At 41.8% G+C, this 72,089-nt stretch overlaps 1 pseudogene; it reads left to right on the top strand.

Moving 5' to 3' along the window:
- The first annotated feature begins 6,359 nt into the window (after positions 1–6,359).
- Positions 6,360–46,182, top strand: Tmem35a-ps1 (transmembrane protein 35A, pseudogene 1; annotated as a pseudogene).
- Positions 46,183–72,089: the final 25,907 nt, after the last annotated feature.

Below are 72,089 nucleotides of genomic sequence, written 5' to 3' on the forward strand. Positions count from 1 at the left end.
TCCCTGGGCTACAAAGTACATTTGAAGGGGGCAAGAACTCACAGCATATTTGTCAAACATATTTGTCACATCTCATTTAAAAATCCCTGTGCTTATTGATGCCCACTGTGCGTAAAGAGTGACCCCGGGCTTCAAGCTTACTCCGTAGCTTTTTCTTAGGTTAGATGACTTTAAGCATATTTTATTTTTTTAATTTAAAAGTAATCATTATAGTATCTCTCAATCCTTCATATAAACTATCCAGGAAAGGTGTCTCCTTTCTAGAGATGCCCTCGGAGTAATTGTTTTAAGACGTAGTCGTGGGATTTTAATTCTGTTTTTAATGATATAGGTTTATCTTCAAAACTTCACCAAGTAAAGCATGCTTTATGAATTTTTGTATGTTTTTTATGAATTTTCTGTATGTTAAAATAGCTTCATATTCATACTGGGCCTTTAAGAATCGGTGTATTTCTTTGAAATAAACTCGAAAGAAAGCAGAATTTGAAATTGAACGACCGCAAACATGTATATGCAGTTCTGTTGTTTAAACTCAACACTTTCTTAGGATTAACAGGATATGGGTTTGATGTGAACACAAAAATCTCTTGTAGAATAAAATTCACTACACGAATCTTTAGTATAAAATATGCCACGAGCGATTCGTTTTTGTTTCATTTTGCCTTTCCTCCCGTATTCGATGTTCATGTAAACACTGTAATGCTCAACTTTTTTTCTGGCTTCTCTTCAACATTCAGGAAAATGGCTTCTGAAAGTAGTGTCACCCCTGGAGCCAGTAGTTTGTTTTTAAATCGTAGATTAAGGAAACCCGCAATTCCTTCAGGGCTCAACTTCTGAGAAGAGGTGGAACCAAGCGAGGGTGCCTAGAAGCGCATGTGGACCCGGGCCATAAAGGACTTAGTAATATCCTTGTTGAGGATGCAAATTTTAAGTGACTGAGAAATGCGTTCAGTTGGAAGACCTTGTTTTATTTGGGGGGATTGGGAGCCTGTGTCACTGACTTGGAACTATCCCGAGAATCTCGCAAACTCAGCACTGTGCAGGATGGTGTTGCGTCCTAAAGAGTAAGTTCAACCCCGTTAGTGAAGTTTGGCCTAAAGCGGGGAGTCAACCGGAAAGCGTGAGGAAGCGGCCTGGAAAGTTTGGGTTGGTAGGGATAGTCTAGGGTGTAGTGGGATTCAAATGTCTGTGGAGTTTACACACAGCAGCTCCTGGCCTGCGTGAAGCTCCGGAAGCGCGTGCGAAGCTGTCTTCAGTCGCCTGCCCGCTAAACTAGAGCGCCGGGCCCCAGCCCTGGGCCCTTATGGATCCTGCAATGGAGTGGTTTTCCAAGCAAGCCCGGCTTGCAGCCTGGGAGATTCATAAATTCTATGGCCCCGGGGGTGGAGTCACTAAAAGGTTTCTGGCCTGCTGGACCGCAGGAGGAGGCTGAGCGGCTGGTTCCAAGAAACCTCTGGGATTTCCAGACCGGAAGCCTACTTTGTAGTTAGGATCATGTCCCTTTAAATGCCACGCAGTCCAAACTGGCTTGAGATGTTTAAATAGGCCTTCTAGGGTGTCTGGGGATCACAGGGTCCCAAGCCGTCCGTGGTCCCTCTGCATCTTCTTCCAACTTTACCCCTGGCAGCTGGAGCCTCAGGCTACAAAATTTGACTTGGGTTCATATAACAAACTGGAAAGCGATATTACAAACTGGCAAGAAAAAAATAAAAGCAGTCCCAATGTATACAAGTATGCGCAGAGCGCAGAGGCAGAATGAGGGCGCTAGCTCCCTTAGTACTGGTCCGACTGCTTGAATCCCTCTCCGGCTCCAGGACCAAGGATAAGCTGGTTCCCCCCATTGGACTGCAAACTGTGTACACAGAGCACTACCTGTGTTCCTTAGTAACTGTCAGAGAACCTCATCCCGTGCTAGGTAGCGAAACTAGACCTCAGTCTGCTGAGAAGTCAAGGAAAGGGGTTTCAGGGAAGCCTTCGTTTGCCAAGGCCTGTCTCCACCGGGCAGCAAGTGTGTGCTTAAGAAAAGGCCAAATCCTGGTGTTTCAATGAAGAGAGTGATGAAAATACACAGCCGCTCTGCTTGCCCCACCCGGGAACCTCCAAATCCTGGGGTCTGTAAGTGCAAGTCTATAGGTGCCTATGATCTCCCAGTACATGTATTGGTATGTGTGTGCATGTCCACCTGAGCATATGTAAACACGTAGGAGTGTGTGCCTATAACTCGTGAAGAGAAAATATTGTTTCATGTTGTATGACCTACATTAAAGAAGGATTAAAACTGAAAGAGTTTGCAGTCCGGCCTCTCCCCGCACATGTCAAACACTATTTTAAATGAAAGTCACTCTGGGGTTGGAGTGACTTCATTTACCAAGGCTTCGAAGGGTAAGTCAGAGCTGGCTGGGCTGCAAGGCTTCACTTAAGAACTTACCCTCCTACTGAGCAAAAGGAGAGGCAGAAAATCCTGGAGTGTCCAGATTTGGGGGGAGGGGGTGATGTATGCTGGAATCAGGTCCCACAGAACAGGCAAGGGGTGTGTGTGTGTGTGTGTGTGTGTGTGTGTGTGTGTGTGTGTGTGTGTGTTGGGGAGGGGGTGTGAATGAAAGGGTAGACTTTTTTAAATGGATATCTGCTCTCTGCTTTTCTGGAGGCAGTTCAGAAACATTTTTCTTAAAAGAAAAATAATGAAAGAAAAATTCTCTCTGTCTCCATGATGCTTTTTAGCCTATTTTTATAAACATCCGGTGGTTTCCTAAAAGGAGTAGACTGACCTGTCCAGACTTTATTGTGTACTATCAGCCATTCCATGCCCCACCACACACACACAATCACTGTAAAATATTCTAGCCTTTGTGTTTGATTGCTTGCACTAGTTTGGTTTCTTGCAATAGAAAACAAGATACTGAAACAAGAAAGTGAGCAGTTAGCTGAACTGGACACTTGGAGTGGGCTCTGGATCCTTTTCTACATTTGTAATAAAAAAGGTATTTTAATATTAACTAAGTTTAATTAACTGAGTGAGAAACACAGAAACAGGAGAGGCTATGGGGTGAGCATTGTTAGACCAGGAGAGCAAGAAAGAAGGATGATTTCCGCACTTTGTAACTGGATATCAGAAGGAGATGCTGGCTCTTAATTCAGGACCGTGAACTTCAACACCTCCCACAATTTACCAGGTTACAGAGCTCTCTGCTTTTGGATCTTGGCCTTTCTTCATTCTGGGTACAAGGCTTCTTTGCTTCTCCCTCTAATCTGGATTAATGCAAAACAAGTCATAATCCGCATAAGTTTACCAAGGCTTCCAAGGGTAAATCGGAGCTGGCCTGACTGCAAGACTGCACTTACCCTCCTACCACACAGCTGCAAACCCAGAGGGAGCAGAAAGAGCCTAAGGTGGGATTCCTTTCAGCTGGCTTCTGTTACTGTCTCTCAGCCCACACCAACTCCCATTTCTTTTACTGTCTCCTAAACATAAAAAAAGAAGAGTCTCCTCTCAGTTTCAATTAGGTAAGACAAAGACTCCAATCAATGAACCCAAGAACCCGCTCAGCTCAGCTCTGACAATACATCCTGCGAGTTTCCTTTCCAAACTTGATTTCTCCACACAGGCTTGCGCCTCCTTGGTGCTGAAGAGAGGTATGGTTTCTGGGTCAAATGAATGCAAGCCCCTCTTCCTTCTTTACTCCCTCAAACTAAGGGATCAGGAACCTGCAATATATCCAGAAGAAAATTTGGGCTCCAGTAAATACCCATCCTATCTCATCCCAGTCAACCCATCTCCCGATAGACCTGCTCTGTGTCAGTCAGTGTTTTCAGAGGGGGTCATTTATCTCATTTATTGACCCACACTCCTCACACACTGCTACAGGATGCGAAATCCCTGTATCTTTTTATACCTGATCTAAAATATCACAGCCTGAAGAAGATCATGCAGTTAACGCCAGGGGTGAGTGGCCGGGCATTGCTAACACCAATGTAGTAATAATTTGGACCAAAGACGATGAAGGAACCTGAAAAATAATATATGCTCTCTGGTTGCAGGGCAGTAGTCCATGCTATAAAACATCTCAGTTTCACTATTTTTTTTTTTTTCGGAGCTGGGGACCGAACCCAGGGCCTTGGGCTTCCTAGGTAAGCGCTCTACCACTGAGCTAAATCCCCAGCCCCTTTTTAAAATATAATTCACATTCTCTGCCTTGATCCTGTCTCTCCCTAGAAGCAAAGGTTACCAACATCGTGGCTGCCAGTCTAACAACCGGATTGAAACTAGAATCATGCACAGGCCTCACTTAAGAATCGATGTTTGCTGCTTTGGTTTTGTTTTGTTTGGAGACAGAGGGTGTGTGTCACCCATGCTGGTGATCTTCCTGTCTCATGGCCTCACAGGGAAGCACAGGCTCCATCCACTATACTATGACCACCAGCGTTAAGTGTTTGGCTTTCTATAAAGTTATGTGCTTTGCTGAGACCTGGGGTTTGTGTTCACCCACATAATCTATAGAAAGTACCAACAACAACAGCAAAAGAATGTGAATAGAACTTACTCTTATTTCATATTGGTCAATAGGCCCTCACCTTTACCTGAACAACAGGACCTTTGACAGATTAATTTAAAGTAGCATTGCTATTGTGTAGAAAACAAATTAAGCCATTGAAGAGCAGCCCTGGGAACGGTTCCTGTGCTCCAGCACAGAGCACAAACTGGACCAAAAACAAAGACTTGGCTGTGTAATCTTTCCTTCTTTTTTACCTTTGAAACTGTAAGAAATCTTTTATTATTTAAGAAGGGCACATGAGCAATTAAGTAGTCAAAATGGAAAAGATTGTACTCTCCCCCACTTTCATTATAAAGACTTGAAACCAACCAAATAACGCACTGAAAGATATATGTTCAAATTGGATTGTCTCCTTTAAAGGTGTTTTAAAGTTTACTTTTAGTTACTAGTGTGGGTGCAGGTGCTCAAGAACGGTGCTGGGGTTCCCTTGGAGATGGAGTTAGAGGCACTGCCTGTCATCAGTCCTGGGACCTGCCTAGCCATTTTTCCAGCTCCCAAACTGGATTTTCAGGTAGAGCCAATGAAAATCCTCAAGCAAATGGCTAAACCGTGGCTAGTAGGTAATAATAGGAACTCTATAAGATGCTTTAGAGGTGATTGGGTAGAACCCCCAGCACCCTCATGCTCTTGTTTCTAAACTGTCACAATCTAAATTAAGTCTCATTAATAAAGGGGGCGGGAACGCTTATCTCACGACACCACCTTAGGAACTAGCATTTCTAGAAAGACAAGCTTTTTTTTTTTTTTTTTTTTTACATTCACCTTTAGTCTTCAGTCGTGGTTCCTTCTCAAATTACACAAAATGTACTTTAAGGAGCACTCACTACCTGCTACAGATGTCCAGGAAAACTGAATTATGGAAGTCGGAAACATATGGTGGTTGCCTATTGCACAAGGAAGGTACATATGAAAGTTATAAATTTCTTTTTTAAGTCAGCATTGTAAACGCATTTTATAGGGTTCACGGTATGTATTACATCTGTAGGTTTAAGTCTCGAAATATATGTTTTTAAAAATTATGCGTGGTTTGAAATTTTAAGACAAAGAAAAATTTTCTTCGTGAATCAGAAGAAGGGAAGGAAGGCAAAGTCGAACAAACAAAAATAAATGTATGGAAGGACACATGTTTATCTTGGCTTGATTCCCCAGCTGGTTATCCTGAAAAGGACTTTAGGGCATCCTCTGGTAAAGGAAGACTCACAACATGGGGGTGGGGTGGGGTGCGGTAGGGTGGGGGACACTGGACTGCCCTGTAGATGAAGCTGCCATTCTTTGAGTGCCTGTTGAACAGACAAATGAATTGGGAATTGATAATTTTTTAAAAGTCAGATTAAGAACTTATCTTGTATCAAAACTGCACCAATATCAATTGCTTGTGAGGGAAAGCAAAAACCAATTTCTTGCCAACCCTGTGCACATCAAAATGTGTTTTAATCCTAATTATTCATAATTTTGAAATATGGTTTGATTCCAATAACAATTTAGATTGCGCATTAAATACTATCAACAGACGCCGAGTACCATCAACTACCAAACGATCTTCTAGCACAGTTTCGAAGCTACTTTAAAGTGATCTTTTTCGTCGTCCCCCCCACAAAGTCTTTGTGTTATCTTTTAAATTCCAATTTAATTGTATGGTTTAAAAAAAAAAGAGCCATAGATTTCTCATTTTACTTGAAGACGTTTCATAAGCAAGTTATGAGAATGGCTTTGGTTTTTAAAATGAGTGGAAGCAAATATTTACATGTTTAAATGTTTTAAAAGTGGAGCGTATGCTTACAGGTGCAATCGCTACAGGAGGGCAGCATGAAAACCATGTTTGTACTTCCACAGAAGAAGAGAAATGTCCAGGATGGTCTCCGTGTCCGGGCTGGAGCTCCAGTGAAATTTCCTGGCGGGTGAGGGTGAGTGGGTAGGGGGAGACACCGTGCAAAATAATAACATATGCTTCCTTTCTGGGAAGTTTTATTTGGTTGTATTTTGCATCCTCCTCTGTGATCCGTTGTTGGGTTGGTTTTCTGTTCTTTTCCAGTCCCTGCTTTGAGGAGGCTTTTGATCACTCCGTACTAAGTGGAGGTAAGAAATTGAGCATTTAACGTTGAGGACTTGTAGATAGAAGGAGATAGGAATTCTTGAGGCGCGGAAAAGGCTATCCGTTCCCAAGATCCAGTGCAAGTTGGGAATAAGGGAATCACAAGAGAAATTTTTCCTTATCAAAATTTAAGTCGCTTCCCTGGCATCCTGGCCCAATCCTACCCTGGGACATCCCCTGCATTTTTGTTTCCATTTATAATTACAACTCTAGAAAGGGGCCTCAACTTAGAGCCAGGGTAAGCTTAACTGAGTGCTCTTTGGTTTGTTTTTTAAACTATCATTTATTGTCTGGAATTGCTAGAAAGCGGACAAAAAGATTAAAAAAAAAAAAAGTCTGGTTTCCCAGGGTATCCTAAAACGCTGGAGACTGATCTCGCTGGCAAAACATTTAAGAATTCAAATTTCCGATGAGGTTCCACACCTGAAATTAAAAGTCCAGCCCCGGCTTTCTGAAGCCTACGTTGCTTGAGTCAATATCTGCATTTTCTTTCATTTCGATTTCCGTTCTTTCTGGTCTTGGTACCTCCCCTCCCTCCCGCCACCCCCGCCACTGCTGAAGACATTCTGATTTACAGTTTGACTGAGAGCTGCATTTCTGTTTAGAAGGTGAAACGTCCAAGTCAGTTAGCCAAATTATTCCCCGACGGTTCCAATATTGCGCCAGAGTCCCAGAGTCAGTTATTTTTATGTTCGACTGTATTTCAAATGTGCGGGGTGATAAATAAAACTCGCCTCAAACTTCAAACTATCTCAACCTGATGAGGAACAATGACAAAAATTAACCCAGCCAAAGCGTCGGACTTCTCATGAGCCTCTGGTTCATAAATCAGAGTCGGCGCTGTGCGCCCACTTGTAGCCGCGCTTCCGGCGGCGAGCGCGCCTGGGTAGTGAGTGCGGCTCGGAAGCCGCGGCCCAAATAGGGATCGCACAGGATGCAGAGTTCAAGTCGTCCGTGGAAGGGGCGTCATGCGCGGGGGCGGGGAGGGGAGAAACTTCAGACCACGCCTAAGCGACCCCTAACTAATTCGCCATTAACAGTTCTCCCAGGTGGTGTGTGTAAAACCAAAAAGGGCTCGAAAGGGAGCAGAGGAGAGGGGAAGTGTTGAAGGGATGCAAGCAGGAAATTTCCACGGATCCCTCTGCAGACCCTGTCTCTTGAAAGGGAAATTCGACTCTGCCCTTTGCCAGTAAGCCCTTTTAGGGTAACCGGGGGGGACACCGTCTGGGGAGCTGATCTCTGTGCGGCCTTTCCTGGAGCTGCGTACTGGAGTCTCCACTCCAAAATGCACACGTCCCATCCCTGCAGCCAGACTCCCACTTAGCCCGCATCCCCTCTCCCAGAGCTGGAAGCTGGCCTCAGGCCTTTCGTGTCGGGTGTTTGGTCCCGGGTCTGCTGGGTCCGAGGGTGGTCCTGACCCTCGGCCTTGAACCACGCACCTGTGGGGGAGCCGGGCGGGGGAGCCTGAGAAGGTGGCTTGACGCTTGGAAAGTGGCTCAGGGACCGGCGGCCTAATCGGTGCCGGGCGCAATGTGGCCTCCGTGGCTATAGGCTTCGTCCTTCTTAGCGTCTGTCACTAGCGCCCAGCTGCCTGTTGAGCGGCAAAGCCAGCCCTGGGTTACAATTCCCACGGCAAGGGCGTACAGCTAACAGCGCAGGTCCAAACCATCAGGAAGGTCTGGATCTGGTGAGGCCGCGTCCCTTACGCTAAGAGGTGATGGTGACTTAGTAAACAGAGCCGTGGCTGAGGTGCATTCCGTTGCAGGTTCCACTTAGGCCAACCTCAGTGACCTCGGGAAAGCGGGAAAAGAAGTGCAGTGCGGGAAAGGGGGGCTGTTGAGCCTTTTGTACATTTGAACTAAGAATTCCCTGAAAATGAAAAATTGGTTCAGAACATTGAGTGAAAACTCGACCTCATAAGAGAAGTGTTTCAGTGGTCAGGAGACGCAGCCACTGGTGTGCGGCCAGCTCTCTGGTGCTGCGTGTCCACAGGGTCATCCGCGGAGGTCTGGCTGAGGAGACTGAAGAGCTTGGGCCTCGATAGGCAGCTTCAGATCCGCTTCGGGATGGTGCCTTAGACCTCGCCTACCGCACCTCTCCGGCCTGACATAGGCAATAACACCTTGGCCTGTGGGCCTTAGCACAATGCAAGGAATCCAGAGCATTTCTGGACGTCGGGAGGGAACGGTGCCCGATCCTCCGCGTGCTTTGCGATTTGGGCAAGTGTTTATGGCAAGAAACGGTGTCCCGGCCACAATCTCTTCACACAGCCTGAATAATAATCCCAGCCTGCTTGGCGGGCTGGGCGGTGATGAGACAATATATCCAGGTGGGGGGTAAGGAGGTGGTGGCGGAGAATCTGTCAACTATCCCGCTGGGTGGCTGTTTCCAGCCCTCCCTGGTCTGGGCAGCAGTGACGGATCCGGGTTGGAGTCCCCTACAATCCCCCTCACCCCCATGGCTGGCAGCGGTTGGGCCTGGCTTGAAAGCAGGTTACGAGCCCAGGGCGCCCTCTGGGGACCATTGGTGGAGCAGTCAAAAGCCTGACTCGGGAAACAGGCTGGCCTGGCACTCCCTGCAGACCCAGGCTCTACCTGTGTCCAGTACTAGGCAACACACAGAGCCCTTCACTTCGCAGCCCGCTGAAGCTCTGAGACACCCCAGAAATCCAAGCCCCGCTGAAAGTGAAGCTCTGTAGATGGAGAGCTTTTGACAGGATAGAGGAAGGCCCTACTTCTTAGGAGAACCATCCCAGACAGAGAAAGCCCTGCCCTTTAACTATCTTATTTGACCTCCATTAAGAGAATTTTCCTTTTCTTGAAAAAAAAATGTAAAGTTGTGTGGAAACGGAAGCCTCCACATGGACATAGGTGGAACATTCAAAAGGTAACCCTAGGGGGAGGGGGAACCTGGACAAATGTTAGCATGGGTTCCTGACCCTGGTGTGAAGATTAACATCAGGATTAACTGAGCCAGAGAGATCCCAGTCCCCTCCAGCCAAGGAATACTTCCCAGTGAAGTTCCCACGACCCACTCAGTTCCCTCTTCTCCACATAGTAAGTCCTTTGCCCCACCATCTTCCCATTTGCAATCCCCAATGACCTTTCTGGCTTTTCTCAATAGTTGAGGCTCTCTGTCTCCTCAACCGTTTTTCTTCTATTTTCATAGCTAGGACTTTATTACTAGGTCAACAGTGACAAACTGCCTAGGTCTTGAATGATAACAACTAAAATAAAAGTGTGAAGTGACCTGTCTCTAGGGTGGTAACCGGCTGTGATTACAGACTCTTCATTGAACAGTTCTTCCTGATACTTTGTATTTTTTTTTAAAGAATAAAACATTTCGGGGCAGTTACAGTTGCATTAGTGTATGTTGTGGAAATAAGCTTGCATTTAGGGGACTTTATTAGAAACAGCTGGGATGTGAATGTTTCAAACCCGAGTCTCCTCTCCTTACCCTCAATATCGACTTTTCATTCTAACTTCCCCGTGTGCATCCACACAATGCATGCTCTCTCTGTGTAATACAAGACACTTGTTTAATAAAGCGAACGATTGTCTGTGTCAGGGAGATTGGTCCTCTCTCCCTCTCTCAGCCCATGTGCAGAGCAGATCAAAGACCTAAACTACCTCTGTCTTTCTAAAGACAGCCAGATGGTGTCTTGATTTTTCTTCAGATTCTTTTTTAAAGCAATAGAATTCAAAGCACTAAAGAATCTGTAGGGTACAACAGATGAAGGCTCATCCCAGGTAAATTATTATTGTTCTTTTTTTTTTATGTCACGCATGCTTTACTTTAGTCTGCTAAAGTTTGGAGGATGCTTCGTGAGAGTCCTTACAACAAGCATGTAAATGCTGTGTAAAGACTTAAGGCTGCATAAAAAATTGAAATCAGAATCCAGAGCCAAGATGAGAGGAAAACAAGAGCTCTGGTGTGCATGTGGGACAACAGACAGTTTATTAAAGGAGAACTTCATATTTGCCTCTGAGCTTCCTAGAAGCCAGGGAAAGAAGTAAAAATTACGATCCTTGTTACACAAGGAAAAGTCAAGTCATTTCTCTATAGTAAGGGATATAGTTCCTGAATTGACCAAGGCAATGGGGTCAGCAGCAACAGCAGCAGCAACAGCAGCAGCAGCACCACGGAGGGGCTTGTCTTATATGCTGCTCCATTAGGGGATCACCTGCCCCGTCTCACCCAACACTTTCTGGGCTGTGGTTTTACTTTGCTGCACATAAATCAGAAGGTGCTATTCTATAGGAGTGCAGTTTATCGAGAGACCTTAGGAATCAGTCTTGAATTCAGCGCTGGCTTCTTAGGGTTCAAACTGAATACAGGCTGCAAACCCTAGCAAAGCGCTTAACGTCCTTCCCTTCCCACTAATTCTCTTTCCAATATGGAGGCATTTGGTTTATAGAAAGGACATTCTAGAGAAGGATACCTAAGGACTCTTCCCTGTAGCCCAGGCTGGCCTCAAACTCAGTCTAGCTTCCCCCGAGAAGCTTCAGCTTCAGAGGTATTGGCTTGCCCCTGCCCTTTTGAGTGTCCTCAGTGTACCTCAACTGTTACTTTCCAGTTTTCTTTCTGGCAGCTTCCGATTCTAAGGACACTTCTATATCTGTGCACATAAGAACAAGATATGACCTCCAAGGCTTCTCAGTACAGAGGCTGAGGGTCCACCTGGCCTCTGTGTGGCAGCCTGTGGGGTGCTCTGGGTCCCTGTGCAGTACGAACTCCAACAGTGGCTAGATACATTCTACAGAGTGCCACTCTGTTCTTGCAGGAACATCAGCATTCGCCTAATGATGGAGGACTTGGAGCCTGGGGAAGAGGAAGGTAAAGTTTCCTTTCCCTTGTTCCCTCTCACCTGTCTCCTCACCTTGAAATGCTGAGTCAAGAAGTAGGTTGAGTATTATGAAGCCGAGTTCTCTGGATCCACCCACTAAGACTGACTGGGAAGGCCCACTCTTCAAGTGTCTTTCCTTTTCTTCTCTCCCTCCCTGTTTCCATGCCTCCCACTCTCCCTCCCACTTCTCTCCTCCCTTACATCTGTTCAGCACGTACATACTGGATGCTCATCCTCCTGCTGAAGCTTGCGAGGATGGGCTACCCATCCACCCAGTGTATTTCAGTCTATTTCTCAAGGTTAACTGAGCCTTCAGCTTAAAGGAATGTATGTGACTTTCTCTTCAGCTAGGCTGTAAAATCCCTGTCATCAGAAGCCTGCTGAGGTGTAAGCCTTAATCTTCTGAATAAAGAACAGCAGATAACTTGTTTCTACTCCAGGTAGCTCCAGGCAGAAGGGTGTGATCAGGTAGGCAAGTGGGAAGGGTTTGGAATGAGCAAATGGAGCACAAAGGAATGCTGGCTTTGCCACTGGCTCAAAGATCCCAAGAAATAATCAAACATCTTTAGATGAGGTGATCCCAGTGGTACGAGGCAGGACCAACATTTCGTGACATTAAATTGACTTCCCAGTTGAGAGTAGTCAGGCTTTCTTCTGAATTAACCTGCATGGCATGCTTTTTAATTTGACAGTTAAAAATCTTCTATTTTCTCATGATATCTAGCAACCCCCTTTGCTTGAGACAGGGATTCATGTAGCTCAGGATGACCTCAAACTCACTGTATAGCTTGAGTTGGCTTTGAACTCCTCATCTTTCAGTCACCACTTTCCAAATGCTGAGATTACTAACATGTGACACGGTCCTTTTCAGGTATGTAATATTCCCATTCTATATTAACCTTGGGGTGGATGATGGTTAGAGATAAGCCTTGAAGCCTGAGACAATGTTTATACCAATTATCTCCAAGATGCTGACCCATGGCTTATACCATTGTACTCAATACTTTGGTATTTATTTATTCAACATTTAGTATAGAATTTCAAGCATGAACACAATGTATTTTGATCATATTCACCCCTCAATCCCCATTAATTCCTCCAAGATCAGCCCCCTAACTCCCCACCTCCTCCTAGGCTTTTGTTCGCTTTTCTGTTCATTTTAATAATCCACTGGGTCTAATCTGTGCGGCCCATAGACTCTTGGATGTGGGGCTGTTCCCTCAAGAATGGTTGACTTCCCAGGGAGCTGTGACCTTAAGGAAAACTGATCCCTCCTTAATATATAGGGTCCTATGGGGCAATTTCAAGGACAAAGTTCTCTTGGAGGTCAGGGCAAATAATACTGCATGGAACAGAAACAAGCTGCCTAAGAGAAGATGAGGGACCAAGGATATCCACTGGCTCTGGAAACAGCCTTGTATCAGAGCCTCAACGCTTCCTGTTACAGATTCCCGTAGTCTTTTTACTATGAGTGTGCTACCAGTGATGTAGAACATGGGAAGGTTTAGCAATGTGCTTAGTGGCATTTCCAAGTCCAGGAATTAATCATTCCTATCCTGTCACTCTCTCACTCCTAGTCACCATACAAGTCATCAGCACTTTCCTTTCCTCCTCCACCTTGGTTAACATTTTATTTGCAATCTTTATTGATTTAACAGATGTCAAACCTTAGGTTGTCCTGACAAGAACGAACATTGCTTGAATGTCTCTGCCTAGGTCTGGTTCATTTATGAGGGGTAGAACAGACCACTGATGTCATTTTCATGTGTTTTGGTAGAAATTTCAGGGTCCCCACTCCCCAGTAGAAGGAGTTTTACACTTGTAAAGTGATTGTGGTCTTCTTGTTAAGGTTTTTCCAACACAGTCTTGAGTTTTACCTTTTAGCTGTAGAGCGTATTGTGATATCATTGTGCGCAAGTTCAGCAGGTACAGCCAAACTTTCCAGATGATAAGCACAGCAGAAAATACAAGGTGTCTCCTACTTTTTTTTCTTTTTTTCTTTTTTTATTAACTTGAGTATTTCTTATATACATTTCGAGTGTTATTCCCTTTCCCGGTTTCCGGGCAAACATCCCCCTCCCCCCTCCACTTTCTTCTCGGTGTTCCCCTCCCCATCCTCCCCCCTTGCCGCCCTCCCCCCACCAGTCTAGTTCACTGGGGGTTCAGTCTTAGCAGGACCCAGGGCTTCCCCTTCCACTGGTGCTCTTACTAGGATATTCATTGCTACCTATGAGGTCAGAGTCCAGGGTCAGTCCATGTGTAGTCTTTAGGTAGTGGCTTAGTCCCTGGAAGCTCTGGTTGCTTGGCATTGTTGTACATATGGGGTCTCGAGCCCCTTCAAGCTCTTCCAGTTCTTTCTCTGATTCCTTCAACGGGGGTCCTATTCTCAGTTCAGTGGTTTGCTGATGGCATTCTTTTAAGGCAGACAATGGGCATTGCAAGCTGCCTGCGATAAGACAAAAAGACTCGAAGGAGTTCTGTGCTACCTCTTCTTAGAGCAGTAGTCTGACAATGTTTTCGTTCTTGAACTTGCGCTGGGGTCTAAGACGTTCAGCCAGAACCTCAGAGCTGTGTAACAGGTTGGTGTGTATGGCTGCTGTTCGCTGGCTGTATCCAGAGCAGTCAAAGGAAGCCCCTCTAGCCGAAGGAAGAATTAAACGGAGGGTGGGGGGGCGGGTCTTGCGAGTGCCAGAAGACACATATTATAAACTGTATGGAACATGAAGAAAACCTGGCCTCTGCCTTTAAGACTTTATAGTTGAATGAGCTCTATGGAAACTTTTTAAAAGGCCGTTTAACTATACGAGTAGAGCAGAGAAGTCGTGGCTAGAAGCAAACTCATTACCTAAAGGAAATGTGGGTGAGACTGTTCGGCCAGTACTGTTTCAGGCAAAAATGTCAAAAAGCAACCATGCAGGAGTCAGGGCCTAGTGAAGGAGTCCAAGTTGAGAAGTGATTTCTGGAGCCCATTGCTTCTAGTCTATGGCTACAGGAAGTTCTTTAACTTTTATAAGGCTCAATTTCTTTCATCAAAGGGGAGGGGATAAAATGGGCACTGAAAATGCATTAACTAATGGCGAACACAGCAAGAAACTGCACACTTGAAAGTCCTTTGAGAAGGGAAAGTGCTTAATAAAGGTGAAGGCAGACACCTTGTACCCCGTTCTCTCACAGACTTCTCTCTACCTCTTCCCCTCCCTTCCCTATTTCATATCCAGGCACAAGGTGCTGTGGTCCCTCACAGCAACACAAGGAAAGACTCCAACAGGAAACAACACATTGAGTGGAGGGAAAGGTCCTTTGGCCTTTGGGGTATGTCCCTTGGCACAATAAGCATATGTAAAAAAAAATAGTCATTTTGTCAGAGGCCAGTTTTCTCCTGCAGACTTTGCTGAAAGCATTTTCTTTGTGATCAGAGACATGATTTAATTACAGGAGAGGTGGCACTTGATGATGGCTCTGCATCTTTCTGACAAGCCGTTTGCCAAAGCATAAATTGCAGGGCGCCTGTGGGCACGTGACGTTTTTGTATAAGGTGGAGAAGAGCTTCAAGAGCCTCCTCAGCTGCACGCTGGGCCATGCAGAGAGCAGCCTGCAGAACTGCAGAGCCATGGGAAGGCGTGAGCAAGGAAAGAAAGCTCTTCCACTCTGATCTCAAATGTAGAGTCCTGTGCTGTGAACTACACGGAAAACTGACGGTCAACTCACTGGGCTGCCCATCAAATCATCTGGCAGGCCTGACATGGATAACCAGCAAAACGAAATGTTTGCAAAAGGCAATTCAGTGAGTTGACTGTACAAGAACTCTGTCAAAAATAAGGTATCTCCAGATCGGAAAAGAAGAAGTCAAAATATCACTATTTGCAGATGATATGATAGTATATTTAAGTGATCCCAAAAGTTCCACCAGAGAACTACTAAAGCTGATAAACAACTTCAGCAAAGTGGCTGGTATAAAATTAACTCAAATAAATCAGTATCCTTCCTCTACACAAAAGAGAAACAAGCAGAGAAAGAAATTAGGGAAACGACACCCTTCATAATAGACCCAAATAATATAAAGTACCTCGGTGTGACTTTAACCAAGCAAGTAAAAGATCTGTACAATAAGAACTTCAAGACTCTGAAGCAAGAAATTGAAGAAGATCTCAGAAGATGGAAAGATCTCCCAAGCTCATGGATTGGCAGGATTAATATAGTAAAAATGGCCATTTTACCAAAAGCGATCTACAGATTCAATGCAATCCCCATCAAAATACCAATCCAATTCTTCAAAGAGTTAGACAGAACAATTTGCAAATTCATCTGGAATAACAAAAAACCCAGGATAGCTAAAACTATCCTCAACAATAAAAGGACGTCAGGGGGAATCACTGTCCCTGAACTCAAGCAGTATTACAGAGCAATAGTGATAAAAACTGCATGGTATTGGTACAGAGACAGACAGATAGACCAATGGAACAGAATTGAAGACCCAGAAATGAACCCACACACCTATGGGCACTTGATTTTTGACAAAGGAGCCAAAACCATCCAATGGAAAAAAGATAGCATTTTCAGCAAATGGTGCTGGTTCAACTGGAGGTCAACATGTAGAAGAATGCAGATCGATCCATGCTTATTACCCTGTATAAAGCTTAAGTCCAAGTGGATAAAGGACCTCCACATCAAACCACATACACTCAAACTAATAGAAGGAAAACTAGGGAAGCATCTGGAACACATGGGCACTGGAAAAAATTTCCTGAACAAAACACCAATGGCTTATGCTCTAAGATCAAGAATCGACAAATGGGATCTCATAAAACTGTAAAGCTTCTGTAAGGCAAAGGACACTGTGGTTAGGACAAAACGGCAACCAACAGATTGGGAAAAGATCTTTACCAATCCTACAACAGATAGAGGCCTTATATCCAAAATATACAAAGAACTCAAGAAGTTAGACTGCAGGAGACAAATAACCCTATTAAAAATGGGGTTCAGAGCTAAACAAAGAATCTACAGCTGAGGAATGCCGAATGGCTGAGAAACACCTAAAGAAATGTTCAACATCTTTAGTCATCAGGGAAATGCAAATCAAAACAACCCTGAGATTTCACCTCAGACCAGTGAGAATGGCTAAGATCAAAAACTCAGGTGACAGCAGATGCTGGCGAGGATGCGGAGAAAGAGGAACACTCCTCCATTGTTGGTGGGATTGCAGACTGGTACAACCATTCTGGAAATCAGTCTGGAGGTTCCTCAGAAAACTGGACATTGAACTGCCTGAGGATCCAGCTATACCTCTCTTGGGCATATACCCAAAAGATGCCCCAACATATAAAAAAGACACATGCTCCACTATGTTCATTGCAGCCTTATTTATAATAGCCAGAAGCTGGAAAGAACCCAGATGCCCTTCAACAGAGGAATGGATACAGAAAATGTGGTACATCTACACAATGGAATATTACTCAGCTATCAAAAACAATGACTTTATGAAATTCATAGGCAAATGGTTGGAACTGGAAAATATCATCCTGAGTGAGGTAACCCAATCACAGAAAGACATACATGGTATGCACTCATTGATAAGTGGCTATTAGCCCAAATGCTTGAATTACCCTGGATGCCTAGAACAAATGAAACTCAAGACGGATGATCAAAATGTGAATGCTTCACTCCTTCTTTAAAAGGGGAATAAGAATACCCTTGGCAGGGAATAGAGAGGCAAAGATTAAAACAGACACAGAAGGAACACCCATTCAGAGCCTGCCCCACATGTGGCCCATATACAGCCACCCAATTAGACAAGATGGATGAAGCAAAGAAGGGCAGGCTGACAGGAACCGGATGTAGATCTCTCCTGAGAGACACAGCCAGAATACAGCAAATACAGAGGCGAATGCCAGCAGCAAACCACTGAACTGAGAATAGGACCCCATTGAAGGAATCAGAGAAAGAACTGGAAGAGCTTGAAGGAGCTCGAGACCCCTTATGAACAATAATGCCAAGCAACCAGAGCTTCCAGGGACTAAGCCACTACCTAAGGACTATACATGGACTGACCCTGGACTCTGACCTCATAGGAAGCAATGAATATTCTAGTAAGGGCACCAGTGGAAGGGGAAGCCCTGGGTCCTGCTAAGACTGAACCCCCTGTGAACTAGACTGGTGGGGGGAGGGCGGCAAGGGGGGGAGGATGGGGAGGAGAACACCCATAAAGAAAGGGAGGGGGAGGGGTTGGGGATTTAGCTCAGTGGTAGAGCGCTTGCCTAGCAAGCACAAGGCCCTGGGTTCGGTCCCCAGCTCCGGAAAAAAAAAAAAGAAAGGGAGGGGGAGGGATTAGGGGGATGTTTGCCCGGAAACCGGGAAAGGGAATAACACTCGAAATGTAAATAAGAAACACTCAAGTTAATTAAAAAAAAAAAGGGTATCTCTTGTTTTTTTGTTATCTGAGTTCTGGAATGATAATCAGGAACTATCACCCACCCTGTCACGCCGGGCATGCAGCAATGATTGATTGATTGATTGGCTGCCTGACTGACTGATTGATTGATTGATTGATTGAGATAGTCTCACTCTGTAGTGCAGGCTTGTCTGAAATCCAATAACTCGCTATGTATTTGTCAGGTTTTCATGTAACCCGTTCTGACCTTCATGGCTCATAGTCTGTATAACAAATAAAAGATTCCATTGGTGGGGGGCAGTCTATGCCTTGAATCTGAGAACTTAGGAGACAGATTTCTGTGAGTTCAAAACCAGCTTAGTCCACACAGTGAATTCCAGGACAGCCAAAGCTATAGAGAGAGACCCTGTCTCAACAAACAAACAAACATTAACAACAAAACAGACTAACAAACAAACAAAAACCTCATTTATAAAATATCAATGTTTTTGTGTGTTTTAAATTTTTTATTAGAGCATGTTCATATGAAGTGATGAGTTTTATAATGATGGCTTCATTCCAGTATATCATGGACTCTGACCGTATTAACCTGTACAACCCTCACTTGCTCCTCATTATTTTAAAAGCAATTTATCTTGGTGCTAAGTTCTTTACCAATTGCAGATGTTGTAAATACCAATTTAAATTCTTTAAATGTTTAAATTAAAATATTTAAGAAAACATGGCGTTTCTCCAATCCAAAAAGAGGGTGGGGCTGTAAATGTGATTTACTGTTTTTTTTTTTTAAAGTAAATAAGCATTTCCCTACCCCAGAGACTGAGCACCCTGTAGACAGCAGCCTGGCTTCTCCAAGGCTGTGTGCCAGGAGGATGGTGCTTGTAGCTGTTCTCCACGTCAGCTTTACCTCAGACTTGCAGTGTGCTTGTCTAGGATGCCAAACTGTTCTTCTTTAAATAATCCATGCTTCCAGATAGTCACACCCCAGAAACCAAACTGACTAAACCAGAGATCCAACCTCTATTCATCAAATAGCTATTAATGTGCAAAGCACTGCGTGAGTTACGATGGCTCACCAGGCAAGTTGGAAGGTTACACACATTCCTCTCAAGGTGAAGAAAACACACCAGGGCTTATTACTCAAATCAACACAGTAGTCTAGGAGCCCAAAGGAGAAAGCTGTTGCTTCTGTAGGGAACTGGGGCAGCGTTGAAGGAGACAGGGAAGAAATCAGAACTTAGCCCAGGTATGGGACCACTCCAGGTGGAGAAGTATTATGAAGTCATCTCCACTCCAGATACAGCTCAGGGCAGCATAGCATGCTGAGACCCAGCAAGGAGTCCTAGGAGGCTGTGATGAGGGCAGTTACATTTAAAGATGCATTTAAGGCTTTAGGTGTTGTGGTTAAAAGTCTGGTCTCTATGAGCAATTGGGGACCGGTCAGGTATTGTTTATCTGAGGGATTTCAAGCAGGGCAAAGATGAGATAAGATCTCAGATCTTCAGGAAATAAATTAGAGAAGTCCGTGGAAGATGTATTTGATAGGAGAGGAATAGAAGAAACGGGTAGAGTGTTTTTATTTATTGTAGTTAGAGTATGTTCTGCAGCCTGTCACTGTATCTGTGAGAACAGAGTCCACACTGCAATGCTCACAAGGAACGGGTGATTATGTAATTAAAGGGCTGGTCCCATCTCTTAGCAAAAGGCATGAAGGGAAAGGGAAGAGGCAGATCACTTTAATGATCACTTTGACATTCAACTCAGGGGACAAGGGTGACTGTTGTAAGGCATCATTAGATAACACCCTTGAGCATGAAGGGTTAATGCTTTAAAGGCATTTGTAAATTTCTCTTCTGGCTTCTCAGACTGCCCCTCCCCCCTCCACCCCTCCACCCCTCCACCCCTACCTCCCTCCACCCCTACACTCTTCCACCCACTGATTGACTGCTTCTTTGTAGCAAATCATGAATTTAGCCTTCTGGGAGGCCTGTGATGTACGTTCACCATGCTCAAGGGAACTTAGAACTTGTAGGAATTTTCTTTCTGTGGATGTGCTTTTCGTTTTGCTTTGTTCCATTTTATACAAGCTCCTGTCAAGAGGGATCTCACTTGAGAAACTGTCTCCATCAGATTGTCCTGTGCAGAACTCGGTGAGGCATTTTGTTGACTAATGATTGATACGGAAGTATAGAAGGTCCCAGCCCATCACGGCATTGCTACCCCTGGGCAGAGTCCTGGGTTTTCTAAGAAAGCTGGCTGAGCCAGCCATGAAGAACAAGTCTGTAAGCAGCATTCCTCCATGGTCTCAGCTTCCGTTCCTGCCTTGAGTTCCTACCTTGATGATTTTACTTCACGATGGACTTCAGAATTAATAGTAGGAAGTAGTTTCCAAGTAAGTGTGGAGATTCTCAAATTTCAGAACGGTCTGTTAACCACACTGCACCGTTTCCCATTCAGATCCAGAAGGTGCGGGCGATCTAAAATGTAACAAGTTTCCAAATCATTCTAGTCTTGCTGCTTCAGGCTTGGAGAACCACACTGCTTGGGAACTTGGAGGCTGGAAAAACAACAGGATTGTTTAGGGGCGAAAGGGTCAAATGGGACTAAAAGGAGGGGTAGCTCAAGGGGAAAGACCCCTTTGCTCACCACTGAAGCCTTCCTTACCCATCTGAGACTTGAACAATGTGAACAACAGTATGAGGTAGGTTTTTCGGGGACTTTGAAGCTGAGGATTTTTGCCAAGACTTATCTCTTTGAATTTTGTTTTCCTTTAGCACTGACTTTTAAAAACCAATCTCTGCACAATGTTCTTAGGAGAAAATGAAACAATATGACAGAGACGAAGTAGCATTTGTGTCAGAGCAGGTGCTCAAAAGAAATAATTGCTGAATCTGAGCACGTGTCACATTTATATAAGGGCGAAATAGCTTGGGCAAATTGGTCTATCTAGTGATAGCAATAATGATTGCTCTTTCCCTAACTTTTCTAACTTTCTTCAGCCCTCCAAAAATGGCTCTGTGACCGTCATTCTAATGTTGTCTAAGAACTATAAATCAAGCCAATAAAAGAGGCTTGCCACTTTTGGAAACAACGAGATTAATACCACATTACACAAAATGATGTCCTTCTGCTCTTAGAATGTGCCATTTAGGACAGTTCTGACTCCCAAAGTTATTTCCCTCTGGCCATTTTAAAAAATAAACATTTTAATTAATCTTCTAACATGTCTTTTATTAGTGCGATGAGTGAGTATAAATCAGCACAGCATGTTTGAAGAAACACCATGAAAAGCTGACCACAATAAAAAGTGTGGATGCATGCTAAGGAACTTTACGGGAAGTCAGGATACCACTGTCAATATTCTCGATTAATCATAAGGATTCTGTGAAGACTCTGTTTGTTTAAATAACTGAACTCCGCAAGAGAGGTAAGCACGCCAGCATTTTGAGTAATTAAACGTAAACGTAAATGATTGTGCAAATGCTCCAATCTAGCGATTAATAAAAGGCAGGTCCAGATGATGCCAAACAGTTACTAGCAACACAATTAAAACTATAAAGACCAACAATGAAGGCTTACACCACATAAAACATGTGTTTCATATGTTTAGCTTTTAATTGACATTTAATGTGGAAGGGGAATGATTGGTTCTTGCTCTTCCCACCCTCTCCTCCTCATCACCGTCACTCACACACTTTCCATCTTCCCTCCTCAGAAGAAAAACTGAGTATAACATACTTAGAGCAGCCTCTGGTGCTTTCGTTATTACAGCTACTCCAGTGCTGCCACCAGCTAACTAGCTTACCAGTCAATGACAGCCCTTCAGCCCAGTTAAACACAAACATTCTGGAGTGTTCATGACCCTCCAGCCTTCTCATCCTCCCTAATTGTCCTTTAGTGACATCTCCTGTCTGGGGATCTGAAGGACACATGAGAGTCTCCTTTTGCTTACTCAGTGTCGACCTCTTGACATCTGGACTCAGTTTCTCATTTCTGCCTCTCCCCCACCCCCGTGATTTACTGGAGTTCTTTTCCACAGCTAAGGGGCACATGTGAAGAAATTCTTTTCAAAGCTTTAATATTTGAAGGTATATTTCTTTTACGTTATATTTTCCTGAAAGGGTGACTGCTGTAGAATTCCTCTTAAAAGCCTCATCTTCATCATCTGCTTCCCTCTGTTCTTTATGTCATTCGAGGTCTGTCTCTTCCAGTCAGGCCTGTAGAGCTCTTTCCTCACAGAAATGTGTTGATTTCTTTGTCCTAGGTGTCCTGAAATGTCAAGATGGCGTGGATGGTGAACACCTGTTTGTTGTTTATTTTGCTAAACATGAGACAAGCTCTTTCAATTTATGAATCTAAGTCCTTTACATAAAAAATATTTCTCAATTTTCCCTCCCCTATTAACTTTTTATTCTTTTATTCAAGACTCCTTTTGTTTTATTGTTAGACCTGAGCTGACCTCTTAACGTTTTGTTTTGTTTTAATTCTTATCTTTTACTTCAGCAGATCTCCATGTTCTCTTTTTGATGTTTCTTGGAGAGCCTCAACCTCATCCCCTGTTAAGCTTTCATTTCTGCCGTGATATTTTCATTGTCAAGATGTTCCTTTAAAGTCCTTCTGTTTTGCTTTGCCAGTTTGCACTCTCTCTCTTATCTCATTGAAAAGTAACATATTTCATATGTCAAAGTTATATCTGGTAACACTACAGAAGATGTTGCTGAAAAATTAGCTGTAGGATATATGATTGAATTATAGCTTCAAGTGAAATACTTAATGCGGCAATCAGCAACGCCCTGTAATTTACCCTGTCTTCCCTGCAATTATTATTAGAATTTAGCAACCCTTTCATCTTTCTGCATTTTTTCCACTAAGTTGTTCATTTTATCTACTTACTCCATTTTTCATAATAGAGGGCTTTCCTGAGTGCGTGGCAATAGTTGATGGTTCCAGCACACCAACATTAAGCAATGAGAGCCAAAGAGGCTATAGCTTTCCACATGGTTGAATGGGTGAGCCAGGCATCTATACTGCTGGGCAGTTAACACTTTGGGCTTTTCTTTCACCCAGAAAGACAGGAAGTAGGTAATGGTGCAAATATACACCTCACTTCCTTTCCCATGCCCCTCCCAAAGGCAGTCTGTTCCAAGTTGCAATGACTCCCTGTTCATCTCTAGACACCTATTACATGACTAGCTTTCCAGACAGCATTTTCTTGAGTATTTGTGGTGAATTGTCAGTGCATTCTACTTTATGTTTGCCTGTGCCTCAGTGTCCTGTCTCTCCGGTCTCCTTGGAATTGCACTCTCCCTCCATGTGGCCACAGGTTAGATTTGCCTCAGGATATCATTTCTAGAGCTAAGATCCTCATATGTTGAGAATTATTTGGGGTAGTCAATGTTCATAAGAATCACCTGGAAAATTCTATAAAACCAAGATCCTGATTCATATCTCTTGGACTGGGACCTGAGTCTGTTTCCAACAAGCATCCACAGGGGGTTGACATCACAGGCTCATCAATTCCATTGTCACAAATCTGCAGAAAACACAGGACAAGGCCCTTGGTGTTGGTACCTTCTGGTAGCAATCCCTGGTGTGCTATGGCAACTCAATTATGAAAACATCCACCATGGATAATTTCCCTAGGTACAAATGGGACATAACATCAGAATATTGGGCCTTTAGTACACAAACATTATGGTTGCAATGACCATTGCAATGACCAGAACTGTAGTTTAGAATTGCTTCTTTTTACACCATTTTGTGAGACGTCTCACGAAAGCAATACAGACTCCTGCAGCTCTTAACCCGTGTCATGCTATGAGCCAAAGCCGGTTTATGGCAGCTTAAAGTAAGCTTACATTTCCTGAATCTGCAGGATCAACTGGGTTAAAGTGAAGATGTTTAATCTGATCATAATAGGGCAACTCTAAAAAAGAAAGGCAGATATGAGGGCTTAATAATACTGTCTAAATAAGGATTTCTGGTAGTAGATCAGCCAGGAGCCTAAAAACTGGATATATCTAGTAATATATCTAGAAGTCACTGATAAAAACTAAAGCCATAGGATATATGATTACTTGGGAGAATCCACCTGAGAACTGTTCATCCTGAATTTCTTAGAAGCCCTTGATCATCAGGAACAAGTTCTTATCATTTACTTGAGACCAGAAACTTCTACATAGAGAATTAAGGTCTTCCCTTGCCGTTTTTCATTGCTTCTAGTCAATATGCCTGTGTCAGATATCTACACAGATTGAACAGAGAAATTCAAAGCTGCCTAAAAAAAGAAACGTTACCTTTTTAGAACCAAGACACATTGTTGTGTAATAATTTCCTCTAAGACATTCCAACCTGCAGGGAAGTTTCTTAAGCCAGAAGATAAAGCATTCAAAATGGCTTCAGGAAGTTCCAGAAACTGACCAGATTCACTAGACCCCTCCCTCTCAGAGTAAGCAATAAAGACTATTGACTATTGAGAGTCACTTTCAGACATGCCAAGCTGCAATAAAAGACTATTGGGTAAAGCAAAGCCACAAAGAAGACTCCGAGACCACACCAGCTGGCTGTAAGAAACCAGTCAAGCTCCCTGAAAGAGGTTTGGAGCAGCAGATGCACCTAGAAAAGACACTCCCCAATCTGTTGAACTGCCTGAAGGCTGTGCAGTCTGCTCCAGGTTCTGAGCTGTCAATCATGTGGGATGGACTTCAATGACACAGCTGCCTTTTGTTAATTTCTGCTCCTATAAGCAGCCCCTCATATTTCTGTATATAACCTTTCAGTAAAACTCATTGGCTCACCGAGTTGGACTTGGGTGGTAACTGTACTTTGGTCTGTCCTGTGTTCCCTGTCTAAGATTAGGAGATGTGTATGCTGCAGGAAAAGTCTTGTTACACAGCACACTCTTAAAGACAAGCAGGGAATGTGTGGGGTGGGGCTTTGAGGAAGTGAGATACAGCATGGGTGGGGTAAGAGAATTCATAGGATCATGTGAATAATTCAGTGTTCTGGAAGTATGTCTACAGCTGATCTTAATAATGTGATGAGGCAGAACCTGGGAACTTGCCCATGTCCATGAAACACTGATGCAGAACTTTGCGAGAGTACCCAGGTTAGGTATTAGAAAGCTCGGCATGGTGGATCTCTTAGGATGGAATTTGAGTGTGAAACAGCTAACTGTCCATCTTGAGAGGTAACAAACTCCTCCCTCCCTTTCTAACAGTAATAAAAATATCCTAGTAGGAAATACTCTGGTATGAAATACCCTAGTGAAAGTTCCCCCTTTTATTTTTGGGAAGCATGGTGCATAGTGTTCTCTGAAGGAAATTGCTGAGAAGGAGAAATTTTACCAGGGAGTTCATGTCCCCATTATCAAGAGGATGGTGGAATTTCATAATAACTACTATAGTCTCTATCTAAAAAGGCCCAAAGATCATGTGGTTAAGACACCATTGCCAGCTATGAACTTTTGGTAATTCATGGGATCATAAAGGCTCTACCTCACCCATGAATTATTCACTTATGGGATCATTATTAAATTAAATATTGAGAGGTCAGTGAGGGAGGCCGTAGTTGAATGGAGTGAGTCTTTGTCTATGTGTTGGTAGAAACTGTCTTGTGTCCCAAGCACCTTCATCTCCTTATTGTTTTTGCTTCCCAGATGCCAGGACCTAAGCAACCTCCCTATCTTTCCCTGTTGCTGTAATAAAATATCCTGACAAAAGCAACTTAAGGGAGAAAGGGCTTATTTTGTCTCACAGTTAAGGCTTGCAGTCTATCATGGTGGAAAAGCCACAGCATCAGGGAACTGGTCATATCACATCTACAGTCAAAAAGTAGAGAGGGATGAATGTTTCTACTCACCTAATTTTCTCCATTTTTCCCCCCTTTCTTTTTTATCTTGGATGTTTCTAGAAACTTACTATACAGACCAGGCTCTCTTTGAGCTCACAGAAATCTGCCTGCCTCCCAAGTGCTAGGATTAAAGGTAAGTACCAACACATTTGGTTCTCTCTCTCTCTCTCTCTCTCTCTCTCTCTCTCTCTCTCTCTCTCTCTCTCACACACACACACACACACACACACACACACACAGAGAGAGAGAGAGAGAGAGAGAGAGAGAGAGAGAGAGAGAATGAATTAGTTCTGGATCCTAGCTCAGGGGATGGTGATACCTAGAGTGGGTGAGTCTTTTCACCTATGTTAATGTGCTCAAAATAATCCCCTGTAAGTATGCTTAGAGGCTAAATTAACCTAAAGAACTGTCACAGGTACCAGGAAAGTTATCTCCTAGGTGATTCCAGGAATGGTCAAGTTATGTTTTAACTGCTCTGATAGTCAACCTGAATTCAATGAAATAACAAAAGCTGGAATAATTAACCGTAATTACAATGAGGAGTCTATGTTGTTATTGTTGGGTTAACACTACAAATCTGGAGGCTTAATGCCCTGAGGAATGACAATCTATTCAGTTCCATTAAATTAACATAATATTGTTCAGGGAAGAGGGGATTCTAGAATGAGGAAAGTTGAGAACCTGGGCTCTACTAACCCCACCCTCAGGGACTACAGTCCCAATCAAAAGTCCCACTAAAAATCTTTAGAAGATTGCAACTGGTTGCTGGATTTCAAGGGTAAGACTTAGGAGACTTGCATTTATGCTGGAGTTTGGGGAAGGTTGCAGGGGTGGGGTGGGGTGGGGTGGGTGGAATTGGCAATTCAAAGTGAAGAGTTTTTGTTCATATGTAAAATCAGTTACAGTAAAAGATGAGCTTGGGTATCACCATCATAAGTACTAGTGTTTTCCTCATGCCTGGGTTGTTTGATATTTTCTATCCCTTGGATCTCAGCTGTTGCCTGGCTTCCCAGTCTGAGCAGTCACAATGGTGGACTGTCTCTGTAGTTCCCATAGTCTCAGCTGCTGCCACCCCCATCACATCTTTTGATGTGTCTTCTACACTGACAGCTCTGCTTCTCTCAGGGTGTGAAGATCATTCTGTCTTTTAGTTGCTGCAGATTAAGCCATCTTCCTTTCCTTTGCACAGATCCCACACAACTGACCGTCAGATGTATCTTCTTCAGAAAGACATCTGTATTCTGTAATGCTCTGTGACGCACTGCCTAGGAGTCACCTCCTTCCTTCATTCTGGATTCTCTCTTGTTCATGATTTTTGAGGATTGTACTTAATAATAGAGTCTTAATAAGTTTTGTGTTGAGCTTTGTCTAATGTGTTAAAAGGAAGGCTCTAATTTTTTTTCTGTCTCTTCCACTTTAGTTCAATATTTTCAAGAGGAAACACTGTGTCTTCTGTCAGGGCTAAATAAGCTTGGTCTCTGAGCAGGCCAGATAATAAATACTTTTGGTTTTTTTAAGCCACATGGTTGACTGTTGCAACTTTGGAAGAATGCTGTTACTGTAAGAGAGACCACAGTGTGTGAACAAAGGGACATGGTTATATTCTGATAAGACTTTATTTCTAAAAGATGACTAGAGGTTAGATTTTGAACATTGTGGACAATTTTCTGACTTCTATATTAAATTAAAATCAGATTGGCAAGGTGTGAGGCAAACACCAATTACCTTAGCACTTGGGAGGCTGAGGCAGGAAGATCATTAGTTCAAGGTCAACCGGAAGATATACAGCCGATCTCCATGTCAGAAAAAAAGATAAGTAAACAACCCCTAATCAATCAAACAAAAACAAACAAACAAAAAAGCCAGTATAGTGCAAAGTATTAAAGTCTTGCAGAATATTAACCTGGGCTTAATTCCTATTCTGTTGCACACTAATATAGAACTCTACAAGTTACGTTTATTTTTTTTGAGTCTGTACTTATTAAAATGGGCCTTGTAGGCTTTTAAGTTTTCATAAGAACTAAATAAAATGAAAATAAGATTGCTTTTGCGAACTGTTTGGGAAAGTATAAACACTCTGTACATTGAAGCAATTTGTTTGATTTTATACTCTTTTTGGGCTGGCGACTGACAACACAGAACACTCTAGGTATTCAGTAACTTATTGCTAAAGAGCTAAAAGGAACCCGGCAAACTGCTTTTTAATGATGATGAAATTCCCTAGGCAAACCTTCATGAGGTCTTTCCTGTCCCCAGTGAAAAGGCATGGAGCCCCAGTGTGGAAGCTCCTAATGGAGTCACTGGCTCATGGCTTTGCTAGGCATCCATCTCATAGCCTTCATTCTAACTACAGAGAGTTGCATGATCATGACGTTTCCGTGTAAAGTTCTGACAGATGATGTGTTTTATAAAATCAAGTCTGTCTGAAGCTTTTTGCTCTCCACCAAGTCTTCTATAATTTTGAGGGAGCCCGGGTCGTTTTTAAGGTTTGTGGTATATTAGGCAATGTGGAAGGCCAAATGTAATCAAAGTAATTGGGGTATATTTCAGTTGCTTACATGGAGTAAAGGAAGGCTTTTAACTCACAAAAATAGGATTCATCATAATTCTCCCCTTACCATAAGCTATCCAGAGTCTGAATTCGAGGCTCATCATGAGTAAAAACTAAGGTAAATGGACTTTGAGGTTCTGCTCGCCTGAGCTTGACCCTGCTCAGCTAGGAAGACCTCTAACTTGTTGGCACTTTAAAACATTTTTCAACAACTGTTTTATGTTTCTGAGAAATCGCTGTGTAGTTCCATAAAACTGCACCTGGAAATATTGGTGCATTTTGGATAATAGCTTTCATATTTCAAAATTAGGTCTGATAACTTACTCTGGAGAGGAATGAGAAAAACAGAAGCAAAGCCAGAAGAAATACTATAAAGTGCAGCACGGGTTGATATATATACGAAACTATGCACAGGTAATGAGTGGTCCCATCTCATGTCGGGGGTATTTTTGGAAACAAATACTACTTCTATTATTAAGTTTTACAAAATGTTATTATACAGAAGCAACAAAAACAGACATCAGAGCTGGCTTTTTAATGTGGCTTGGTATAAGTTATCCTTGGAGAGATGTGGAACTAAACCACATTGCAATGATCTTTGTGGGTGCCCATGCTCAGAAAATAGAATATAAAACAGTTATGGAAGACTTTAGAGCTGACATGAGGTTCTGGGTACAAGGGAAACATGCCTTCTTGTGAATACAAGCAGTTGGCCATTCTTTTGGCTTCAGGAATTCTAATTCTACCAACTGTCATATACACAGAGAAAAGGCCATTGTGGCTGGTTCTCTATTATGAGTCCTGAGGAGTATGTAGAGTTTTTAATTCTTTGCTGCATCCACAGTGCTGAGGACACAAGCAACAACCTGAGGATTATTTTTTTGAGATGTTCGTAATGAGCAAACCGTCAAGTGTGTTTTCACAGAGATCTTGAGAGATGTGTACAGTTAGCACGGTCTATGGATAAGAAGCTGAAGGAAACAGCACTAAGTAACAAGAGTTAAGATTCAATTTGTGATCCATGTCCATGAGCAGGCAGAGTGCTCTGTAGGCCACAGGTATGTGTAATTGGATGGGTGGGCTTATTTGTATAGCAAATAGCATGTTGTATGGAGAATTTTGTCAGGAACAAGCACCAATCTAAGGTCAGAAGGTAGCTCAGTATATGCCTTTGGTCAAACTGAACGTAAATATTATTGATATCCCACAGTGTCTATGCTCCAATCGGCTCTGGGATAGACATTGGTTTAAACTGTTTTTTAAGTCTTCTATATGTATTGACTTCCTAGACACCTGACCTAAAATTTCTTAGTAACAGCAAAATTTAGGTTGTGTTTTAGTTATTTGTTTTCTTGTCTTATTTTTTTCCCTGTTGGCTTGATGATTAGATGACATCTCAAAGTGAGAAGAGCATGAGGTGTTAGAAGAGACAAAAGCATTATCATTAAACAGGTTACCCAGTTTTGCCTACAATAAAACAAACAAGAAGCAGCTTGCTAAAGACCAGCAATTTTATTAAGCAAAGAGAATGAGAATCTAGGTAAGGACATTTCAAAAATTGGTAATGTTTCCAAGTCCTTTTCTCACACCCCTAAGAAGAAACCACCTGTTTAAGAGATCTGAAGTTATTTGGTACTAATGTGTGCTTGACTCCTTTCTTCTTTGGTGGAGATATCTTTCTGGATTTATTTATAATTTTATGCATCAAGCATGGGAAAAATTGTTGGGAGCGATACCCTGGAAGCCCTCCATTGTTGATGTTAGAATTAAGTATGACTAGGTTCGTGGAAAATCCCCAGTCAGCTGCAGAAGACTAATACAAATCTGGTGGTCAAGAAAAATAATAATATGATAAAATTCTCCTGCTGACTAATAATATGACAAACCTGTGACCTTTCTGATATCCTGTCAACATCAGCCTATTCCCTGACCACACGAATACTGTGTCCTTGGCCTGCGTAAATGTTTCTTACTTCCCCCCTCCCTCTGTTACCCATGTTATGGTATAAATTCAGCCTTGGGGAAAAATAAAATTGTCGCCTTGACCAGACTCTTATCTTGGTGTCCTTCTTTGCGTCTCTTGTTCCCCATTCTCTTCCAGGTACCTCCGGACTCTTCGCTTACAAAAAATAAACCAGGCTGTGGAAGGAAATGTAAAAGAGTAAGCTAACTATTGGCTGCGGTGTGCAGATGTTTGGACGTTCAGTCTCTTAGGTCAGCTGTGGTGTTGTAAGTGGCCGCCTTTAACTAGGTGTTCATATCCCAGTTGTAGCTTGGATGGTAGCAGCATCTTATAGATGATGAAATCAGGTTTGCATGGCTTGACAAATCAAGCAAGAGGTGACCCAAGATAACTTCTGCTCAGATTAGACTGTGGCTGACCATAATACCATGGTAGAACCTTCTGTCTGGGCACAGGGCACACACAGTTCTAGGGACTCTGCGAAAGTGACACTGTAATCTGTCCTGAAGAGTTGTGTTATCTCAGGGGGTTCTTGGCAGACTAAGTACCTCTACAGTAAGAGAGGAGGAGTGGGCTCTAACAGAGCTCAAGTTCTCAGACATTACCATCCCCTGTTCTGTAAGGTAGTCAGTAACTCAGTACTGTTGAAAACTCTTCTGCATCTATGATTACACATCTGTGACAATGGTGTACGCTGGGAGTTCCACCTGGAAGGAACTGAAGTTCAGTGTTCCTCCAACATCCTCAGCAGGGTAGTAGTTTGCACTAGGATGTCACTTTCTTATATGATTGCCCATTAACATGGCTAGTGTTTTAATCTGGGTACAGGACAGTGAACATGGACTGGTCCTTGCTGGGTGGTCTGGAGTAGACATTGTTCTAGTTCAAAAGGACAAATTGGACAATTGCCTATACACATTCTTTAAACAATCTAATATGCTCTGGAGGAAATCATCCATAAAGACTGGTACGCAACAGCAAAACAGGATATTTAAATTTACCATTTCATCATTTATAAACTGCCAACCATTTATAAGGAGCTATCCTAAACCATTGAGATCCTAACACAAATGTGATACAGTCTTCAAAAACCTCACAGTCCAACACAACGACAGCCATGTTAATGGGCAATCATACAAGAAAGTGACATCCTATTGCAAACTACTACCCTGCTGAGGATGTTAGAGGAACACTGAACCCAGCCTGCTATATACATAGAGTGTCAAGGAGGCTCCATGAGAAACTGACCCTTGAATGTTTAAAAAGAAACTGTAATGCATCTGGGAGACATACAGAGAAAAATATGCATGAGGAAGAACTTGAGGAGTATCAAGCAGTTATATAGAGTTTTTGAGGATACCATGGAACATTATCATTGAAAAACCATAGTCCTGAGAATTATACCATGACTAGAAAATGGTTTTCTGTCCAAAATCAAAAATCACATTGTTCTTCCTCAAGAACTATTTAAAAAATAGTTCTGTTAAGTATGATTTGCAAGTATCTATAATTTAATAAATCATGGCGCAAATAATGAAACCTGAGATTTCAATCATGACAAGAATGTAGGTACTCTGATTCTGAATAAAGGAGCTTATGGTTTGGAAACACCTGGGTCCTACAGGGAAAAGGCTGAAGAACTAAATGAAATGTATCTGGCAATACTACCCCATGAATCTTTTCAATCCTGACCATAATCTCATCCCTCCCTTGTGATGTTGTTTTTTACTTCCTGTCTAACACTGTGAGAAAAAGTCATTGCTATATGTTTCCATTTAGATTTTCTTCTATGCTAATTCCCACTCCACAGTCACAGGTCCTAATATGTACACAGTGCTAACATAGTTCCAGTTACAAACTATCAAATAAAGGAAGTGACAAGTTAGTCTATGAGCCTTTTGACCCAGTCTTTATCCAGAACTTTATTACTCAGCTCTAGAAACCTCCCCATTTTCATGGGGGTGGGGGACAGTGATGATGCTCTTGTCTTCTGGCAATCAGTGTCAGCTAAGAACCCATGTCCTCAATATGTCTGCTTATTCTCTTCCCTAGTATATCCTGTGACCCAAGTATATGGCCATAGGTTCTACTGGATAAAAACTGGGGAAATCATTATTGTATATATTAGGCAGTGTGTTATTACTTCTATGGATCTTGTGAATGGATGGGTCAAGGAGGCTTGCACCTGAAAATTGGTTCAACTCCCAAAACAAAGAGGTTATCAATCTTAGTTGGTGAAACTGATCTCATCCTCTTGTTCTTTCAGCCTTGCCTTCTCTCTGATTGTCAAGTTCAGCAGCACCTCATTGGCTATTTTTTCCCATTGGGGAAGCAGTGTTCATTTTTCTTTAAAAATTTTTACTTAACTTTTATACAATATTTTTTCAAATTCTTCCTCTCAACCTGCTTCCAGTTACTATCCACTCCCCTCCCCAACCACCTTCATATTCTTCCTCTCTCTTTCAAATAACAGCAAATGAAAACAAAATCAAACAAAGGATAAACTAGTAAATCAAACGTACACACACACACACACACACACACACACACACACACACACACACCCCAAAACAGAACAAAATGAAGCAAAAACCCCTCCCCACACACGCGAAAGTCTATGTGTCTGTATTGTGTTGGCCAATTAACTCTTTTGTCACATGCCTTACCCTGGAGTGCGGTAGATACTAGCAGTGAAATTTGATTGTAGAACACTGGCTTTCACTTTCCCAACTGTGAATGGTTTCTGTGTTGGGATGGGACTTTGTGTCCACTTCCCCCTTCTCAGTAATGAGATGTTGTCTACTTTGAACCTGTTCTGTGCCTACTGTCACAGTCTCTGTCAGTTCATCTGTTGTGCCTAGAAAGCATTGTGTCCTTGGAGTCAGCCATTACCTTTTGCTCTGATAATCTTTCTACCTCCTCCTTCACATAGATTCTCCAGCAAAGGGGTTGGTAAAGACATCTCATTTAGAATTGAATGGTTCAAGGTACTTAACTCTATGCACATTGTCCACTTGTGGATCTCTGTGTTAATTACCATCCACTGATAAAAGAAGCTTCTTTGACAAGGATTGAGTGGTACATTGATCTATGGATACAGCAATATGTCATTAGAAGTCATTTTATTACTATGTTTATTTAGCAGTATAATAGTACTGGGTTTTGCTCTAGGACCTGTGACTTACCTATTTTCAGGTTCTTGGCCATTATGGAATGTGCCTTAAGTCCAAGCAAAATGTGATTGGCTATTCCCATAATAGTTGTGCCACTATTGTACCTGTGTATTTTGCAGATAGGTCCCTATTGTGTCACCGAGTTTGTATCTGGGTGATATTTATATACTTTTCTTCCATAATAGCATTCAGAGTGCCTTTCAGCTTCATGAACACTAACCAGTCAATAGAGATGAAGTTTCTAGTTGGGTACCAGGTTGATTTCTCAATGTTTGATGACACAAATAAGTAATGTTTTCATCCACATGGTTTTATTACCATTAGATTGTAGAGAGCAACCAATAACCTTGACAACAGCCTGTGATTTTTGAGGTGAGGAGATCTATGGGATCCCTCAGATGTGTTCTCTTCTCTGCCTTTACAACATTGCAGAAAGGCCCTCTGGTACCCTTGCATCATTGCAAGTTGTTATAGCTATTGCAGAATCCTGGCATCCAACAGTTCAGTGCAGCCACCCAATCCCTGTTGCTTTGAGACTCAGTCTTCTATGAGCATGAATGACTGGCTCAGTGACTGCTTTGACTACAGTCACCATCTTTAGCATTTAGAGAAGAGCGACTGTGAAATTCTTAGTGTGGCTCGTGTCCCTCTCACAAATATGTTCTTAATGACTTCAGACGTTGCTCTTATTCTCCAGGATAGCTACAGAGAACACTCTCTTGGCCTCACAATGTATCCTTCTGAGTATCTCACGGTCTCACTTCCCTTGACCAGTAGCCAGGGAAACCCATGGAGTTGTGCTCTTCTTGGGTTCTCTAATCTTAACTCAAGCTTCCAAGAACTGCTCTAGTAGTTTCTGTATCCCCTGAGGATCTTTGCCAGGGTGTTCAATATAGTCCAATGAGAAAGAATCCACAAGCCAAAAAAATTATATACTTGCTTATTTAATCTTATATTCTAATTTCTTTGATCAAATATTTTTTTTATCAGTTTCGGTTCAGCCAGGAAATAGAAACGACAGTGTAATAAAAGAGAAAGTTTTAATATAAAGGATTATTAAACTCTGATGGAGAGTTAACTATAAAAATGTAAAATAGATTCAAAAGTGAAACTTCTGGGCCGAGAAAATTCCAAGAACCAGCTTGGAAGAGAGGTTTTCTACCCGTAGCTAGAGTCCAAAACTCACTGGAGTCAGTGTGGTTGAAGTTGGACAGCTGAGATGTTGTTCACTTAGACGTTAGGATACAGTGCTTTGGATACAGTTTAGATGAAGCTGGAGGAAAGGGGGGTGGCGAAGGATTTGAGTACTACAGACAGCACAAATCTAGATGCACACCTAAATTGACAAGAGAAAGACTTCAGTGAGGTAGTGACAGAATCAGTCTTATCAAAGAGGCTTACTCATATACTCCTCTACATAGGGGAGGGTGCCCATTAACACCCAAACAACCTCTTAGCTCTTTCTAGTAAGATGGAGTCATGCCTACAGGGGAAAAAAGCTCTTTTGCACCTTTCTTTAAGATGAATCAGCTCTGACTGTCTGAGGAAGCTGTAGAATAAAGATCTTGGAGATCATCCATTCAGGTACCCCATCTTTTATTTCATTTCACAAAAATCTCATTATTTTTACATCATAAATGATTTTCCTGGGTGAATATCTCTGTCAGATACAGGTAATAGGAGGATGACGGCACTGAGAGCCTGAAGAGATAGGTATTGGCTGTTTGGCGGAACATAGTTGAAGGGAGGGCATGGTAAGAAAGAGCCTTGAGCTTGGTGCTGTCACAGGACTGACATGGCCCTGACTTCAGCAGACTCAGGAATGACTGCTGACATATGGAGACAGTTGTCGAATCAGAGAAGGTGGACATAAAGACCTGGCATTTTATCAGGGGATGGTGTTGCTAACCAAGTTGGGACTCTTAAATGTTACAGTGAAAATTTAAACTAGCAATGCAGTATAGGGGAAGTGGTTTAAATGTTAGTTTGAAGTCAGATATACTCAGGTCCTAATCTTAGCTTCTTATCAATAAAACTGAGATGAGACTGTGGATGAGGTCAGAGAAAAGTCTAATAAGAATCAAGTATGGCAATGCATATAAAGCTTTTTGCACAAAACAACAATACATTGTCCTCAAATTTCCTATCTTTAAAAATGATTGTTAGTCAGGAGATAGAGCCCAGTCGGTAGAGTAATCACACAGCAGACACAAAGCCCTGGGTTTATTCCCCAGAGTTTCATAAAAGGGAGGGAGCATGATAATACATGCCTATAATTCCAGCACTAAGGAAGTACATACAGGAGGATCAAGTGTTCAGAGTTATTATCTTCAGCTAAAGGGGGAGTTCAGGGGCATCCTGGATGGCAAGAGATCCTGTCTAAAGATAAACAAACAAAACCAAACAAACAAACAAACAGGAATCCTACAAACAACGAAGAAATGAGGATGGAGAAATAAGAAAGTTGAGCACAATGTTTGAATAATTCATTGTTCACTTCTCTTGCTAGCAGGTTTGTTTTAGAAGATTAGCTACCCGCTTTTGGTCCAATAGACAATTTCCAGGGCCATCCCAGTGCATAACTGGATTAAAATCCCCATGCTCGTGGAGCTTACATTCTAATGGGGTAAGGTTGTTCATGTCTTCATTTCTGCAGAAACCTTTTCTGTGAACATCAGAGGAACAGCTGCAAAGATAAATTCCTCTGGAGCAAAGAGGCTGTGTGTGAGTTTCTGGAAAGGAGGGGAAGTGAAAAAGTTCTCCTTAGTTCTTATTGGCCGCTTTATCTGAATCTTCATCCTTTGCAGTAAATAGAAGAGTGATTAGAATACTAGTTCTGGCCAGATGGATATTTTGGTTACACTTATTAAAAAGTAATGCATGTCCTCCATTTACTCTTCCAGATCTCTCTCTCTCTCTCTCTCTCTCTCTCTCTCTCTCTCTCTCTCTCTCTCTCTCTCTGTCTCTCTCTCTCTGTCTCTCTCTCTGTCTCTCTCTCTCTGTCTCTCTCTGTCTCTCTGTCTCTGTCTCTCTGTCTCTCTCTGTCTCTCTGTCTCTCTCTCTCTCTCTCTCTCTCTCTCTCTCTGTCTCTCTCTCTCTCTCCCTCTCTCACCCTGTGTTTGGAACTTGGCTGCTAGGGACTGCACCACCAAGTTCCCCTACTCCCTGCTTTTTTTTAAAAAAGATTTATTTATTTATTTATTTATTTTTATGTATCTGAGGACTCTGTAGTTCATCTTCAGGCTGTAGCTGTCTTCAGACACACCAGAAGAGGGCATCAGATCTCATTACAGATGGTTGTGAGCCACCATGTGGTTGCTGGGAATTGAACTCAGGACCTCTGAAAGAGCAGTCAGTGCTCTTAACCACTGAGCCATCTCTCCAGCCCATCCCTGCTTTTTTTTTAAAAGTTGGGTTCAGCCAAGAAAAGATGCTTCAGGAGATCCAAGAGCAGGAGGAGAGAGGCCAGGCAATTTAACCTCCCAAGACCTGTCTGCCAGGTTGGTTTGGCCATAGTTGTGTCTTTGCATGTGATGTTTCATTGGGATTGGTCCTGCCTAAAACAATAAAAGCCTCCTGATAATGCTAACCCTTCACTACTAAACTAGTTTCTCTTACGCTTACTCAAAAATAAACTGTCTCTTCATTAACCTCTGTTCTTTTAAAGTTCTGATCTCTTTCCCACTTGACACAATCACCTTTCAACTTTAAATCTGCTCTCTTTCACTTATAAAACAGGGACAATAACAGCACCCGAGTCAGAATCCTTGTGATGGGCAGGTAGCAAAACAGGGAAAATTCTTAGCACAGTGACGGGCACACAGTGGTTATTCAATAACTGTCACCATTCTCAGTCCTGTTATTATGATCAGTCTCTACTGAGGACCCAGCCACTGGGACAGGAAAAAAGAATGTCAAGAAATGGGCTTTTGACTAAAACCTCCCCTAGAATCGAGATCCAGGACAACATTTAAGTACAATCAAAGGCTGAGTCCCTCGAGACTTATTTATTAACGTACAGTAAAAGCCACTTTTGCCAATATTCCTATGGCTGATAAAAGCAAAGCATAGTCATTACTAGTGAGCATATTTGTAAACCAAAGATTGGGGCTCTTTCTACTTACGCATCCCTTGATACAAATTAAATTAATTTGGGGAAGGAAAGTGCAATCAGCAACATGAGGAAGAGGAAATTCTCTCTAAGCATATAAAAAGGCATTGCTACAACCTGGAGAAGCTAAGCTACTTTCTCCTAAGTGGTTTGTAACTCTTGAATGTATAATATATTGCAGCAGAGAGAGAGCAATACATCAAGATAAACGATGCAGCAATTGGACCACATTATCTGTGTAATCGCATTCACGTGGCTTGGAGGCTTTAGTTTATGTGGTCATTCTGGAGATAATAGTTCTAATGAGGCTGGATTGCAGATTTTATCTCCATAGGAGCCCATAGCACAGAGAAATTGCCTGCTCCATTATCTGTAAGTCTGTCCATAACCTCATATTCCATTTTCCATATAATTATGGTCACAAGAAAAACAGAGAGAAAGCAGAGGTAGAGTATGTACCAAGCAATGCCCATGAATCCAAAATACATGTTTTATTTTGACATGTGTGTGCATGCACATGCATGTGTGCATGTGTGCATGTTCATGTGTATAGGGGTGCACATGTGCCTTAGAGTGTTTATACATGGCATACGTGTTGAAGTCAGAGAACATCCTGTGTATTGGTACTCAGGCACTTTGCATCTTTTGTTTGAGATACATTCGCCTACTCATCTGGATCTTCACCATGTGGGACCAGGCTTGCTGCCAGGTGTCTGCCTGTCTCTGGCACCCACCCCCACATGGTTGGGATTACAGGCATGTGCAGCTGTGCCCAGCTTTATGGATGGGTTCTGGGGGTCCAAATTTCAGCGTTCCTGCTTGCAAGACCCTCACTTTACTCTCCAGCTCCAAAAGCGCTCTAAGTGCATGTTTTGCTGTGAGGGGATAAACAGTATTATTTAGCTGCATAAATGGGGAAAATAATGTTTGTGTGACTAGTGTGACTAGATTAAGCTGTCTCCCCATGAAAAGCGTCAGTTCTCCTATGTACCAGTAGCATTTATCTATCATCTTCCTAGGGCTGCAGCAAAGCATCACATGCAAAATGGCTTTAAATCACAGGAATGTATTGTTGGTTCTAAGGTTAGGAGTCAAAACACACACGCATGCACACACACACACACACACACACACAGACACACACACACAGACATACACACACAAGTACCACCACAACCACCACCAAAAACAAACTAACCAACCAACCAACCAACCAAACAAACAAACAAACAAACAAACAAATCCCAAGGTATCAAGACAGCAATGTTCTCCCTAAAGTCCCTAGTGTGAGAGAGGGAACCCTTCTTTGCCACTTCCAACTGATGATAGCTTATGTTGACACCCTCACACACACACACACACACACACACACACACACACACACACACACACACACACACACCTCTGCCTCCATCTATAGGTGCTTTCCTTCTCTTTATGCTCAAATTTCCTTGTTTCTGTTCTTTTTTTTTTATTAACTTGAGTATTTCTTATATACATTTCAAGTGTTATTCCCTTTCCCGGTATCCAGGCAAACATCCCCCTCCCCCCTCCCCTTCCTTATGGGTGTTCCCCTCCCAACCCTCCCCCCATTGCCGCCCCCTCCCCCCACCAGTCTAGTTCACGGGGGGTTCAGTCTTAGCAGGACCCAGGGCTTCCCCTTCCACTGGTGCTCTTACTAGGATATTCGTTGCTACCTATGAGGTCAGAGTCCAGGGTCAGTCCATGTATAGTCTTTAGGTAGTGGCTTAGTCCCTGGAAGCTCTGGTTGCTTGGCATTGTTGTACATATGGGGTCTCGAGCCCCTTCAAGCTCTTCCAGTTCTTTCTCTGATTCCTTCAACGGGGGTCCTATTCTCAGTTCAGTGGTTTGCTGCTGGCATTCACCTCTGTATTTGCTGTATTCTGGCTGTGTCTCTCAGGAGCGATCTACATCCGGCTCCTGTCGGTCTGCACTTCTTTGCTTCATCCATCTTGTCTAATTGGGTGGCTGTATATGTATGGGCCCCATGTGGGGCAGGCTCTGAATGGGTGTTCCTTCAGTCTCTGTTTTAATCTTTGCCTCTCTCTTCCCTGCCAAGGGTATTCTTGTTCCCCTTTTAAAGAAGGAGTGAAGCATTCACATTTTGATCATCCGTCTTGAGTTTCATTTGTTCTAGGCATCTAGGGTAATTCAACCATTTGGGCTAATAGCCACTTATCAATGAGTGCATACCATGTATGTCTTTCTGTGATTGGGTTAGCTCACTCAGGATGATGTTTTCCAGTTCCAACCATTTGCCTACGAATTTCATAAAGTCGTTGTTTTTGATAGCTGAGTAATATTCCATTGTGTAGATGTACCACATTTTCTGTATCCATTCCTCTGTTGAAGGGCATCTGGGTTCTTTCCAGCTTCTGGCTATTATAAATAAGGCTGCAATGAACATAGTGGAGCACGTGTCTTTTTTATATGTTGGGGCATCTTTTGGGTATATGCCCAAGAGAGGTATAGCTGGATCCTCAGGCAGTTCAATGTCCAGTTTTCTGAGGAACCTCCAGACTGATTTCCAGAATGGTTGTACCAGTTTGCAATCCCACCAACAATGGAGGGGTGTTCCTCTTTCTCCACATCCTCGCCAGCATCTGTTGTCCCCTGAGTTTTTGATCTTAGCCATTCTCACTGGTGTGAGGTGAAATCTCAGGGTTGTTTTGATTTGCATTTCCCTTATGACTAAAGATGTTGAACATTTCTTTAGGTGTTTCTCAGCCATTCGGCATTCCTCAGCTGTGAATTCTTTGTTTAGCTCTGAACCCCATTTTTTAATAGGATTATTTGTTTCCCTGCGGTCTAACTTCTTGAGTTCTTTGTATATTTTGGATATAAGGCCTCTATCTGTTGTAGGATTGGTAAAGATCTTTTCCCAATCTGTTGGTTGCCGTTTTGTCCTAACCACAGTGTCCTTTGCCTTACAGAAGCTTTGCAGTTTTATGAGATCCCATTTGTGGATTCTTGATCTTAGAGCATAAGCCATTGGTGTTTTGTTTAGGAAATTTTTTCCAGTGCCCATGTGTTCCAGATGCTTCCCTAGTTTTTCTTCTATTAGTTTGAGTGTGTCTGCTTTGATGTGGAGGTCCTTGATCCACTTGGACTTAAGCTTTGTACAGGGTGATAAGGATGGATTGATCTGCATTCTTCTACATGTTGACCTCCAGTTGAACCAGCACCATTTGCTGAAAATGCTATCTTTTTTCCATTTGATGGTTTTGGCTCCTTTGTCAAAAATCAAGTGACCATAGGTGTGTGGGTTCATTTCTGGGTCTTCAATTCTATTCCATTGGTATATCTGTCTGTCTCTGTACCAATACCATGCAGTTTTTATCACTATTGCTCTGTAATACTGCTTGAGTTCAGGGATAGTGATTTCCCCCTGAAGTCCTTTTATTGTTGAGGATAGCTTTAGCTATCCTGGGTTTTTTGTTATTCCAGATGAATTTGCAAATTGTTCTGTCTAACTCTTTGAAGAATTGGATTGGTATTTTGATGGGGATTGCATTGAATCTGTAGATCGCTTTTGGTAAAATGGCCATTTTTACTATATTAATCCTGCCAATCCATGAGCATGGGAGATCTTGCCATCTTCTGAGGTCTTCTTCAATTTCCTTCTTCATTGTCTTGAAGTTCTTATTGCACAGATCTTTTACTTGCTTTGTTAAAGTCACACCGAGGTACTTTATATTATTTGGGTCTATTATGAAGGGTGTCGTTTCCCTAACTTCTTTCTCGGCTTGTTTCTCATTTGTATAGAGGAAGGCAACTGATTTATTTGAGTTAATTTTATACCCAGCAACTTTGCTGAAGTTGTTTATCAGCTTTAGTAGTTCTCTGGTGGAACTTTTGGGATCACTTAAATATACTATCATATCATCTGCAAATAGTGATATTTTGACTTCTTCTTTTCCGATCTGTATCCCCTTGACCTCCTTTTGTTGTCTGATTGCTCTGGCTAGAACTTCAAGAACTATATTGAATAAGTAGGGAGAGAGTGGGCAGCCTTGTCTAGTCCCTGATTTTAGTGGGATTGCTTCAAGTTTCTCTCCATTTAGTTTAATGTTAGCAACTGGTTTGCTGTATATGGCTTTTACTATGTTCAGGTATGGGCCTTGAATTCCTATTCTTTCCAGGACTTTTATCATGAAGGGGTGTTGAATTTTGTCAAATGCTTTCTCAGCGTCTAACGAAATGATCATGTGGTTTTGTTCTTTCAGTTTGTTTATATAATGGATCACGTTGATGGTTTTCCGTATATTAAACCATCCCTGCATGCCTGGGATGAAGCCTACTTTGTCATGGTGGATGATTGTTTTGATGTGCTCTTGGATTCGGTTTGCCAGAATTTTGTTGAGTATTTTTGCGTCGATATTCATAAGGGAAATTGGTCTGAAGTTCTCTTTCTTTGTTGTGTCTTTGTGTGGTTTAGGTATAAGAGTAATTGTGGCTTCGTAGAAGGTATTCAGTAGTGATCCATCTGTTTCAATTTTGTGGAATAGTTTGGATAATATTGGTATGAGGTCTTCTATGAAGGTCTGATAGAATTCTGCACTAAACCCGTCTGGACCTGGGCTCTTTTTGGTTGGAAGACCTTTAATGACTGCTTTTATTTCTTTAGGAGTTATGGGGTTGTTTAACTGGTTTATCTGTCCCTGATTTAACTTCGGTACCTGGTATCTTTCTAGGAAATTGTCCATTTCCTGAAGATTTTCAAGTTTTGTTGAATATAGGTTTTTATAGTAAGATCTGATGATTTTTTGAATTTCCTCTGAATCTGTTGTTATGTCTCCCTTTTCATTTCTGATTTTGTTAATTGGACGCACTCTCTGTGTCCTCTCGTTAGTCTGGCTAAGGGTTTATCTATCTTGTTGATTTTCTCAAAGAACCAACTTTTGGTTCTGTTGATTCTTTCTATGGTCCTTTTTGTTTCTACTTGGTTGATTTCAGCTCTGAGTTTGATTATTTCCTGCCTTCTACTCCTCCTGGGTGTATTTGCTTCTTTTTGTTCTAGAGCTTTTAGGTGTGCTGTCAAGCTGCTGACATATGCTCTTTCCTGTTTCTTTCTGCAGGCACTCAGCGCTATGAGTTTTCCTCTTAGCACAGCTTTCATTGTATCCCATAAGTTTGGGTATGTTGTACCTTCATTTTCATTAAATTCTAAAAAGTTTTTAATTTCTTTCTTTCTTTCTTCCTTGACCAGGTTATCATTGAGTAGAGCATTGTTCAATTTCCAAGTATATGTGGGCATTCTTCCTTGATTGTTATTGAAGACCAGTTTTAGGCCGTGGAGGTCTGATAGCACGCGTGGGATTATTTCTATCTTTCTGTACCTGTTGAGGCCCGTTTTTTGACCAATTATATGGTCAATTTTGGAGAAAGTACCATGAGGAGCTGAGAAGAAGGTATATCCTTTTGCTTTAGGATAGAATGTTCTATAAATATCCGTTAAGTCCATTTGGCTCATGACTTCTCTTAGTCTGTCTACATCTCTGTTTAATTTCTGTTTCCATGATCTGTCCATTGATGAGAGTGGGGTGTTGAAATCTCCCACTAATATTGTGTGAGGTGCAATGTGTGTTTTGAGCTTTAGTAAGGTTTCTTTTACATATGTAGGAGCCCTTGTCTTTGGGGCATAGATATTTAGGATTGAGAGTTCATCTTGGTGGATTTTTCCTTTGATGAATATGAAGTGTCCTTCCTTATCTTTTTTGATGACTTTTAGTTGAAAATTGATTTTATTTGATATTAGAATGGCTACTCCAGCTTGCTTCTTCTGACCATTTGCTTGGAAAATTGTTTTCCAGCCTTTCACTCTGAGGTAGTGTCTGTCTTTGTCTCTGAGGTGTGTTTCCTGTAGGCAGCAGAATGCCGGGTCCTCGTTGCGTATCCAGTTTGTTAATCTATGTCTTTTTATTGGGGAGTTGAGGCCATTGATGTTGAGAGATATTAAGGAATAGTGATTATTGCTTCCCGTTATATTCATATTTGGATGTGAGGTTATGTTTGTGTGCTTTCATTCTCTTTGTTTTGTTGCCAAGATGATTAGTTTCTTGCTTCTTCTAGGGTATAGCTTGCCTCCTTATGTTGGGCTTTACCATTTATTATCCTTTGTAGTGCTGGATTTGTAGAAAGATATTGTGTAAATTTGGTTTTGTCATGGAATATCTTGGTTTCTCCATCTATGTTAATTGAGAGTTTTGCAGGATACAGTAACCTGGGCTGGCATTTGTGTTCTCTTAGGGTCTGTATGACATCAGTCCAGGATCTTCTGGCCTTCATAGTTTCTGGCGAGAAGTCTGGTGTGATTCTGATAGGTCTGCCTTTATATGTTACTTGACCTTTTTCCCTTACTGCTTTTAATATTCTTTCTTTATTTTGTGCATTTGGTGTTTTGACTATTATGTGACGGGAGGTGTTTCTTTTCTGGGCCAATCTATTTGGAGTTCTGTAGGCTTCTTGTATGCCTATGGGTATCTCTTTTTTTTAGGTTAGGGAAGTTTTCTTCTATGATTTTGTTGAAGATATTTACTGTTCCTTTGAGCTGGGAGTCTTCACTCTCTTCTATACCTATTATCCTTAGGTTTGATCTTCTCATTGAGTCCTGGATTTCCTGTATGTTTTGGACCAGTAGCTTTTTCCGCTTTACATTATCTTTGACAGTTGAGTCAATGATTTCTATGGAATCTTCTGCTCCTGAGATTCTCTCTTCCATCTCTTGTATTCTGTTGGTGAAGCTTGTATCTACAGCTCCTTTTCTCTTCTTTTGGTTTTCTATATCCAGGGTTGTTTCCCTGTGTTCTTTCTTGATTGCTTCTATTTCCATTTTTAATTCCTTCAACTGTTTGATTGTGTTTTCCTGGAATTCTTTCAGGGATTTTTCCGATTCTTTCAGGCATTTTTGCGATTCCTCTCTGTAGGCTTCTACTTGTTCTCTAAGGGAGTTCTTCATGTCTTTCTTGAAGTCCTCCAGCATCATGATCAAAAATGATTTTGAAACTAGATCTTGCTTTTCTGGTGTGTTTGGATATTCCATGTTTGTTTTGGTGGGAGAATTGGGCTCCGATGATGCCATGTAGTCTTGGTTTCTGTTGCTTGGGTTCCTGCGCTTGCCTCTCGCCATCAGATTATCTCTAGTGTTACTTTGTTCTTCTATTTCTGACAGTGGCTAGACTGTCCTATTAGCCTGTGTGTCAGGAGTGCTGTAGACCTGTTTTCCTCTCTTTCAGTCAGTTATGGGGACAGGGTGTTCTGCTTTCGGGCGTGTAGTTTTTCCTCTCTACAGGTCTTCAGCTGTTCCTGTGGGCCTGTGTCTTGAGTTCACCAGGCAGCTTTCTTGCAGCAGACAAGTTGGTCTTACCTGTGGTCCCGAGGCTCAAGTTTGCTCTCGGGGTGCTGCCCACGGGCTCTCTGCGGCGGCAGCAACCAGGAAGACCTGTGCCGCCCCTTCGGGGAGCTTCAGTGCACCAGGGTTCCAGATGGCCTTTGGTGTTTTCCTCTGGCGTCGGAGATGTATGTACAGAGAGCAGTCTCTTCTGGTTTCCCAGGCTTGTCTGCCTCTCTGAAGGTTTAGCTCTCCCTCCCACGGGATTTGGGTGCAGAGAACTGTTTATCCGGTCTGTTTCCTTCAGGTTCCCGAGGTGTCTCAGGCAGGGGTCCTGCCGCTCCTGGGCCCTCCCCCACGGGAACCCAGAGTCCTTATACAGTTTCCTCTTGAGCCAGGGATATGGGCAGAGGTGGGCAGTGTTGGTGGTCTCTTCTGCTCTGCAGCCTCAGGAGTGCCCACCTGACTAGGCGGTGAGGTCTCTTTCCCACGGGGTCTGGGAGCGGAGAGCTGCTGCGGGCTGGGATCCGCGGGTGTGGGTCCTTGTTTCTTTTCTTATCAACAAGGTCTCATTCTTTGCCTGGCAGAGAAGTAACTATGTAGAAGCTGGCCTTGAACTCAGTGCGACCCAGTTGCCTCTGCCTCTATCCCTACCTCCCGAGTGCTGGTGGTCAGTGTGTGCTTTAGACTTCTTTGGCATTCTGTCTGCTACTGCCTCCCCATGTCCCTTCAGCTTCTCCTGTGCTAACTGCCTGTGCCTTGGTAGTCAGGCTGAGCAAAGCAGAAGGATTAGTTGGGATCAGTCTTGGTGACCCCTGTGATTCTCATGTAACCATCATGGCCTTCTCAGGGGCCCTAGGACCCTTCTTTGTTTTTATGGTGACTATCAAGTGAGCCCCCAGGCTCAGCAAGGGTACCTACAGTGTGATGAAACGTGCTTACAAGAGACATGTCTGAGCCCTGCCTATGCTGAAGAAAATGGGCATCGATTTCATTCTCCTTCAGAAAAGCATTGGTGCTCTTGAAGTGACCTGTGGCACTCTCATGACCCTGGTACCTGGGAGTCCCGAAGATGTGGCCATCTTCTCCTTGTCCTTGCTGGTGTTGGGTGTGCTTTTCTTTCATCGGCTGGTCAGTGATCCTCTCAAGCCCATGCTCTGGTGTTCGAGATCCTACTCACCCGCCACCTGCTGATTGCCCACAAGCCTGAAGACGGTCTTCTGAGAAGAAGGCCTTGCCTGAGAGTGCAGAGGAGTAAACCTATCTATATGGGAAGGCCTCACAGGGCAGAGCGAAAGTATCATAGAAAATTGGAAGTGCAAAAAGCAGACCCTCCAGTCAGTTGCCTCCTTGACACCCAAGATGATAGCAGTCTGTGTTTTTATTTATTTATTTTGGGGGGAGAGAGAAAGAACACAATCTGCAGGTTAATTGGCTGCGTATATCTATACCCTAAAGTGGCCTGCCCACATTGACATTCATGTATCACCTTTAATCACTCTGGAGTAACATCTTGCTGCATGTACATGTGTATGACTACTATTGAGGTGTATTTGTGAGATGGACTCCAATAAGCATGTGACTGTGAGATTATACATCAAAGCATGTATTTAATGTGTACACACACATGTAAAGGAGACTCCTGAACACCTCCTGCGCAGGAATCCTTCCCTTTATAAATATATAAGTAACCTATTCCTGTATGGGGAGAGAATCTTCTGGGTTAATGTGTAAACTTAAACTCATAATATTAGGAGGAGTTTCTTCAATTGAATTAGCCTCCTGTTCAACCTTTAAATTGTAAACACTTGACATTGAGTTTAATTAAAGCAAGGGATATATGCATATATGCAGTCAGCCGATAGGTAGTCTGAGCCTTCAAGTGATGCGGTGGGAGGAGTCTTCTTGCCTTTGTCTGACCCCAAGCTTCTGAGCTCTTTGGCTAATGGTTTGAAATTCTATTTGTAACGTTTTACTAGACACCTTCAATTTTTTTTAAGCACAAACCTCCCCCACTTTCCCCATTCTCAGTAGCCAATCAGGATCTGGCAGGTTCCCCACTGTTTCTACAAAGAGACCATAGATTGGTGTGTTACAAGTTTCAATCTCCAGCCCTAGTGGTTTTCTGAAACCTGCAATTGGATGGAGAAGCTATGGCCAGTGTTTATCTGTTGGGAGAGCTCCTATTGATCCCTCATCAAACTTTGTTGAATGCTAACAAAGTCCAAAATGCCCCCTAGAAATGTCTATTTTATACTTCTTCAGCATTCCAGGGGGTGGAGTTTAGCTGGGGAAAGGACATTTGACAGGTTGAGCAGTATGAAAATTTGCTTTTGTAGTTTCATACTGATGTTTCTCTTTGTTACCTGTGCTTTGACAGTTTTAAGATTGTTGTGCTGAAGATGAGAAAGGGGGCAGGGGTTGTGTGTGGAGAGAGTGCTTATTGTATTTTTTTCAATGTCATTGTTCTTGGTCATTGGTACCTGCCTTCTTTCTCTCATCCTTTCAAAAGAAAGATTTTTAAAAAATTGGGGGGAAAAGGATGTTCTACGGTGCCAAGCCAAATTCTCTTGTTCTTAAAAGGTGTTCATACTTGATGCAGGACCTGCTTTCTGCTACCATGACGTCATCTTAACTTGGCTGCACCTTCGAAGATCTACTTCTCCAATGGTTGTCATCACAGGTTTTGAGAAGACAAAGATTTGGGGAGACCCAGTGCACTTAAGACAGTGTCTCTCATCCTATCAAGGCCATGATATCTTCATGTGTAGGTTCTTCGAGGTTTTCTTTTCTTTCTTCAAAACTTTATTCCAAGCTTTCCAGCATTTCTTCTTTTCCTTTGTAAAAGGAAAAGAAAAAAAAAACACTTTAAAAACTTTAAACAAAACTTTACAAGTTTTGTTTGACTCTTACAGAAGAGCAATGTATACAGACTCTTACTTGGTTGAAATCATTCTAACAGTTCATGTTTAACCACTTAAAAATCTTACAGTCTTAGCTATAATTTTTACTGTGGTATTCTCTCACACATATAATGGAGTCTGAGCACATTTTCCATCCCGCACTCTCTTTTCATCTGCTCTCTCCCTTTGCTTTGAAGCATGTACTTTGGAAGCAGCTTTGTATGTTCTTGGTATCCTAAGGACAAGAAAGCCATTTGTTCGTGGTCTTGACTAAGTCTTTGCCATCTGCTGAACCCAGCACCCATTTCCTGTGTGATGCTTCATTTGAGGAGGTACCACACCCTCTCAATAGCAAGACCAGTGGACTCTAACCGTTCTGTCGCTAACTTAGGAGTATGACCATATTTTATTTCTGAAGTCATCAACTTAACACATTTTAATCTGTTTTTGCCTTATAATTATTTGTGGAAACATTAGCATAATTACAAGAAATCATTTATTAAAAGTCTAGTGTAGGGTTAGGGATTAACATCATTGGAAATGTGGCTTCTTTGGGTTCCATCAGAGCGCACGTTAAACGTCAGTTGCCATTCAACCAAAATGACAAGTAGCCATCTTTTAAGATCTGGGCTATGCAGAACTAAAATTTAACCTTCTGATATATAATCTTTTGACATTTTAACATGACTTTCTCTAGTCCGTAAGAATGAGAGAATTACGTTTCTTAAAGAATTAATATTTTATTTATATTTAATTTCAGTAATTTGCTCACTTAACAGTTTTATTGTCTCCAAAGAACCCAGTTAATATTAATCAAAATAATTAGAAACAAATAAAGATATTAAAATATATATAAAGATCACTGTTTAAATGTACATATTTTTAGAAATATGTAATAATACAGTGCCTAGAAATATTTATTTACAGATCAGGTATAATTACTATCTCTGAGTGTATGGCATTGGCAAAAAAGTTTACTAAATGGAGAAAGATTTTCTTTTTGTGGGGTGATTGTTCTGGACTTGAATATACATGGTCTTCTATGGTACGAACCAGTGTTTACTTGTTAAAAGTGCCCGGAGAACTCGTGGCTCAGCTGCCATCAGTAAGAGTGCATTGGAAACCCCTTGTGTGTGAGGCTACCGCTCAGTGATTTTCTTTTCAAACACGCAGGTCTATTCCAAATCCTGTCCGAGTCAACATTACCCAGTTCTGTTTCCCCTCTTTCTGGCATTGCCAGTGAACTGTCAGGAAACAAAATAGAGGAGCTTCATTTTGGTCCAAGGAAGCAGTGCCTGTAAGCCAGAGTTCATCCAGAGGAGCTTGCCTGAGGGAAATTAAAGTCCTCACAAATTAAATACTTATCCATGCTGACCCAGAAAATATTAGACCCAAATCCTCTGACTCCTGAGACAAGCCCCCATTCTGCTTTCATTCACGATGATGTTACGTGCTTTCCCCTGCCACCCTCGGAACATGCTTCCTCCGTGTGCGCTTTGCGCTGGCTAAATTTATTGAGGCTATTAACTGGACCTTGAAATGCATGTTCCGCCTCGCGGTGTTAGGTAGACTCAGATGTAAAATCTCCGCCGCGTTCTTATGACGGCATACTGACTTCAATCATTTTGGGCCACTTCAGCTTAATGTCACTGGAAATTCTTTGCATGGATCATGTACAACACGTGACCCCCCAAATTATTTTTTCAGTTCGTTATTAGCTTTCATGTCTTCCGGAACATTTGAACTGGATATTTCAGCCTTTTGTGTATGCTATCTCATATTTTAGTAATTTAGAGGAGTATTTAATGGCATGAAAGCAAAAGTGGCAAAAGGGGCGGGAGAAGCATTTGAGGGGTGTTCACTCGGCTTTTCCCTGGCTTAGCTGTTCAAGGTGAGCTAGCTGCGAAGACGCTAACTCGGCCCCGAGACTGAGGTCGTCTACCCACTTAAGTCCTGCTTCGGGGTCCTGCGCTGCTACTGAAGCACTTCTTGTGGCACAGGCATTGTTCTTCCCTGTATCCACGCCTGTGTCTGTTAAGACCTTTTCTACAATAGCCTCAGAACTCTGGTTGCAATTAGAGTTTTGATTAGCTGTCAGTGATGTCATAGCCATGGTTATTTTAAATCCACTGTGCTAAGTGTTTTCCTTTTCTTAATGTACTGTAGAAATTCCATTCCTTGACAGCAATAAGACACTTCAGGCAGTGCGTTTCAGGGCCAATATTGCACATCTCATGGAGTTAAGACACTTGGCCTTCAGCCTCGTGACTTATAACATAATCTGAGTTATGCTATAATCACCCAGATATACACGCAGTCTGTTGTGTTTTATTGCCTAAATGGATCCTGCCTCAGCACCTCATCAACTGACAAGGTGGGAATATGGACTCGAATGACCGTTCAGAACCCCACTGGGAGTTACATTTGGTCCGTTCTCCTTCAGCCTTTCAGGGGCTGTGCTGAGGGTATGGATGCCTTTTGTAGAGTTACCACGCAACAGACATCAAGCTGTCCAGTGTCCCAGGTCTCGCTGCCAGACTGCCTAACTTAGTGTGCCAAATATCTCCCCCTCAACACATTTACTGAACTTTAAAACAGCAGAACAGCATTGAATGAAGTCCAGTAATTTTTATAGGATATATTTTAGTCACCGGACTTTGAAGACCATTCCAACATTAATTATAAAGTTTCTGTGTCTGGATAACATATTGTTAACAGTTATTTTGTGAGTGCTAATGGCAAGATGGAAGATTTCCAATAACTTTATTGAGGAAGTGGCAATTAAAATGTTGAACACTACAGTGTACATGCAAAATAAAAATAACTTTGCAAACACTATACTACATGACAACAGCGGGGGTATTTTTTTGAGGAGGTATAACGATTTTTCATTTGTAGTACATGTTTACTTAGAAAGCATTTTAAAGGGATCTGTGTATGTTTGTTAACATTTAAAAGCAGCATAAAATACTCAAGTGCTAGGATGGCTTGATATTGTTTACTAGGACATCATGAAGTGATTTTCAGGACAAGTTGTTATCCATATTTCTTTCAATAACAAATATCACTAAAATGAGATCACTGGTGTAGTGTGACAATTTATGACCGGTCATGCAGGATCTGTCTTTTCTTAAGGCTTTCAAAGATCTCATCCAGCATGGGGTTCTCCCTCCGCAACTCTCTTTGTGTGGCCACCCGTCTTGCAAACTCACCCACCACAGTCAGCAAGCAGCTCTGGGTTGTTGGCCTGTCAGAACCCTAGGAGCAGAATGATTGACAGCCGCAGGCAGCAGGCTTGGTAGAAAGGCAGTGTGGGGGAAGATGCAGGAGACTGATGACGTTGTTCAAAGTCAGAAAGCTGTACTCCGGGACCTCTTCCACTCACAGCTTTGCTCGCTTTGCACGTGGAATGATAAATGATAATGTAGAATCACAATGAACCCAAGAGCCCAAACCGTCTGTCAATAGTGTGTTGCCCTTGTACATCACAATCTTTTGTTTTGCCAGTTCACTGACTGCTATATAATTTACAGTATGTTTCCTTTTCATTGGCTAGTTTTTTTTTAACTGAAAGGTGATCAATGTTTTGCTCTTTGTTTAAATCTATGATTGGGATGCTTATCCATATAGGCCATCCCCACATGGAGCACATGCAGGTTCTTGCTGAAGACTTTTCCTTACACTTGCTTCTCTCAGGTCCTCAGGCCCTCCCTGGGCCTTTGCCAGGGGGACACACCTGTTAAAAATACCCTTTCTTCTGAAGGGTCATCTGGGTGCAAAAGACCAGGGACTAGCTCATCCCGCCTCACACTCAAGAACAGAAGCTGAAAATTCTGCAGTGTTTCACCCACTTCTGTTAAGTCAATGTGACGTTTAAAAAGACTCTTAAGGACCAATAGTCAGAAAAGGGGTCATTTTCAACAACAAATTCCCCTCTATTTATCATGAGTTGTCCTCGTTTACTTTCTGTCGCCATGACGAAGAGCATGGTGGGGAGGAAAGGGCACATTGCACCTTACAGTTGGAGTCCATCATGAGGGGGCGTCAGGGCAGGAGCTCAAGGCAGAAACTGAACAGAGGCCATGAGGTAACGCTGCTTACTGGCTCTCATCTCACAGCTGGCTCAGCCTGCTTTCTTACAAAACCAGAACCACATGCCCAGGGGTGGCACAACCCACAGCAGACGGGGCCCTCCCATACCAATTACTAATGAAGACAATTGACTCGGAGTTGCCGAGAGGCCAATCCAATGGAGACAATTTCTCATTGGGTTTGCCTTTTCCCAGGTGACTCTAGCTTGTGTTAAGTTGACAAAAACTAATTGGTAGGTGTGCATCTAACGAATTATGTTTTAGACATTTTTATTCTTTACTTACATTGCATCCCAACTGCAGCTTCTTCGACTTCCGCTCCTCCCACCCTCCTCCCCCTCTGCCCTAGATCCATTCTTCCTCCATTTCTCTTAAAAAAAAAAATAAAGCAGGCCTCCAGAGGATATCAACTGAATATGGCCATAACATATCACGATAGGACCAGGCACAACCCCCCATATCAAGGCTGGATGAGGCAACCCAGAAGGAATCAGAGGGTCCCAGGCAGGAGCAAAAGAGTCAGAGCTATCCTTTACTCCCACAAGGTCACCAAGCAAACCAACCATACTACATAAGCAAAAGACCTGGCTCAGACCCACGCAGGGGCTGAGATTGCTGTTCAGTCTCTGTGAGATCCTACGATCCCTTAGTTGATTCCGTGGGGCATGTTCTTATGGTGTCTTTGTTCTCTTATGGCTCCTAAAATCCACCCCCACCACTCCATGAGAGGGTCTCCTGCATTTGCCTCCCGTTTGGCTATGGGTCTCCACATCTGCTCCCATCAGTTGTCTCTCTGACGACATCTGGGCTAAGCGTCAATCAATGAGTATAGTATAGCGGAATATGGTCAGGAATCATTTTCTTGACTTTTTGCCAGGTGTATTTGGCTCTATTCTGGGTCTTTGAGCCGACCAACTTCTGGCTCCTGGCCACCCAGGCAACATCAGGCACGGGCTCCTGCTCATGGTGTGGACCTCAAGTAAGACCAATCATTGGTCAGGCACTCCCACAAGTTCTGTACTCCCATTACCCCAGCACATCTTGCAGGCACAATATATTGTATATGGAAAGTTTTGGTACTAGGACATCAACCTAGTTGGGAGCCTTGTTTGGTTATAGAGATGGCCAGTTGGGGCTCCATATCCTTTATTATTAGGAGACTTTGCTAGGGTCACTCTGGTAGATTCCACAGAGTTTCCATTGCACTCGATTTCTTACCCATTGAAGGGCCTCTAGCCAGCCTGGGCCTGGCAAACATGGCTCTGGTGGGCCTTGCCCTTCTCCATTCCATCCGCCTTGCTAAAAATGATTAAATTACATTCTTAAAGCTAGCTAGCAAGGTCTATTCTTTTATTTGGCCAATTCCCCCTCTTGAGGATGACTATCAACCCAGGTCCAGCTATCAAAGTCTAGCAATCAAAAACCCTCTTCAGCTCACCTAATTCACATGCACAATTAAAATTAAACACCTCAGTCTAACACGGGGTTTTCCCCTTTATTTTTATAAACCACCATTTTCCTATGAGCCCAGTCTGTCTCCTCTTTGTCCAGAGGCAGTCCTTTGTTCCTCTGGGACAAATATTCCCCACTCCCTTATTCCCTTTCTCTCCTCCTCCTCTTCTTCTTCCTCTTCCTCCTCTTCCTCCTCCTCCTCTTCCTCACTTCCTCTATATTTTCCTAACCTTTGTCCCTCTGAGGCAAACACATCTTGGTGTTAAGAATTTGGTCTTGGGGGTACTGAGCTGATACTGTTCCCTTACACCCATGTACTCATTTTTCTGAATCTGAAAATTGAAACTGTAATTTAGATTGCTCTTTCATAGTCATTTAATAAACACCAGGGGTGTTTGAGTGTCGGTTAAATAATTCATTTGTAGAGATTAGACATCTACCTCCACAGCAGTACTTCTTTAAGAAGATATATCACTGGACTTGTTCCTCAGTAGAAATCCCTGCTTCAGATATCTATGTGGCTTCTTCATTTTTACTTCTGTGAAGAAGCAAAGTGTATCTTTTGTTGTTGTTACTTCTAACATTGCAATTTAATAACATATTTCCTTCCCTTCTCCCCCAGGCCCTCTTATATACTCCTCCTTATTCTCCTTCAAATTCATGGACTCTTCTTCATTGTTATTGAATGCACATGTGTGCACATGCACACACATTTGTGTTTACATTTATATTTCTAAATATGTTGACTGCATGTAATGTTAGTCATGTGCATGTTTTCAGGGCTGACCTTTTGGAACTGGGCAGTCAATTGCTTGTATTGCTCCTTGGGAGGGACCACCTCTCTTGCTCCTGGCTTTCTTCAGTTTACTGTAGTTCTTTGTGCAGTGTGAGGCTTCTTGGGTGTTTCCCCGTCCATGTCTATTGGCGTTATCTTCATTTAAGTCACATATGGGCATTCACCCAGAACACATCTTTTTACTATCTACTTTTTTTTCAAGATTGTTATTCCCAATTCTTCAGTCAGAAAGGCCTTATCTATATTTAGAAAAGTGACTTTAGCTACTGGTTCATGTAAATGACTTTGGAAACATTTTTCTGATTTCTCACATGATCTATAAGGCTGACAACCAATGCAACAGGAAAAGGAAGTGAAAAAGGCATCTAAGAACCCACTTCCAGACTTGAGTGTAAACATGGAGCTAGTGTCATCCTGAACATACCAGTTTTTATTCTGCTAACACACTTCAAAGAGTATGCAAAAGACCAGTATTACTGTTCAGTTTTGAAGATAGATATATAAACCTTATATACATGTTCTAAAGCTTATATAAATATAATGTGGTTGCAAAAATGACCTTAGGAAAAAATTGGAGCTGCAAGACAGCTCAGCAAGCAATTGCTGCCAATCATGACATCCCACATTTGATTACTGGGATCTCCATTTTCAAAGGAGAAAAGCAACTCCTGCAAGATGTCCTCTGACCTCCACATGGCACACATATCACCCCAAACCAAAATCAATCAATCAATTCATCAATCAATCAATTAATTAATTCATCAATTAATTAATTCATCAATTAATTAACTAAATGTGATCAATATGAAATAAGATCATCTCCTATTGGTGGTTGGGGCTCTAAGAGCCATTAGAGAAATTTCATGTAAATTGTGTTAGGTGCTGACAGCCCTAACTCCAAAAACTCAGACTTTATCCCCAGAATAGGGACTCTGCACCTCGATGGTATCATTTAAATGGAGATTCAATGATTGTTACCTTTTCAGGCATCCATGGAAATCACAGTAGTTACCTGATACTGAACATTTTTTTAAAATCCATTCCAGTATCTCTCCTCTATCCTCTTGATTCTCTTTATCCTGGTTCCTCCAGCTCTTTTGCCAGAGACCAAAGACTCGCTATATCTAATGATGGCAGATCTTGTAGAGTTTATAGGTCTGGGCTTTGAAGATGGATGGATCTACGTTTGGTGGCTCTTTTTTTTCCTGTCTATGCAAAATTAGAAAATAACTTTAAAAGTTCGATTTTCTTGTGGATAAAATAGGGATAAAATATGAGCCTCAAAAGTTATAGTTAGGCTTAGGTGAACAATATTTGACAAACCCGTGGCTTGGTGATTAGAAAGAAAGCCTGAGGCTTTGGAACAAGGATAAGGAAGGGACGCTGGAATCTATGCATGATCTTCATTCTGTCATGTGTGCACACCCTAAAATGTGGAGTTGCCAAGCAACTGAGAGGAAAGTTACAGGATCCGAAACCTTGAGGTAGAATTGGCATCTTGATGGATATACCTCTGGTATGAGCAATAAAAGAGAAATTCTGGTTAATGACACTCTACAGGGGAGGCTGGGCTAGTATTTACTGAGTATTTACAGTAGACCAAGTGCTGTACAGGGTCCTTTTCCAGAAACCATCCCATGTAATACACAGGAGAATAAAATTCAAATATTTCAGGAATTTGCCCAACATTTTTTCCTGTTGAGCATGGCTTGCCTTTACTAAACCACAGCTAAGGGGAGTGAAAAGATAATTACATGAAATGAAAAGCCATACTACATCTCCAAGATAGAACAAAAATGAGAGTGGTCGTGGGGATGGCAAGATGGCTCAGTAGGTAAAGGCACCTGCTTCTGACTGGTGACCCAAGTTACATCCCCAGAACCCATATGGTAAAAGGAGAGAACCCAGCCCTGCCTTATCCTTCATGTGTGCCCTGTTATATATCTCTCTCATAAGCAAATGACATCTTTATATGTAATTTTTAAAACTCAGAGCTGTCTTTGTTTTGGTCTTGCTTTACAGTGTTTCTGTTTTGTTTTTTCACTTTATGGAAAAGACGGCATACCAATAACCTGTTCTGTGAACTTGTATGATCATCTCTGTAGGGCAATATAGGAGAGACTTACTGAAAATCTGTTAGCTTTGGGAAGGACTACTAAACAGCCAATAAAAGATTTTCTTTGGCTGGAAAACTGAGACATTTCCCAGACTCCTGTATACTTAGGTCTATCTGGATGCCCTCAGCTCTAGTGATGGAACATTGCAGAAGAGGTAAAAAGCATTTCTAGGCCAAGCGCATTCAAGTTTCATCTAATAGAATTTTTCTCTACTTTTGCTTTTCCACCTCATCTTCTTTTTGTTTCTCTTTCTTCTTCTTCATGATAGACCAAAACCATGGGGACAGGGGCCAGGCAAAAGCCTCTGAGACACACTGCAGACACTTGCTGTATTTTTTCTTTACGCCAATTGATACACAGACACATGTCAGCCTTGGAAGCTGCCACAGGATGGAAGGGGCCTAGGGAGCCCCAGATGATTGGGAGTGGACAGTTCATCGACACACGAGCCAGACATAAATGTTGGGGCCATGAAAAGCTTTGACTTGGCTTGTCACCACAGTGAGCAAAACTCATTGTCTGTCCTTCTTGGATATTGTATAGATGTTATTACTTATGCTTATTATAGATGCTGTTTGCCAGTTTCCACCAGGATCACTGACAAATGAGTGAAAAATTCACATTGTTTTCTGTCTGACTGTGTTATTATGGCACTGGCAGCATTCTCTATCATCTCTAAGTTACTAAATTATACAAACATGCTAACACAGCTTCGAGATGCCTTTCATTGGCATCTGCATACTCCCTCCCCCCCTTCACACACACACACACACACACACACACACACACACACACACACACACGCTAGTCCTCACCCTGCCACTGGAACTCTGCCTAAAGTGAAACAGCAACAGAACAGAGGTCAAGAACTTGGAAGGCCGCATAGGGGGGAAAACCAGGTACAGCTTGATTTAATATCAATATTTCATGTATTCAGAGAGTAGAATTTCAGCTTACAAGATAACAGCCCATCATTTTTATGTCCTTCCATCTGTGAAAAGCTGTTCTTCAAAGCGCGATGTATGAGCAGCCTAGCGGCTTTTCATTTTAGGCTCCATATTTTGGAGGTGAGGGAAGATAGAGACCTTTTTGAGGCAGAACCAGACTCAGAATAATTGAAATCTACAGAACCTCAGGGCCAGATTCACAAAGAATGCAGTCCCCCCCCAACCCCTGATATATATTACTAGGGAAAGGCACAGATCACAAATCTTGGACGTAATGAAACCTTTGCCTCCTGCACATATAAAACAGAGGTTACACCATCTACTGGCTTTCAGTGCAGAAACAGGTATCCATGCTGACGAGCTGGCTGACGGGTGTTGTAGGAACAGACTGAAACTATAAAAGAAAGTCAGACGTGCAGTGTTTTAAACAAAGGTATAGAGCAACGGTGAGGATTTATAGAAATTACGGGTTGCGTGGCTACAGAGATGGCTCGGAGAGAGCTCTTGCCCATCTTGCAGAGAACTGTTGCTTGGTTCCTAGTACCTACAGAGTGGCTCTTAACTGTCTGTAGTTCTAATTCAGGGGATCGTACACTCTCTTTTGGCCTCTGTGAGTACCAGGCAGGAATGTGATGCATCTAAGCTTCTACATAGACAATAAAAAAAAAGCAAAATTAAAAAATATAACCACTACCACTAAAAAGGCAGGTAGACTTCATTAAGGCAAGTCCCACTCTAAAATGGGAAAGCATTAAGTATAGGTGACCTTATCTATTGTTCCCAGCAGCACTCTTAAGATAATAGAGATCACAGAAGCTCAGGGAGAAATCCTTCTCTCTGACTTCCTGTCACTCCTGTGATAACTGGGGAAGTTTGACCAGGGTCCTCAAGTGCTCTCGCGGGGCCAGGAACATACTTGCTAGGTAACTACCTCACCACCAAGGCACCCCTCAATGTTCCCAACCTTTAAAGTGATATAGAATTATGTGATGCCATGAGGACCATTGACTTACCCTGGGGCTTTCTTATATGTCTAAGTACTTTAGACACATTCCTCACCCCTTTCCATAGACTTCTGTCTTTGTGTTAGTCTATGGAAATGCCTTTCTTTTTTAATTCATTGTGAATTGTTTGTTCACTTCACAATTTGCAGACAACTAGCTTTTTTTTTCTAAACAAAAGGCACCTTTTTCTTATCACAGCTAAAGCATTGCAATATATAGATTCCAACAACAGAGACCCTCCAAGTTCACTGTATCCCACTGTACAACCTGTAAGCTGCTACAGTGTAGGACGAGAATGAGTCATGGGATATCCTTTTTAAAAATCTTTTTAAAGCGTCAACAGATTTCTGAGATGCTCCTTGAGCAGCCAGTTCATTCAGAATTCACCAGCCACCATCTGTAGTCTGGGCTCTGTTTCCTGGGAAGCTGGAAAAGAGTAACAAAACAAAGTGACTGGAAGTTAGTAGACATGAAGTGTTGAGAAGGGAGACTGTCCATAATTTCAAACATCTCCATGATATTCTACAAACCCGATATTATTTGGATGGTCATTTTCCAGATAAGGTTTATAACAGTTGATTCATCCACCTGCTGTGTGAGAAAACTCTTTATAGGGAGACTCTAGACACACATCTACTCACCCCAGGAACATCTGTCACCCCCTGACAGACCTAAGTGTGTATGAAGTGCAGTTTGGTAAGCCAAGTGAGTTTTGGGGGTTCACTTACAGGAAGATGGCTTAAAGGTTACTTACAGGAGAAGTGACTCACAGACATCAATCAATCACTAAAGCCCAGCCCAGCATGAGTGACAGATCACCAAAGCTGGGAACATGGAGCACACGGCACAGCTCGACAGGTTGGAGAGTGTCCTTTTCAAGTGATTCTGGCCCAAACCTCTTTTAGGCAGCTCTGCTGGTCTCTGTTTCTTCCAGGAAGCTGGTCTGGTCTCAGATTCTTCTTTGCAACTTGGCTTGTCTGAAAGTCTTCTCTGCAGTTCAGCTTCCTTAGGCCTGAAAGGGACTCTCAGCTTTTATTGCTTACTCTTGCAGAGAAAGGCTTAATGAATCTGGTCAATTTCAGTGACTTCCTGAAGATGTTTTGAGTTGCTTATGTTCCTGTCTAAGGAGCTTACCTGCAGGATGGAATGTTTCAATGTTGGAGGAAACTGTTACACACCATTCGGGATAAGAAAGAGGAAAGCCTTTTCCAGAGTACAGATCTTGGTCTCCACACAAGTCTCTAACGTTCTCTACTGTAGAGTATGAGATCTTGTCTCCATACCATAAATCCCTCAGTGGTCTCAAGTCTGGCATGATACTACCATGCATGCAGGTGTAGGAATCACAGGAACTTTTCCTTAGGAGACATGAACAAATTTCTACTCATTTCAGATAGGACACCAACAACAGCACTACCGCTGAAGTACAACTTGGTGAACAAATGAATTCATTGGGCTTTCCTAGAGAGCATGGGTGAGAGGTTGCTTGCAGGGGTGTTGGGTGATCACGATTAGTACTCAAAAGAAATGCTACCAGGTAAGCATTATTGGATTGAGAATCAAGGTCAGATATTGAAACAATGGGTTCAAGACACACCCCCCCACCCCCGCCAAACATGAGAGTTAGGCTGAGAAGTTGGTACGTAGCCAGATGGTAAAGAATTCTAAATGTGGGCAGGAGAGATGGTTCACCAGTTAAGAGCACTTGCTACTCTTGCAGAAGAACCTGGGTTTTTCTCAGTACTCATATTTGGCAGCTCAAAACCAAATGTGTCTCCATTTCTAGGGGATCTGACACGCTCTTTAGTCCCCCACAGACGCCTACATGCATGTGGTGAGTATATATGAATACATATACATATATATCTACATGTATATATATATATTCAAGCCCATATAGATATTTATAAAATACAAATAACATAGTAAGAATTTTAAAAGGAATTCTATATGTGCAACAAGTTGAAGAAACCCTCAAGCAGAGAAAATAAATGGATTTTGGTGCAGAAACAAACCTAGCTATAGTACAGAGAATGGGCAGAAGGGTAGAGCTGAAGGACCAGCAAAATGATGACACTTGTGCCTTCATTACCTCATTGTGAGGATATTTCAGAAGAACGCAGGTTTATATTTTGCGCAAGGGGTCAACGGTACATAAAACACAAGCGCTTCATGTATTAAGAGGCAACATAAGTACTTGCGATGTCTGAAATTCTACACGTTGCTCTGCTTAATCCTCAAAAATCTGTCTGAAGTTTTGCCATATTCATACATCACTGCTGTATTTCTGTGGGGGGCGGGGAAGTCTCCGCTTTATTGCAGAGGAAATGGAAGTTCTAAAAGTTATGATGTCAGCAAAGTACAATGTCGCCCAAGTGTGTGATGTCAAGAAATGAGTTCTGACTATGTTAAACAGAGGCAGGCCTCTGCAGCCTTCCAAATGACCTCGTGATGGACATGTCCTTGTATATGTATCTGGCTTTTGAGAAGATCTTATCAAGATGGCGGTAGGTAAGACACTGCCACCAAGGCCGAGGGCAGAAGGCTTTAGATCACCAACATCCCCGTGGTAGAAGGAGAGGACTAACTTCCACCAGTTGTCTTCTGAGTTCCGAACGTACGCTGTAACACATGCAAGCTCTCCAGAATAAAACAATGGAATTCAAAACAAAAGAAAGTCTCACATAGCATTTAGTAAACATTAGCTCTGTGACTGTTCAGTGCTAATTTTTAGAGATTAATTTTACAGCTGGAGCCTATTCACATGGCTCTGAAATGAGAGGAAAATATACCCAGTGAAAAGCATAGGAAACTCAAGTTGCTAGCAGCCTCCCAGTACTGTGTGGTAGTGTCATGGAGTCCTTTTTGGTACCGTCTGCTAAATGACACACTTTTTTGCACTAACTATATGTTTTGCTTTTGCTGTGGGAGTTGGCAACAGCCAGCCAGACTAGAATACATTTTATAAAACAAAACAGGCACAAACATATGCGGTGTGTATATGTGGTGGTGGTGTGTGTGTGTGTGTGTGTGTGTGTGTGTGTGCGCGCGCGCGTGCGTGCGAGCGCCTGCATGCCAACATGCACATTACCCTATATGTAGCACAATTTCTCATATACTTGAGGCTGACCTAAGTTTGGAAAAATTGCTAATCAATTGTTCAGAGGTCTTTTGTTTCATAACCCATAGGACACTACTGACTGAAATAACAAAGCATCTGCTCTATAGAAAGGCAATGGCTACTAAGGACTTAATACTAGATGGTTTCCCCCTCCTTTCTCTAGACACCACAGAGTTAAAGATTACAGTTTATCAACCATCTTTTCTTAAGCTAATTATACTCATGCTGGGCTTGCTGCTTTACTTTGTCTAAGTTTAGTAAAAGGTGAATGGGATCACTTGTGTAGCAATTCTAGAATCTGAAGTGGAGCTGGGACGGTGATGGTGAACAAATCCAGAACTGCTCTTCTTACTCTTTAACAGAGGGTTGAAGTTCAGCCAGAGGTCTCGGATAATGGGAGTTTTTAGAGGATATTTAGTGAGGTCCCTATTGGAACGTTATCTATATTGCAAACAACTGTTCATCATTTGGTAATCACTGGCATGTTTCGTCTTGGGAAGGACCTCATACTGATTGGCTTTGTGTAGAGTTGAGAGGTCACAGTTCTGAGGATGCCAGCACACTTCTATCCCATGAAATCCAACATGTCAAGAAGGATTAGCCAATGGAGGAGTCAGATAGTGGAGAGAGAGAGAGAGAGAGAGAGAGAGGGGGGGGGGCTCTTGAGCCATCCAAGCACCCCAGGAGTTTTTCACACCCTTTTCTTGGCAAGAACATAAAATGAGGGGATTGGCTCCACTGTGTCCAAGGTCTGCTAAGGCTTTAACATGCTGGGCTCTGGGCTGTGTTGTTTGCTCTTGTGAGTCTGTGAGCCTTGGCTATCCAACCTGAAATGGTGAGGGAGAAGTCCAAACAAGGCTACTTGCAGCTTCTGTCATGAAGATCAAACTACTCAGATCTCAATGTAGATGACATTCATCCTCTTAGCTGATAGGAACTTGGTCAATAGCTCACGGGTTTTGCCAAACAGAGCACTTGCAGCAAAGACCTGACCTTCAAGGTGGAGTGCAAATTTTCACTTTTAGTGCAGCTTGTAAGACAAATCTCTCCTTGACTTCCAATTCAGGTCCTTTCAAACTTTGGAGGCCATAATCCACATCTAAAATGAACAAAGCAGGTAATAATACATTAAACATTGGTCAGATACAAATGTACAATTTATATAACAATTCCACACTGTAACATCTGGCGTTATTACAGGCTAGCATATTGATATTTTCATGTTTCAATATCATTTTTAAAGAGCTGTTGAGGCTCTGCTTGAGCCTCTAGCTTTGTGGGTTTATATCTGGGTTCTTTATCCTGTTCCATTGGTCTACAGAGCTTTTTTGGTGTCATTAGAAGATGTTTTTGTTACTATTGCTAGTATATTTTGAAAGAAGTCTCCAACCTGTTATTAATCACAAACAACAGTTCACACAGTTTTGATGATTTATACATTTTTAAAATGGCATTTTCATCATATGAAGTACTAAAGCTCATAAGAACACTTTTATACAAATACATTTTGGCCATGTTCTCCCATCCAATACGAATCTCTTCTCTCTCCCCAACCCCTCTCCTAATAGTCCCCTTCATTTCTCTAGATGGTTTTCCTTCTTCTCTTGTGTTATATATAGTGACATGATTTTATATAGTTCTATAAAATCTAGGAATCCCAAATGAGAGAAAACCTGTAATAGTTGTCTTTCGAGATTGACCAAATTTGCTTAATATGACAATCTTCAGTGCAATTTTCCTGCAAATGACATAACCGAGTTCTTCCTTATAGCCATAAGGAAGTATGCATATAGCCAGTGTGTATATAGCCTGTTGTCAATACAGTCTACCACTAGACTGACACCTAGGTTCATACCATAACTTAGCTGTTGATAGTGCTGAAAAAAAAATGGGTAGGCAAGGTTCTCTGTGACATTTTATAGTCTTTGGGGTAAGTACCTTGACATGGATATCTGAGTTTTGTGGCAAATCTATTTCTAGTGTCCAGAGGAACCTCTGCATTAATTTCCATAATGACCTGGCCAATTTACAGTTCCACAAGTAGAACATAAGGATTCCTTTTCCTGGGATGCTTGAGGCATTTACTGTCATCTGCTTTCTTAACTATAGCCATGCTGACTAGAATGAGTTGGACTCTCATTGTGGTTCTAGTTTGCATTTTCTCCATGGCTAATGATTTTGAACAGTTTTTCACATGTGGAGTGGTCCTTTGCACTTTGTCTTTTGAGAACCATCTGTTCGTTAACCAATTTTATACTTGGCTTGTTTGATTTATTCTCACACAGGTTTTTTGAGTTCTTTACATATGCTAGATATTAATCTGTCAGACACATAGCTAGCAAAGACTTTCAACTGCTCTGTAGGCTGCCTCTTAATTCAATAGTTAACTTTGCTATATAGATGCTATTTCAACTGCTCTGTAGGCTGCCTCTTAATTCAATTGTTAACTTTGCTATATAGATGCTATTAGAATTTCAGCCATTCCTATTGGTCAGTTTGGGGAATTACACCCTGAGTGAACAATCAGAGTCTTTCCAGGAAGTCCTCATCTCTGCCAATATTGTGAAGTATTATTCCATTTTTTTCTCTTACAGTTTCAGATTTCATATTGACTTTTATGCACTTGAAATAATCTTCTCTATAAATCACTAGATAGACACCCAGTTTAATTCTTCTATTCACTCTTCAGCATTACAGCTGCATGCTTTTCCCAGGACCATTTGTTGAAGAGTCTGACTTTTCCCTGGCATATCCTTTTGGCTTCGTCATTAGGGGCAGTAGCTGTGTAGGTCTGCGCATCTATTCCATGCATTTATCTACGTTCCTGTTTGTGCTGTTATGATTTTAGTTACTTTTCCTGTATAGACTAATTTGATGGTGATAGCGAATACAGCGATACCTCTAGCGTTATTCCTTTGCTTGGGGTTGCTTTGGTTAACAAGGTCACTTATGCTTCCATATGAAGGCAAATAGTGCTTTGTTTTTTTTTCCTTAAAAGAACATGAAATTGAGGTGGAGTGGAGGGAAAAGTCAAACGTAGAGATGTTAGGGGAAGATGTAGGAATTAAATATAACCAAAATACATTGTTTTCATGTAAGAGATTCCCAAAGAATTAATACAAATTATTTTTTAATGTTTTTATTCCCCCTATGGAATATGTCACTGGAAATTTGGTTGGCACTGCATTGGTTCTGTAGATTGTTTTTAACAGCCATTTCCACAGGTTTGTTCTTTCAGTCCATGAGCATGAGAGCTATTCCATTATCTAGTTCTTTAATTTCTTTCCTGTTTAAAATTTCCATTGTAGAGTTATTTCACTTCCTTGGCTAGGTTTATTCTAAGGCCTTTATAAATTATAGAACTGAGTTTTGAGCTTCTTTCTCATTGGGTTTAGTACTGACATAGGAAGACCACAAAAATATTCTGATTTTTTTCACCCTGCAAATATATTGACTTGTATATGTTTAAAAAACCCTGTATCTGTTTTATAAGTATTTTATTGATATAAAATACTTTTTTGAAAGAATGCTCAGAATTGAGATTGCTCTAGAGTTCTCTTTGTTTGTATTTATTTGTCCAGCTTGTGTATCTAAATAACAATCATCCCCTAACAAGCTTTGGTAGCATTTCTTTTTTGTTTCCTGGAGCAATCTGAAGAGCATTCATGATAGTTCTACTGTCAAAGGGCAGATAGAATTCAGCACTGATTCTCTCTTGGCCAAGAGTCTTTTTGGTTGAGGGATTGTGTTGAAGTTATTGTTTTAATTTCAGTCCCTGTTTCAGTACTGTTTTGTTTATATCCTCTTCATTTAAGGTAGGCCCTAAAGATTTATTAAGCAATTTTGAATTTTCTAACATACTGGAATATAAAATGTGTGTATGTTTGCCGAATGTCAATGTTTGGTGTCTTTATCAATTTCTCTCCATCTTATTCATTTATATTTTAATAAACTTGGAGCCCTTGTGGTCTGCCTGTCTCTGTTTCCCCAGTGTTGTGTTACAGACATGTAGTACTTCACTGTCCCTTTCCATTGGATGCTGAAGATCATACATAGCAAACGCTTTATCCAAGCCCAGTGTGTAAGTTTTTAGGGTATTCCCTAGTAATAGTCAGAATTTCGTTATCTCTTTTCTAAAGTCTCTTTTAATCATTTCTTATTGTATCAATTTGAATATTTTCTATTTACTTTGGGTAGTCTGATTAAGGATTGTCAATTTTGCTTATCTTGTCAAAGAATCAATTCCATGCTTCGTTGAGTAATTGTATTTTTCCTATGGCATTAATATTTCCAAGGGCCTAAGTTGCATCATTAGCTTATTTGTTTGAAGTTGCTGTTTTTGTTTTTTTAAATTTAGGCATGTCTAGCTGTAAATTTCCTTCTTAAAAATGCTTTTTATTGCTCCCCCTTGGCTTGATATTCTGTAGTTTAGTATTCTCGATTTCTCTCTTGCTTTCTACAATGACTCAGTCATTGGATATTTTTTGTCATTTCTCTTGTTGCTTTCTAGTTTTATGCCAATGAGATCATACAAAATCAAAGGAATCATTTCAATTTTTCTGTATTTGTTGAGATTTGATTTGTGTTCTAATACATAACCCACTTTTGAGACAGTTCCATTGGTTGCTGAGAATATGTATTCTACAGTGTTCGGATGGAATGCTGTATAGAAGTCTGTTAGATCCATTGGATCAATTCTATCATTCAATTCAGGTGAGTTTTTTTTTATTGTTTCTTTATGGCATAAATGACCTATGTATTTCTGATAGTGGAACATTTAAGTTACCCATTGTTACTACATTGAGGTTAGTTAATGTATTACATCTAGTAGTATATATTTCATGAAATTTGGTGCATATATGTTTTGAATTATAATGTTCTCATGATGGGATTATTCTCTTAATAACTAGGCAATGACATAAATGTAGTTTACAATCTATTTTAGATATTATAACAACAATACCTGTTTGGTTGTAACTCCATTTGATTGGAATGAATATCTGTATTCTTTGCCTCAAACACTCTCTTTGACAGTGAGGTACATTTATAGGAAAAAATTAATGGAGCTTATTTTAAACATAGAAGGGTATTGTTTGAAAATCCAAACAGCTAGTCTGTGTCTTTTTGTTGAAGAATTAGTGGAATATTAACATTGACTTGTTGCTGAAAGGTGAGTACTAATTTCTGTCACTTTACTGGTTTTGTAATGGTGCGCTTTTCTATTTGTTACTGTCTTAGTGTGTCTTGTTCTTTCGTATAGCTACGTTCATGTGCTTATCTTCCTCCTCAGTATATTGGAGTCTTCGAGAATCTTTCTAGTATTGGCTTAATGGCCACTGACTCTTTCAGTTTGGAGTTATTATGGAAATATTTTCTTTTTCTTTCACGTGTAATGGATAGTTTTTCCAGATATCATAATCTTGATTGGTAGCGATTGTCTTTCAAAGCTTACCATGCATCATCTATACTCTTCTGGCTTTTAGAGTTTCTGATGAGAAACGCAAAATAACTGATGTAACTTGGTGTTTTCTATTTCACTATGACATGACATGGGTCTGTTTTGTATTCCAAATACCTTCTGAACATTAATGATTACACATTCCCTAGATTTGGGGAAATTTTTTGCTATGATTTTACTCTATGTATTGTTATATCTTTACTCTGAAGTTCTTATTATTGTTCTGTCCCCATGATTTACAACTGTGGTCTTTTAGTGGTTTCCCATAGTCTTTCTATGTTCTCTTTATACTTTTTTACTCTTTCATCATTGTCAATATCTAAATGTTCTAATTCATCTTTCCATCCCATGTCTTCCATTCCTGATATTCTGTCTTACACTTGATCTAGTCTCGTCCTAAGGCTTCAAGGAAGATTTTTATTTAATATAATGAGTTTTTTTATTTCTTCAAGTTTACTTCGATCTCTTTATTAAATAAATGGTTCATATTCTATATTGCTTCATTTCATTAGACTGTGTATTTATATTCCCTCTGTATTATTAGGAGTTTTGTTAAACATCTAAATATGTGTTTTTTAAATTCCTTTGCTAGGGTTCCATCCAATTCACTCTGATTGGTCTTCCTTAGTATATGAGGGTATTCTCCAGCAACAAAATCACATTGAATAGGCTCAAAGCCATAGACAATTAGAAACACCACTCTGAGAAGATACCATTAACATCAAGAGCAACCACAACGCTGGATAGGATCATTATGCAAATAACATCATAGTTAGAAACAGTCATCCCTCTAACTTCAATAATTATTGGGGGTAAGAGTGGTATGATATTTACTGAAATACTAGCTATTCATGGAAATTGGCAGAGTAAAGATAAGGATTAGTATTAGTTGAACTTAAAAGTTAAAGAAGGCAAATTTGATTGAAAGGAAAAGATGGGATATTCTGGGACCCACAGTTTAAAAACTATTCTAGATATAAAATGTTGTAGTTAAGAAGTTGAAAAAGCAGGAGCTGGGGAAAAGAGAGGAGAAATAATAGGAAACACTATGGAAGAGAAGGCTGAGCTAATGTAAGAACTATCGAATGGGAGAAGTGCTGTGAAATGCTGTCTTCTGGAGAAAGCATGACTGTTGTACACATGACCTCACAGCAGCTGTGTCGGTCTGCACAAGCCCTGCACAATATCAGACTTCCCAAACTTGCAGCGTATATGGGGAAGATGATCCACGGGCCCCATCCAGGGACAGGGAGCCATAACCTATTGTGGGTGTTGCCATCTTTGGCATGGTGGTACTGGGTTCTATAAGAAAGCAGGCTGAGTAAGCAGGCCATGATGAGAAAGCCAGTAAGCAGCACCCCTCCATGGCGTCTGCATCGGCTCCTGCATTAGATTTGTGTCTTGTTTGAGTTCCTGTCCTGACTGCCTTCGTGATAGACTGTATTTATGTAGATAGACTGTAATATGAAGGTGTGAGCCAAATAAACCCTTTCTTCCCCAACTTGCTTTTGGTCGCGGTGTCTCATTGCAGCTATAGAACAGAGGAGGGACTTGGTGGAAAGCTGATAGAAGATTTCCTTACAGGAGAACTTGTTAGGAAATGGGCCCTGAAGAAAGAAAGCAGCTTTCAGGTTAGAGAGCGGGAACAACTTCCGATCTCCCTAACAAAGGAGATCTCTGACTTTAATAGCTTTTCATGGGGGTTGTGGGATGTTCCACACCCTGTGACTTAGCGTGGCCTAGCCTGCATACCAAGAAAGTGTGGGGGCAGACGCTAGGTAGAGCCAACAGATTCATCTTGAACTTGTGAGAAAAAGAAGCTGGGTTTGCTTTTCTTTCTTAGGTGTGTCTCCTATGTTGTTTCCTGGGGTGGTCTTAAAACAGTAGGTCATAATCTTGTGTCTTAAAGCAGTAGGTTCATAATCTCAACAGTGAGTAAGCAGTGTGAGTGAAAGTTGCTAGAAAGAATGGCACTTGCCACTGACCCTTCTGTGAGGCTGATTGGGATGTTACAAGTACAAAGCCAAACTGTTACAGGACTTCTACAGTCCCCTTAAAGGCCATTTAAAAAATCCTTCTGTTTGTTTGAGAACTAATAAGCTAGTGAACATTAGGTAAAATCCTTTGAAATGTACAAATAGACAACTAGCTCCCACCAATCAAAAGGCTACAAATGCTATTAGTCAGCACTTGAGGCCCATTATGGAAATTTCTCTACTTCGTTTTAACCCACCTATGAAATGCTTCGTCCAAACAAGCTTTAAAGGGGCCTTAAACTAGAACTTTCTTTGTCTCATCACTATAAAAGCTTCCTAAACCTGTTATCACATTGGAACATGGAATTTGGAATAAGCCAAATCTGTGTTCCAGGGCCACGCTCACTTAAATTTGGTTCTATAATAAGCTCTCTTCCCCTTTGAGGTGAGAATTGTGATTTTTTTTTTCATTGACAGCTGTATAGCAGTAGAGTTTAAACAAATTACCTTCTGGGTTGAGTCTCCAGCAGGTGTCAGCCCTTTCTTGGTATTATGTGAACTTTCCTTGTGGATCCATGAACAAATGCCCTTCTACTCCAGATAGGGCATTTACCCAGCAAAAGTAACAATTCTACCGAAGTCCAACTTGGTGAGGTAATGCATTTACTGGGCTAATTTATAGAACACAGGTAAGGATATTTACAGAAGTATAGGTAACCCCCAAATACTTGCAAAGTCCCTCCTCTTGGTGGGTAATGATCCCACGGAAGCTACATCATAAAGTTGTACTTTTAGTTAACCTTCCATTTTCTATGTACACTAGACTTGCATCTCCCAAGAATGTTTGCAACTGAGGCAGGACAGAATAGAGTAATGCTGGAATAAAAAGGTGAGGTCCTGTGCCCCCTCTCCCCCTGTCTGCTAAGGAGGGTCAGCTGGCTCATTATTAATAATATAGACTTAGCTATCACTAAATTGTTCTGTTCAGCTACTTGCGATGCCTTCTGGGCCAAGGTAATTTCTCCTTCAAAAAGCAATGATATGATCATGCCCCGTGGAGAAAACTATAGTATGATATGAGAGGTTTCCCTGGATTTCAATGTAGAAAGTTTTTAGGGGTTATTTCTCCAACCCTTGTTCCATGTGTGCGAGATGGCCATACTCCCTTACTTAAAAGTCTAAGTGCAGGCTGTTATGTCCACATCTGGGCTGTCGATTACCTGTTCAGTTGCAGACATTCATCTTACTGTCAACTAGCTGGGCAGACACTAGCAGGCCTGGAGCCCATTGAGAATAGACTGTCCATTATAATCGACGTTGCCCTCCTTTGACTTTAAGATTTTATATGAAAGGGAAAAGGGTGGAGGTATCCGAACTCCTTCGAGGACAATAGAGGGAAAAATGACTCTACTTAGTCAAAAGAACAAGATCTAACAGATTCTGACAGAGTTCTATCTATGAATCTGGGTGGAAACTGACTTTCCTAATCTGCCCCCAGTGATTCATGCTACCATCTTCTCCCTTAAGAGGGGATTCAGGTGAGCCTGTTAATTACCTCCAAGGAGCCCTCAGGAAAGTTGTCTGGTGGTATGTTTGGATTATCAACATGAAAGAATGTAGAAACACCTAGGAGAGTCTCCAGGAGAAATAGTCTGGATTTAGTTGCCCTGTGAGCATACCCATAAGAGATTTTCTTAATTGGGTTCATTGAAGTGAAAAGACCCACATAGATCCTGAATTGAATAAAAAGGAGAGCATGGTTGAGCAATAGCATGCATGCATTAATTTATTGATTCCTGACCGTGACCATGGATGTAATCAATGTGACCAGTGGCAGGGTCGTCGAGTTCCTGCCGTCTTGTCTTCCCAGGAAAATGTAATGTAACCTGGAATCATGTGCCAAATAAACCTTTTCTCTTTTAAGTTATTTTTGTCAGGGTATTTTATCAAAGCAACGGGAACAGACACTAAGACACCAATGTACCTGAAGATATACTATGGAGATGATGAAATAATTACCTCTTCAATGAAGTAATGTGCTCATAAATTCCAGAAGCCCCTCCCCCTAAAGCTACTTAGGGCTCTTCTCTGATAAATTTACCTGCTTTCCTGAATTCCAACTCAAAAAGCGGAACCTTTCCAGCTTCCTCTTTCTACTGCTTTTGCGGGTACCGACCTACTCCTGAACATGCTTGCTCTGACATTCTGACGATCCTACTGTTTCTCTGAAGCCTCTCAGCTCCCACACAGCTGCTTGTTCCATGGATGACCAAGTCCCATTTGTTGAATCCCGGCTCAAAACAGCGTGACTTTCTTCTTCTATCCGTCTCCCTCCTTCTAGCAGCTGCTGAGACTTACAAGTAGCTTGCCCCTTTGTTACTTTCCTCTCCACCTCTAAATAAAACGATTCTCAAACTTCCTTCTGAGTCTGTATGTTAAAAAACTTTTACCAATGAGACTAAGGTCCCCTGGTAATATTATCAGGTCTCTGCCTGCCTCTGTTGACCTCCATGGTCTCCTCAGAGATCCACATCAGCCAATTTTGGAGTGTTGATTATGTGGTTCTAAGAAGACTGCCTTGGTTCAGCATGGTGCTTCTCAGCTTTCTCACTGTTGGTCACTTAGGATGCTTCCTTCTTGAGATAGCCCCTCCAGGCTATACATAGAGAATCTCAACTTCAGGCTCACATATTACAAGACAGCCTCCATCACCACAGACTGGGCTCATCCCACCTCTCTCTGCTCATGATGTATCCAGCTCCCAGTCTCTTCAGCTTGCTTCAGCTATGGTATGTGGAGTACCACCCTGGGAGTTCTGGCTGACCTTAGCCCCAGCTACACAGGATGACTAAGCACCAGTTCCTGGTTTTACACAGACTTCAGCTGGCTTAACCCCTTCATGGTTCACAGCAAGAGGGCTTCTAATCTGCTATCTTGTCCAGACAGCCAAGGTTCCACAGAAAACTAGCCTGAATCATTTGGAGGATCTGTGGGCCTCACTCAGGTCTTAGAACTACATCTCAAATGGGGAGTTTGACAGCCTTCATAAGAAACAAAGTTTTATTGCCAAGAAAGAAGTGATGAAGTTTGTCATTATTCCTGGTATTCCTGCCAATTCGTACTCCGAATTCACTGAACTTCAGGTTGCAGCAAAAGAACTTTCCACAGCTAGATGTATATTCATATTAATGTTTAAGTTGAAATCTAGTTCCTATACATATTTGTTGATGGAATTAAATTCTTCATAGTCAAACTGGTATTAATTAAGGAAATAAATCACTGGTTATAAACTACAGGAACAATTGTTAGTGTTTATTTTTATGATCCTGTAGTACATATTCAGATTTT

The sequence above is a fragment of the Rattus norvegicus genome, chromosome 8 (assembly GCF_021556685.1).
Source record: "Rattus norvegicus strain SHRSP/BbbUtx chromosome 8, alternate assembly SHRSP_T2T, whole genome shotgun sequence".
NCBI lineage: Eukaryota > Metazoa > Chordata > Mammalia > Rodentia > Muridae > Rattus > Rattus norvegicus.